The sequence below is a fragment of the Manacus candei genome, unplaced genomic scaffold, assembly GCF_025592945.1.
Source record: "Manacus candei isolate 608988 ecotype Guabito, Panama unplaced genomic scaffold, ASM2559294v1 h1tg000056l, whole genome shotgun sequence".
NCBI lineage: Eukaryota > Metazoa > Chordata > Aves > Passeriformes > Pipridae > Manacus > Manacus candei.
This window is the reverse complement of record NW_026138104.1, coordinates 2592987-2665075: the sequence shown is the minus strand read 5'-3', so window position 1 is coordinate 2665075 and position 72089 is coordinate 2592987. Positions and strand designations below refer to the sequence as shown.

The window sequence follows — 72089 nt, the reverse complement described above, 5'->3', positions numbered from 1 at the left end:
GGGAAAATAAACTGAAATTCCACTTAAAATGTTGCAAAATCAGACAAGGTGCAGCCTTTGCCTTTCCTCCGGTAATATTGAAAACCTTTTTATAATCTGCACACTGACTCGCAGTGTAAATGGAATCCAACCCAATGCAAAGCGCTAGTCAAGCTCCTAAATTTTGCTCAAGGGAGAGCAGGGAATCATAAGCAGTTTTTTGTGCAGAGTTGAGTTTATTCCAAGATTAGATGTCAGTGTCACATCATTGCATTTAAGAGCAATACAACTAATTATCAAATGCAGGATATGAGGAGAAATAAGGTAGCTTCAGAAAAATGTCTTGGTCAGCAAATAGTGTTTAAAAAACACCAGATTTTTTTTGTTTGATATATAATAAATTTGTGGGCAGAGGTATAATTTCTGAATTAAGTAGTGTATGAAATGGGCTGGGTTTGTGTATGAATATCTTGTTTGCTTTGTCACTTTAGTTTTCCATTCTATTATTGTATGCTGACTACTTTTTTGTTTATTGGAGATATAAGCATGACATTAATTTCATTATCCTATTCTGCATGCAAATGTGTATTACATTTGCAAATGAAGAAGTGGTAAGGAGAAGCAAATTCAGTAAGAGGGTTTATTATGCATGCATAACCAAGCAATTGCTTGTTTTAGAACAGTACATCTTGAACAGTTGTGATAAGGATTGCCAGGATTTAACTAAGAGTTTTATGAATAGAAATTTTTTAAAAGTACCTACTGCAGAAAATACTTTATTTCATTGACCCCTGCATGTTTTATCTTGAGTAGCACCACAAATTGTTATATTTATTATTAGACTGAGTTCATATCTGAAACAGAGAAACAAGGGGCAAATGTTGGTATTATTAAAAGATTAACTTGTCATAAACTCTCATTTTTGTAAGTAGCCTCCTCTTTTATGGTATCATAAGTAAAAATGAAAAGAACTGGAAAAAGATGTTTTTCAGCACTAACCATAAAAGCAAAAATCTTGAAAACAAGAATTTTGTACATTCAAGCTAATCTAAAATACTCATTCCCATAAAATCTGCACTCTGCTGTAAATTTCAAGTTATTAATACTATGTGGGAAGCAATGGAACCATATGTTTACTTAAAGTGATTTGTGAAAATACAGGTTATTAGCAAAGCCAAATTGGTAGCAGAGATAGTAGTAACACTATTTCTCCTTATAGCAGAGTATAATGTTGAAGCATTATTTAGATTTAATGATGCTGACTTCTCGTAACTTAAATATAATATAATATATTATTTTAAAATATCACTAGCATAGTAAAAACAATTCTAGTAGTTATATTTATTGATACTTAATATTAACATTTATTTGATGTTATATATAGCGTATTTGCATCATGTTATTGTACTACTGTTTAAAATAATATTACATGTGTAATATATATATTTGAACTAGTTTCATAGTCATATTATACATACTATACTACATAAGCTAAACAGAGAGAAAGGTTGAAGTATGTGTATCAGTATGCTGAGGTTTCTTTTCAACGAGGTAATTAATATGAAGTTTTTCTTTCTGTCACCTTCCATGACTATATTTTCTCCTTGCTCATTTTCTCCAGTGCCTTGTCATTTATTGTTTTATTTTCCAATCATCTGCTTTGACATATTTTTCCATGCTTTCTAGATATTTTCACTCACTAAATATATTGAAGATGTAGTCATGCAGTTCACTGGGCTAAGGCTGGAATATGAGGTGCTATTTCTGGCAGAACTGCAAACCTACAGGCAAATCTTGTTCATGTCATTCACTGCTTGCTTTCTCTTTCTCCATACTGCTAGAAGCGTACAGTGTTGTACTGAACTCCTCTGTCCTCCTAGTGATTAGAAAAGGGACATGAATAAATGCAGTACCACGTTCCCAAACTGAACAGAAAATTCACCTTGTGTGGGCAAGACATGAAAGGGAGGCCAACAAGTTTGCAAGGAATTGCTTAGCTAATTAACTTTGAGAAGGCATTCAAATCCCTGAAGGAAGGACACGTAAAGGTCCATTTCTTCTCTTGTTTCCAAAAAATATCTTGTGCAACATGCTGGTGGGTTTACACTGGGCTCATAAGAGGCAGTTGTGATGGCTCATGCAGCTCTACAGGTTCCAGGATGCAGCAAGGGGCACAGAATTCCTATGCTGTAAAGTTGAGTATGGTGAGGCCAAAGTCCTAGCACTGCACTCAGTGCAGAAATCAGTCAGGCTTCTGAATGATGTTTTGAATATTAAATATAATTTTATTCAACCATATGACGAATTGTTTTACAGATTAAGACAGAGATGTCCATATAAATCACATATGGTCATAGTTGCTTTTTTATTTCCTTCTATAAATATATACAGTAACTCCAGCAAAACTTGTCACAGTTATTCTTTTAGAACAGAATAAGTTATTTTGAATATATAAAAATATCTTGTACTGAATTCATAACTGGAATTTACTATATAGAGGTCACTGAATATTGTTGAGTGGCCAGCATTTAAGAGCTGTGTTCCTCACAAATGGGGAAAATGAAAATTTTCAGGCTAGCAGTACTGGCTAATATGAAGTTTGAATCTCACTTGGTCACTCTTGTCATGGTGCAAATGAAGGCCTGATTGTTTTTAAATCGCTATAGACTCACTTCCTGAATGATGTAGTAACAGCCCTAATGAATTGTGTCAGAACTGCTTTAGAAATTTCCTACTTGTATTAAAAAGGGTACAGACTATCTCTAAATACAGGCAATGAGACTTGAAAAAAATATTGTTTCCTGGACATTTCTACAGTGCACTTGTGTGATTCCCCACATGTGTGGGAGATGTTGTGAATACTTGCTCTAGTGAGAGCACATGTACCATCAGACTGGTGTTGATATTAGTAACAGTCAGCTCAGAACAATCCAGCTTCACACTAATACATCGAATCTCATAATGTCTCATTTTCTGCTGGGTTTTCAGACAGTTTATTCAGACAGTGTATCGAAAAGCCGCCCAGGGATGAAAGTTAAATGCAGTAGACCCAAATCACTGGTGATGGAAATGCACTAGAATAGGTTGCTTTAAACCAAACTGTAAGCAGTGAAGTGTCAATGGGATGAATACAAAATAAAGATGTTTAGAAACTGAGGGAGTGGAAAGTTTGTGCAGAAGGGAAGAATTAAAAGAAAAACACCATATAAAATAACTCCTCTATGCTTATTAATTTACTTGTTATGCAAAGTTGTTGGGGTTTGTTCTGCCCATCCACATCTGTTAAACTATCTTAAGTATGGATACCTAAGTATCCATATCCTAAGTACCAACTCAATCTGAGTTATCCAAGAGTTTAGTAGTTACATTCAGATTGATTATGGCACATGCATGACCTTACGCAAAACACTGAGTGAGGCCCCCAGACCCTCTCCTACTGTAGCCATTCATTGAATTCTCAGTGTGTTAGAGGACTACGTTGCTGCAAGAACCATAGAGTCATATAGTATACAGAGTTTGAAAGGACCCAGAAGGATCATCCTGCTCCTTCCAGGACTACCAAAAAATAAACCGTATGACTAAGAGCATTCAGATGAAAATACTGTTCCTTTGCTTCTGCTTCCATACATACAGTTATGTAACCAAGTATTGTCTAGTGAAGCCAGCAGCAAGCTAGTGAGATTGTAAGTGGGTTTTTTGTTTGTTGCATTTTATTCAAGAATAGACACTTTACTATGTAGGTTTTAAATACTGGAAGGAAATGTCTTATCATTAATTCATTGAGTCATCTATTTTAATTAGACCAAGAGTTAGAGAGCTCACACATTTGTATTCATAGTCATCAAGGAAATGCATCATGTTACCTCATAAGATTGTGCACTGTTTCATGACACAAATGGTTGTGCTAACAGGTTATATAAAATCAAAGTTAAGAACTGCTTCTACTCACTTATATTACATTAAAGTCATTAAACATTCAATGCAGAATCATAGTTAAAAAATAAAGAAGAATCCAGAGACTCTGTAATGGATATAAATTCAGTTATCTTTTAAAGGTTCATTCTTAAGAAATGTGAAAAAGTAAGGCAGGAAATTTAACGATAGTACTCTTGGAGCTGAAAACTCCTCATTTGTATTTATAATAGGTGATGGTGAAGCCAGAAATATTCTTTCAAGTTGAGAGACACCGACCTACCTCAGTTTTCTGAAATCAAGCACCTCTATTATTGCCCTATGTTCAGTAAATTCATGGGATTAACTGACACCCAAGGAGGCTTTGTGAAACAGCATCAAGAAGCAATCAGCCACTTGAGTTGTCTAAGGAAGCCTCAGGTCCCAACAGCAGCAGTAGAAGTGCTCATTACGTCTGGGTAACATATTCCCAACCATATAGTTGTGCCAGAATTAGCTGTTTATGCCGTTTATTTATTTGAGGGTGGATCGTCTTTTATTTGTTCAATGAAGTATCTGTTTAAGATCTTTCATGTCCCAGACACTGACATATTTATTTTAATTTGCATGTTGTATTATACAGTGCTATTCCTAATACTAACAGTCATGTTTCCTCTCAATTTGGTAATATATTAGTATTTTATTCACAAAATATCACAGCAGGAAAAAGAAGTAGTCTTTGATTATAAACAGGTATTTTCCTTTTCCACATCTTGGTTTTTTTTTTCAAATCTGCTTCTGCAAGATAATGCTCTCTTTTATTAATTTTAATAATCTCAGTAAATCCCTCTGGATCAAAATTGTATTTTCTCTTTTGTTTGGTTCTTTTTTTTTTTTTCCTGCCTACTGTGCTTGTTATAGGTGGATCTTATGGTCTCATTAGAGTCAGTAGCAAAACTTACATTGGCTACAGCCACGCTGAGCTGTGCTAGACCCTGGGTTGGAGATAGAGGCAGCTACATCTGTGGTTTGTTGTGCAGTTTCTGGGAAGGGACTTCACGAAGAGGTGAGGATTGGGTGGAGAATTTTATGCAATTGGTTTTAGATAGCCCTTCATGCCCTTTTGCAATATGTCCTTAACCTGGGTGAGAGAACAGAAAAGAAGAAGGTAAGTGGCACCAACATGTCACAACTAATCATGAGCATGGGGGTTTCTCCGCACTCTCATGAGGGTCAGGAATTTGCAGTAAAGATATATTCTGGCTAAAATTTATTTCTTTTCTATGACTAAGTAATCAAAACCATTGCAGATTCACAACTGATTAATTAATATCACTACTGACTCTACAGCCTTGTAAACAGAAAATGGCAGCTAGGACCAGGATTCTGTCCCTGACATAAGTTGTAAGTTGAAGGAAATGGGGGACAAGAAAAAAAATAAAAGGAAAATGAACAAAGCCACAGAGTCATGCAGAATCATCTGTAAATCAAGCAAGAGACTATGGGCTGAAAAAATTCTGTTGTATAACCCTGGAGTGGTTGTACACAAAGCATGAAAACTGTGAAGAAGACCAGTTGACTCACATTCACTTACAGCAGAGCTCAGCATTGCTGCTGAGTCATCACTTCCAGTGTTTCTCCACTCACTTCACTAATGTGTTTATTCTCCTCTGCTAAGGAGACCTTCTCATGCTGAGCATAAAAATTTCCACTTTGTCTTGCAAAGTCTCTTCTAGAGGAAATTTGGAACTGAAGGTGCAAGAACATTTTACATACGTTTTTAGATTAGTTAACATTAATTCAATTTAATTCAATTTATAGTCTGGAAGTGCTGGGCAGAGACTATAGTGATGTGTTTAGTCAATAATAGTTTTCTACAATCAGCAAACCAGTATTTGTGTTAATCCTTTGGATATGTCAGTTACTTCTTTAGATATGTCCAATTACTACTGTGTTTTGCTTGTTGACACATTTCTAAACCTTGCATCCATCAAATCAAAGTAATTCTAGAAAGTAGTTGTTTCCCTTTGAATGCTGGGACTGCTACCGGTTATTCCTGAATGGTGGCTTGGGAGTATTGGATGGCAGAGAGTTTTAGTTTGGAAATTACCATAATGGTGCTATTAATCTAGAAGCTGACTGCCCAGTTCTGTTTAGAAATTAAATAATTTTAATTGCCATGTATACTGCAGAGTATTCCTTTCTTCGTTTCTTCCTTTCTCCCTTCCTCCCTTCCTTCTGTCTTTCCTTCTTTCCCTGTTCCATCCTTCCTTTCACCCTCCCTCCTTTCTATCTTCCTCTCTCTTTCCCTCCCATGTGTTTTTTTACCAATCAGAATGAAGATATCATGCTTTCATCTGGATGAAAATTTTGTTTGTTTTTTTGTTGTTTTCTTTTTTTGCTTTAGGTCATATTGTGGAATTGTAGCATATTTAAAATTGCTGAGTTAACAAAAAAGTATATAGCATTTTCCAATTCACATGAATGCATTTGTGGACATGCAGGGGACAAGGGTTATATGTGTTTGCAAATAACCTTTGTTTTTCCATTAGGACTTCATAGATTGATTTGGAATTCTTTTTTTCACTTGGATAATTCAAGTGCTAAGAAGAGCCAATGCTTTCATAAATCAGCATTTGGGCTTCTGTAGAAAAAAATACAAGAAAAGAATATATGAATATATGGTTAAAAACTTGTCATCAAATGCTACACAACGCAATGATGATGCAGTACTTTATAGATAAGTTTTAAGAGAAGGTGGACAGTATAGCTATAATTCAATTGTGTGATTAATACTTACCTTGTATGATGTTTTCTGAAGTAGTTTGCAAATATATAAGAAAATAAATTGACCAATAAATTGGATTTATTAATATTTTATTAATATTTTATCATAAAATTAACAGTTATTCTCTGTTGCTATGAATAAAGAAACCCACTAATATTAGACATCATATTGCATCATTTATAATATTGAATTAGTCTACATGAACTGACTTTAATATTATGGTATCTGCAAAGAAAGAGTCAAACAATATTAAAAAAGAGAGAATGTAAATGTTTAATGCTACTGGTATTAAAGACTATAAAAAGCTATCTGATATGATCAGTCTGTATCTTGTGAAAAAAGCACTTAATAAAAAAAAGGTTCTAACAGCCATAGATGAGCTGTGTGATAACTACGACTATGCTCAAAACAAATGCTCTATTTTCCTACACAGTCACTGCATGATCAATGTCATTATTGCAAAGTGCTTTTAACTAACTCAAATATGAAAGACTGCATGTAAGTTAAATTCTGTTGTGTTCTACAGAAGAGGCCTTCAGGTCAAAATGTACAAAGATTCTAAATTATGTCAAGTACATTTCATCTGAAAAGAGGTGACAGACAAAGAAATACATCACACAATCTATTGAATGCACTGCTAGAACATGCATTGTACTCTAAAAATTGCAATTGGAAAAGCAAGAATGGTAAGAGATAAATGGAGGACTAACTCTTCAGATTAATTGATAATACCTCACACATCAGAAAAGAAGAAATGATCATCTGACAGGAGGAGAGAGAAAGTAGTATGAATCGGTGAACAAATTGAAGGAATTGACTTTGAATAGAAGGCAGACAATAATGTCACAATCAGATTCACTGAAGGACTCACATTTGTGCAGAGAAGCAGGACTATAAGGAAAAAGTGAATGATTTTTTTTTCTTCTTCTGCGTAACAGGAACAGCTCTTCTGTCCAACTTAGAAAAAACGTTTCAATTCTACCTGCATTTTACCATAGTTATATTGACATAAAAGTTCACTGAACCCTTTAGTAGGGAGTCTAGATTTAGTGCAGTCACACCAATCACCGTATCTGCAGAGTAGCTGGAAATATTTTGAGATCCCCTATAACTTTTTATGGTTTTAATATTACTCATGAGGCTCTTAGAATTTGCTTTTAAATGCCTAGAATATAATCCTAACAGTAATAAACCCCCATCCTTTTCCACTGTTTCAGCCTCTACAACCAGTAGTTATGACAGTTCTGATGCCCCTTCTGTTCTCAGGTTGTCCTTGAGTCACATCTCATCTTTTTAGGGCTGTTGCTCTTGTTACAGAATTACAACAATTTTTATTTTTTTCTTTAATGGCAGTATTTGTGTTTTGAAATTGTTGTTTAATGACTTTATGCTTGAAATTCTTTCGAAGTCCAATGCTAATCCTAGTACTAATATAGGACATAGATTAACAATGAATTTCAGAGATAAAATCAGGCAGTAACACACTAATCATTAATCAGATTTTGTGTAACTGCATATTTTCCTAAATCTTCAAATCAAATTAGTTTTCTCTTATTTTAGTCAACCAAATCACATCCTATATTCCCCTTCATAGACATATCATGCTCTATTTTAACATAACACACACTACTTCAATATGAAGGTTGATCTAGAGTCTGTTTTACAGATGCAGAGAAACCTTCCAGATTCCAGACTAAAAATAGTGAAGGGTTTATATATAATTTGGTCTTTATGCCTGAGCGTATTTTCCTGTCTCTTTGGAAACTGTGTATTTGCTGCATTCAAATAATACTTTTTTTTTTTTTTTTACATCTGCATCTCACTAGTTGGTTAATACAAGGGAGCAGTTCCATTATCACCTTCTGTTTCAACTGGGGGTTGCCCCAACTCAGGTGTAGGACCTTGCATCTGGCATTTTTAAACCTCATGAGGTTCACACACATCCACTTCTTGAGCTTGTCCAGTTCTCACTGAATGGCATCCCCTCCCTCAGGCATGTCAAGCACAGCACTCAGCTTGGTGTCATCTGTAAACATGCTGAGGGTGCACTCAATCCCACTATGTCATTGATGAAGTTATTAAACAGTACTGGTCCTAATATGGACCCCCGGGGACACTATGCATCGCTGATCTCCATTTTATCCCTTAATTTTCTCAAATTGAGCTTTCTTTCCTATTTATGTTATTTCCATTCAATTTCTAATATCCTCTTTAAGGTTACTTATCCTAGAACTCTTATTTCTGTACTATATGTAATTCCAGGCAGTTTTACTCACTTAAATAAATTATATTTTGGTAATTACCTTTGCAGGTCAAGTCTTGATCACATTTTCAGAAAATCTAATATATGCAGTTGCTTCAGTTCCACCAATCTCTGAAAATGAGGAGAAAAATGTTGAATCACATTGCAATGTTTGAAAAATGCCCTCTATGTACACAGCAAAGATTTTTAGTGGTTCCATGTTTTATTTATAATGATGGAAAAGTGTTTAGAAAATCTCAAAGTCCAAGTCCTTTATAAAGTTAGCAGAAACATCGATGTGTCTTAGAATATAAAAATTTTGCTGAAGATATGAATAGATCTGCTGGTTTTCTTTGAATTCTTATGTTCTATAAAGTTTATTCCAATCAGCACTGATTATTTTAATAGTAAAGAGATTAGGAATTTGTTTATGACTCCTTAAAGTTACAGCTCTCTCTTATTAGTCCCAGAAGGTTTGTACTCTGAGAGAAGGCATGTAGGACCTGCTAAAAGCATTGCACTTCTCAGCATTCTGGTAACAAATGGATGTGCATATAATTGAAAATAGTGCAGTAATTGCCTGAGTGTGAAAAATATGAAGATGTAGTTATTTGCAGAAGTTAGGTGTTGCCCTCTATGAGTCATCAGAGAATGACAGAATTTACTGCCTTTGAAGAAGAAAAAATCTTTTGCAATAGATAACTGTAATTCCTCACTGTAGATCCCATGGTGGCAGAAGCTAGAGTTTTCAAGGTGGAGAATGGCAGAACATATGTGAGATAAATGAAAATGTTCTGTGTTGTTGGCTATGGCAGCTGAACAAACTACTTGCTTTTTATTCTGTCTCCACAGCTAAACTTCCCTAGCAAATTCTTTAAGTAAGAGAAAGTCTTCTCGGGGGGGGGTGAAGGGGGAGAAGGAGAGTCTTCAGGGAAAAGTTCATTAGTTCAACCAACCTGATGTTCAGTTACATATCCTAATCCAGGGACATTTGTGTGGTACTCAAGTTTCACATGGCACATAAGTACTTTGATTACTTCCTGTGTTCTATCGCCTGCCTGCTGAGTTTTAAAGATTTTTAAAAATCTATTTTGCTGTAACTGCACACAAAAATACTTAAAGACATAAAAATTATCTGCAGTTATCCCAAAAACTGGTGAATGAGAAAGACATGGTGAATAAGTACTGAAAATGAAGGTTTCTACAATTGCTGTTTCTACTTATTTATGCACAGGTCCCAGAGATGTTCTGTACCAACCCCGGCAGTTCTACAGATTTCCCTCAAAAAACATTATTTACAAATGCTCATATGAATGATCCAATGAAAACATGAATTACAGATTCAGATCTGTTTTGCCTGATTTGTGCATGTAACTTACTTTTAAACCTCTTATCCCTACTATTCTGCTCAAGGATCTCCCAAGTACACTTACATTTTTTTCACACTGTGGGGACCAAAACTTCCTCAAAGGCTACATCTAAACTTTGGTCTTCCCCAACAAGCACATACATCCCAGGGTAAAGTGGTAATATCCGTACTTGGCCTAAGTCTCCTCAGTTCTGTCTGGTGCCCTTAGGTATAATTGTTATATTTGTTTTTATTTCAGTCTGTCTGAAGAAGTGTAAGGGCTACATTAAAATGCTACCTGGGTAGTTCTTTTGTGGCGTGGTGCTGCATGTGTTTTTGTGGCATGTAAGTATTGCTTTCCTTGGGAAAAGTCACTTGGGTGGTTGTAAAACTATACAGAGCATGGAGAGACTGGTGAAGTCTCATCCTTGCAGCCTGTAGTGTGGTCCCTGAATGGTATGTTATTCTGGAACTGCACTCATTTTTATCTCAAAGGGAACTCTGAAATGAAAAAGACTGAGAATGAACTGTCACACATGGAGTGGGGATGATGAAGGGCTGGATTCTAGGAGCCAAGTTATTTGCTAGTGTAGACGTACCAAATAGTATTTTACAGCTGACATTTCACCAATACTGAATCAAGTGGAATCATTACCCTCAGCATCTTACATATAACATTACTATTAGCATGTCAGGATGTGATTTGCCTTGACTTTCATTGTTGACTTTCGTTTAATTTCTTTTCCACTTTAACTCCTGGACCTTTTCCCTTGCATTTGCATTTACTCAGCTATTCACAATCTGATATTGGTGAATGTGATCTCCCTCTCCAAAGTGGAGCACTTGACACACATCTTACTGAAATTTATCTTGCTGATTTAAGACTATATCTCAAGATTATTACAGTAATTTTAAATCTTGATCCTGGTCCCTAAAGCATTTGTATACCCTGTGCTGTTAATTAGTATCATTCATATATTTCCTACATAATCACAGTTCATTTTGTCATCTAAATCACTAATAAAAATATGTTTAAAAGTCTTAGATGTAGACTATAATTCTGTAGCTAATTCATGAGCTTATATTTGTCCTATTTCTCCTTTAACCTCTAGTCTGAGAAACCCCAAAAGGCACCTGAGTAGTTGCAAGAATATTTAATACTTGCACTCATATGTAATCTGGTTCACAAAATTATATATAAGTTACCAAACTCTGATTGCTTATGTCCCTGAAGAGGGAGCAGTCTGTCACTTACTGACTCTGCATTAATGTGAGTTAGCTGTTTTGTCACTAATTTTGCATTCCAATTTAGAAACAGGTAATCAAAAGTGGGCTAATGATGTTATATTTTTCTCATGTTCTATTTGCAAGCACCTTGTATTTACTCCCCTGTATTTGTAGAAATCCATGGATTTATAGAAAATTACCTCTGAATGTTTTATTGTATCAAGTGACCTACTTTTCATCTTAGTCCATTTGAACATAGCAGATATATTTACTATCAGTTACTGAGACAAGAACTATGGTATTGTTTTGTCTAGATCAGCATCCTTTAATGGTCATGCAGTCTATTAAATATCTATTACAGACTCTGTATTTGATAAATGATTTCTAATTGACTAGATGTCAGTGGCAACATTTGAAAAAACTCAATTACATGGGATTTTTCATTGATTTTCCCTATATTAGAAAATGAAGTGTCAGATACCATTAATTGCATTTTCACAATAAGAAGCACACTACAAAAGTAGCTACTAAGTGAAAGCACTTCTGGCCTAACACTCAATAGAAGTATTCTTTTTAAATTAATCCAATATATAAACAATTATTACGGTTATGGACCTTTGTTGGTCAAATTGATATGAATGTAATTACAATCTATAATATGAAACCATTTTCCAGGCTTCTAGAAAAATGCGTTCAGATATATTCTGCACTTGTTTATCCTTATACACTACACTATCTGCATCCAGCAACACAGAAGTGTGTTAACCCGTGGTTTCTAGGATTTCTCACCTACAAGGATTGCATCATCCCTGACATCAACTTGCACTAATGTTGTCCATGGGTCAAAGACAGAACTGCTAACATATGTTTTCTTAAGTATCCACATATCTACCCAGGCTATATGCCACTAGTAACTAGCATATGATTCAGAATAAAATTTGTGAGACTGTAGTACCTATATTCATTACCACTGATGGTCCACAGTTGAAAATACATTGGTGCATCTTTCCTGCTTGCTTGTGTCTACATTGGTATAGTCAGGCACTCATGATCACATATGTTTTCTACAGCTGTAATTCGATAGATTTTCTTTCATGTGATCTCATTTATTGTGCCAGAACTGACCATCAGTCTATATAATACTTGTGAGATTATATTAGAAGTCTGAATGTGAAAATTCATTTGACTGTGCACAATTTACTGTAGGGCTAGAAGTTTTATGCCTTTGTAGAGAAAGAAAAATCCATGACCTTTCTAAAATATGTGATGTAGCATTCAATTTCCCTGCATCTGATCGATAAGCAAGCAGGAAATTATATCTTTTGCCATGGTAGACAAGCATAATTAAGCAATAAGGCAATGGAGGTAGTTGTGATTATCTTAGGATGCACCTGGGAGCTGCCTTGTTGCTATTTTAAAACATCTTTATGTGAAGGGAACTGTATTAATTTCTGCTGAGAAAGATAAAGTTGGCAGTTTGGAATGCTCATGAGCAGCAGTTTCAGTTGTGCTTCACAGAGAGTGAAGCACACAGAGTGTTCACCTCAAACAATTAGTCTTCTCTTTCAGCAGAAGTAAAGATGGAGCAGGTTGTAAACATTTAATTGACAGCTGAGACCCAGGGAAAAGAACACTCCCCAAAAAGAAACAATTATTGTCTCACTGGCTTCCAGTGAGTGCAAAACTTACATTTTTACCAGTTTAGAATGAAAATATGTTGCCCTGAACATTTGACTTTCAGGGAAGACATATCTGCATAATTAATACTATTGCATCCACATTCTAATTTATGCATTTTAATTATATCAAAGGCCTGGTGAATAATTAATGCTAGCAAAACAATGGGTCGGAAGCATAAGCTGAAAAGTATCACTTTTTAATAGACTTTGTAAATTTAAATAACTAATGTAAATTTAAATAACTAATGAAGGCTATTTAACTATTTGATTGCGAGAATATTTCTTCCTGATACAATCAAATATTAACTACAATAATTGAGCAGTCTCTCAAATGGAGAAATGTTAGCTCAAGCTTGTTGTTTTCACAACTGGCCAGTCTGAGTATACCACACTGCACTAACCCATCTGAGCCATATGCTTCCAAGAGATTTATTTGGATATTTGTCCTGTGGGAGGTACTGGCATGTCATTGGCATCATTTATAAGATGTAAATAAAATCATTTATAAGATGTAAATAAAATAAGATCAAAATTCCAGGCACAATGTTCCTTTTCGACCTCCTGTCTTCAAGTAGCTCAGTTCATGCAAGTTTCATGGGGAGATTTAGAAATGAATATAAAGAAATAAATTTAGAATTTATTACCTCTGAGTTCAGCAACCTAAGAATTAAGGATGTAGGCCAGGTTAGTAATTCAGAGCCTTGCAGTGGTCAGTGGAGAGAGATAGAACCTCTGGAGAATTTCATCTCATCCTAAAATGGATTTTTGAAATAGATGGGATTAATAACCCTTTGGCAATGTATAGCATTTTTCTATTTCTTACAGAGGAAGCTTAGGACACTGCCTTCTACCATACACCTAGCTTCTAGACAGCCTCGTTTAGATGAAGTTAATCTCACTAGCGACGGCAGCTTCTAAAACTATGGTGTAGAAAGATCTAATTATATCAATGTGAGGTTGTAAAGACCAGGGCAGAGCAGGACTCACAGTACCGAGCTATGAAATGTTTGGCGTGTCATATTGACAACCATCATCCCAGCTCTGTGGCCAAGTCTCAGACTCGAAACACATTGTCACTCATTAAGAAAGTCCTTCCCCTCTGAAGGGCCCAAAATATATATTTGTGTTGATCTGCCATGTCCAAATAGTTGCCTACACCTTGCTGTGGTCCCTGATGTGCTAAGAACAGACTGTCCCAGATGTGCAGTATGTCCTGGGTTTGGTGTACTCTGAGTTTGTCATGCAAAGGGTGGTGAAAGCAGATAGACAGCAGACAACACTGACTGTATAGAGTGGGAAGTCTGGTAGCAGAAAGTACCAATTTCTTTGGGTGAGTAAAATGATACAGCAAATGATGAATTACTGCAAACCCTGGCAATATATTACATACACTCAGGTAATATCAACTTGTCAATATGAATATAAAATAAATAGCTTCTACCAAATTTTTTTTCTCATTTTCCACATCAGAAGCTTGCTCTTTAGCTCTAGTGTAAAATGTTTAAGGAAGTGTCATAATAGTACCAATATAATGAAAGACTTGTAAAAGAAATAAGGTTGACAAAGACTGCTGCCAATTTTGCCTATCAGGTCCTTTATTTATAAATTGCATTAGTTTGAGCTCAGTAACTTTTGGCTCCTATGTTTTAAGTTTTCTCTTTCTGCCTATTATTATGTGTTGAAATGAAAGTATTTGACTCACTTGAGTCGCTGGGGAGATATGGAGGGTGTCTATGTAGAAACTAATTGTGTTTTCCCTGTTTTCAACTGTGTTTTCCTGAGCCTGGATGTAAGCTAGTGCTCTTGTCAGTGGTTGTGGTCTGCGTCAGACAGGTGACAGTTACTTTCATTTTGGATGGGCTGGATGGTGTGTCCCCTCATGCAGATGTTGGGAAAGGAAAGGAAGGCATGTAAAAGGCTCTTGCAGAGGTGGCTCTGCTCCAGGGAAATCTCAGAGAGCCACAGCAATCTGCTGCCTGGGCTGGCTGAATATTTCATAGAGAATAGAAAGCAGAACACAAAAGAAAGTCTGCCTTAGCAGACAGCTTATTTCTTCTGAGCAATAGTACCTAAGGAGCACACACATGTTCATTCAACCTGGGACTGATGTAAAGATTAACAGACTAACCCTGGTTGTTTAATTGTTCTTGACTGCTCAGCTTTCCTGCCCAGGATCTAGGCAATATCCTGATGGTATTCCTCTGCTTCCCATTCCTCTCTACTTTTCTTACTGCAGTACCTACAGCAAGTAGTAAGAATAATTCCTCAAAAAACACAATTATTTTATTAAATTCAATTTAAGACCAAAGCCTTCTAAGTGTGTACAGGATGGACCTTGGTGTTCTAGCCATCCTAGTCAGTCTAGTGTTTTTAGTGTAGATGATAAAAAAAGTTGCTGAAGCTTGAGATCATAATCTCTAGTGAAAGGTCTCCATTTGCTTCTGCCTTTGCAGGACTATGCTGAGAAGGAGAAAGCTGCAGCCAAGGCTCTGGAGGATGTGAAGGCTAACTTCTACTGTGAACTATGTGACAAACAGTACCACAAACACCAGGAATTTGACAACCACATCAATTCTTATGACCATGCTCACAAACAGGTAAACCTGACAAATATCTCTGCATGTTACAGCGGTCTGTCTTCCTTCCTCATTGATTATGGGGGGTTTCTAAATTCACTCAAGTAGAAGACAATTCATCATTTGATATTTTCACCTTTAACATGCTACTTTCCATTAAAATAAAATGGGAAATAGTCATTGTTTTAGTCTTCACCATAATTTCTTTTAAGCCACTCTGACTGAAAGACCTCCATCCACAATTTTAAATACATGCTTAATACCACTATCCACAATTAATTTGATATATTTAAATGTGGAATTACTTATAAACCAGAGAAGGGGGGAAAGACCACTTCCATGAATAGCCAGTTCTCTCTTTTTTATGCAGAAGGTGTATCACTATGCTGTTTCAAACTGGTTGTGCTGTTTCAAGGGCAGAAAAGGGGGGGGTTGGTTTTTGTTAGTTTGTTTGTTTGTTCGTTTGTTCGTTTGTTCGTTTGTTTATTTGTTTAAAAAAAGCCTATATTTCTGAAGTTAAAATCTGCGTCTCATAATGTTTCACAGGGTGAAATACATTTTCCCTTGCATGCAGAACATGATATAAAATAATCCCTACTCTTGGACAAGATGTTGGATTCTTGGGAAAAGATAATAGATACTAACTTTTTGTCATTAATTTTGTGTAATTTTGTCAGGCCTTTATGTGGTAGGTATATATTATTCATATGTGCTTATTATCCTTCTTTCCTATATCCTAGTTTTCCTCCATTTTTAGCAAAATCCGTATTTCAGTTGATAATATGTAAGGAAAATGCAATTAATTCATATCAGGACTTCAGAATTTGAAGAAAATGGTTTGCAAAGCTCAGGAATTAACATTTCTGAACCTCTGATGTGACAGATCCTATCTGCTAACCTAACATGTTAATAGCATGTAACTGAATTCCACAGTGTATCTTTCTGTTCTATATTTCTTCTTGTGTTTTCATTACACAGTTCAAGTGCTCAGGTATTGTGCACATTCAAATTAGTGTCTTCTGTTGATCACACTTTTGGTTGCACAGGGGGCAGGAAGTACCTTACAAATATGTGAAGCAGCTAGAAGTTGCAGGTGTTTCTGACAGAGGATTGGAAATAATAATGTTGAGTAAAATAAGCAGTGCTAAAGAAAAAGCTCTTCACTCTACCTGTAAGCGGTCTTATCATCTTCTGCAGTATCACAGAGGATGTAAATCACCCTGGAATTTTCCATATGCATCTATCACAGCACTTCATTAACAAACTGCCTAAACTCTGCCCATCCATCCTGCTGAATTCGAGCAGCCCAGAATCAGCTGCCCAGGGGTAATATTGGGACATTTCTGTTCCATCACTCCCAAACTGGAGTTATGCATTTATGTGTTAAATCAAAAGCAATTCCTCACATCACCATTCCACTAATTAATCCGTAAAAATGTCTATAATAATACAAACCAAATGCTTTTCCAGATCCTAAACATGTTACTCTAATCCCTATAAATCTCCATTTGCTACACAAATGATTTTTTCACCCTTCAGCTGTTTTTTAAGTCATTAGAAATACATCTAGACTCAAATGGAGTCACTTGTGCCCTCCCCTCTTCACACACTCCCTGTGCAAAGAGCAGTTTATGCTAAATCCAACAGACTGCTTCGTGCACCATCTATGATTGCCTTGTTGGGCAAGGGAGGTTTGGGCAGGTTTCTGTTATAAAAGGGAGTGTTTAAGCAATAAAACTCTTCTTAGTTTTCAGATAAATTTAGTGCTTTAAAAGCTGCCAGGTATAGCACTGGAAACTAAGAGTCTGCAAGAAATGCACGACACATAGAGAATATCAACCAGCAGTCCAAGTTCACCCCATCCTGCCCTTTCAGATGTAGTTCAGAAGCTCAGTTAGTGCAGGATTAGCTAGCTACCCTCCTGATGTGACAGGGTAATTCAGTCTCTTCTCCCTTCTCACTTCTTGACTGCTCATCCAAGTCTGGAAACAGCATTAGTTTGCCTCTAGGAATAGTGTGGGTGTACCCTTTTCTCTGCCTTTTATAGTCAGTCACAGAAAAGCCTTTACTCTTCATACTTTTATCAGAGTAATCTTCAAAGAAAACAATTTAATTTATGGTTTTCTGTGATTTTAGCTAGCTTGGTTTCAAAATGTTTGTTCTGGGAGGTACAGTAGCCACTAGAAGATCTTTCTCTGAAGGTATGTCTCTGGGCATATATTACCCAGCAGTAATGAGGGTAGCTTTAGTAGTCTGCACGCATATGTTCTAAATATCATTCTTCTAATGGAGATTAAATTAAAATGAGAGACTCTTTACATCTCAGTAACAATATGATGTAGTCCCCCCATGTGATTTTTCATTTAAATGTTTCAACTTCAAAACAATGTTTAAAGAAGATAGAAAGGCAGAAAAAAAGATATTGCATGGAGTACTTAGACATAAGTCTTTTTGTTTGTCTTCCAGAGAAAACAGATTTTATTAAAGAATTATGGCTTTAATCTCCAAATATGGTTTTATAAAATTATATTTATGATCAATTTTCTTATCAATTATTTCATCCAGTTGTTTCAGTAGGAAGTCCTGAGTTCTGGACCAAGCAGTTGGCGTACCAGCCACTGCCTTCCCCGTCCTCAGAGGCTGCAAAATGTTATGATGACAATATGGCCTTGTTTGCATAAGTGGTTTTTCTGCTATTTTTCTGTGTTAGATATTATTCTAAAGCAGTACACTCAGACTGACTTTACCTCTCTCTCTTCATGCTACATACCTTCGTACTTACGGTTATAAAAATACAACGTATGTATGTGTACATATACACATATACCTGCATAAAATTGTGACAGATCATCAAAAATCAATACCTATGTCCTCATTATCTTCTGTAACACTGTAATGACCCTGGACAATTCTAATACTATTTATATATTTTTGAGTAAAAGTGTCTGAGTATTAAGTAATTCTTATTTCTTTTGGTTGTCTTGTCAGCGTCTTTCTTGACACACTAGTCTATAAGAATTTTTCATTGGTATTACCTGCTATTGGAAATTCATTTCTTTCAGTGCAGGACTGGATAAAATGAACTCGGAAAATCTCTCTGAGTGAAAGGCTGTACTCCCATCCATCTTTGCCTGAGCTCTCTGTTAAACCTGATACTTAACAAGGCTGGGGCAGGAGTATGGGAGTCCTGGGACACCCTACTGCCCTGTGCATACATGTCTCATCGGCCCAGCACATACCAACTAACCCACTTGAAATCACAGTTTTTTGTCTCTGCATTTTTTTCTTATGACTTTATAAAGCCCTGTGCAGCAGTCACAGGGAGTAACACTGAAAAATCTGTGGTATCTCTCATCAAGCATCAAGGTGAACAATGCTTTCTATCACTTGCTCACCGTATTCTCTGCAACAAAAGTTAACTGCATCAGAACTGAGTACCTTGGTGCTGTCAAAGCTATCTCAACACTGAAAAGTATGAGGGTCCTGGTGCAAATTCATTCAAAAGTGATTAAGATATAGATAACCAAGATATAATATATGTGGAAGTATGCTGCATGCTAAGCTGACAATAATGTGTAAGTATAGTTTTTTTAACAGGGTTTTTAAGTCATACACATCTTTAAAAGGGAGCTTAACTTGAGCAGAGGTGTCTATTTGGTTGACATTATTAAATGGAATCTTTTAATAACTCCAGGTCATGCATTACATTCATCCATTCAGTTGACATCAAAGTAGTTCGAGCTTTCAATTTTTTGTATAAATAATCCTTAGCAATCAGCAAGGCTTTTAGATGTCAGCAAATGAGAAAATCACAAATCTGTACTGCAATATAATAATCGTGATGATAATAATAATAAAAATAATAGAAATAAGCAGCAAAGAAAAACAAGACTGTATTGCCATCTTGGGGTTTCTGACAACAAAACAAGTCTTAGTTTTGTTGTCTAAATACATCACATTATCTCATGTGATAAAAAACAAAACAAAACAACAACAAAAAACCAAAACCAACAACCAAAAAACCCCAAACCAAACAAATGAAAACAAAAAACAAACAAACAAACAAACCCACAAAAAACCTCCCCACAACATAAATTTTAGTGTTCTTGATGCAGGCAGCACTGTGTAAGTAGGTGAACAGAACTTTCAGCCTACTCTATTTTGCATGCACATACCTGTATTTTAGTATTTATATCCATACATTTGGATATATTTCTGGAATGAGAGTCTGATTTAGTGTGTACAGCTGTGGGCACTTACTGTTAAGCCTTTATGGTGCTTGTGGATTTAAACTCTAATTCAGGCAGAGATTTAGCTCCTGTTAAACATCAAAGCTAGCAAACATACTTGCATTTTAGCTAACGTTGCTGCTACCAGAAAATGTGCTGATAAGTTAACATAGAGAAAGCTTCAGGAATAAGTGTAATGCTGAGATCTTGTTTGTTCATCTTGAGGGTGGTTTTTTTCCAGCAACTCCATGTTTATTGGATGAAAATGAAGTCATGACTTTTGGCTCTAAGGTAAACCTCTATTGCCCAAACAATTTTCATATGGAGGAAAGGAAATTGGTCTGGCAATATCTGAGGGATTTCACCTTAGGATCTGGGAAATTAGGCAAACACACCAAGAAACCTTCTTCTGGATGAAGTAACATAAGAATCAAACAGAAAGTACTATACCAGCTTGAAGATTCCTCACTATGTGTGGTTATTTGATCTCTACTTTTTTCCATAAATACATAAGTGGACCCACTGTCCCTCTTTTACTACCATGTGGACAAGGCTGAGGTCCTTCCCTGTAGGCCCTGCTTCTGCACTTTTGCATCAAGACACTGGCCTTTAAAAAGGGTCTGCTTTTTTAATGCCCAGTTTTGCACGTGGGGTCTGTACTCTCTACAGCTTTCTCAGAAAATAATCTAAGTGGCCAAAGACCTCAGAATTTCTTGCTCTCAGTAAGAGGTGCGGTCTTCAGTCATCAGCATTCTGCTCCTGTAACTCACAAAAATCACCTTAGCTTAATGCTTGTTAAGAAATACATGTATATTTGTAACAAAACTTTCACATTCCTCACACCCTCAGGAAGATTAAAAGCAAAAGAAAAGGAATCAAACAGCAGATACAGTAATATGATGTTAGATTCCCTCAAATGGCTGGTTTATAAGTGGACTTCAACTGATACAGGAATTTTGTATGTGTGGTAGTTATTTTTTAGATACCAATGGATTGCTATGCTCAAAAGCAACTATCATATCCACAGATTTTTATCTGGGTGTGATTTGGAGGGTGTAAAATTAGGTCCAGTCCTGAGAACAATGGTGACCTTTCTAAGAGGTATGCCTATAAGCAGTCCCACAAAAATAAATAAATAAAATTATTCAAATGCATAAAATGAAGGATGCTCATATGTTTTACAAGAGAAGGGGCTTAGAGATGAAAGTTATTATTATTTATTTTTCCCATTTTCAGAACATTTACCATACGTATTTCTAACCAGATTAAACGCGCCTGACACATACATCAAAATATTCCCATTATGATTTGATACAGTCAACAGTTTCTCAGATTTTTTCCACAAATTATTCTTTAATTTCAGTGAACTGCTTGTTTATTTTTTACTTTAGGCAAATTTATTACCAGTTTATATTTTAACTATACCCATTAGACAATTATTTAGAATGATCATCTGTGCCAGTATACCATTTGTCAGACACTTCTGCTTCATCACAATATTTATTTTCTCTTGAATTTGGGGAGTTTTGATGCTGAGGAGTTCTTAACTGTTATTTTATTCATTATTCTACCATATATTTATCAATTCAATTTTCTCTTCTCTTTCCTTTTAAGCACATCTTTCTCTTCCCTTGGAAATAGTATACTCTTTACATTTCTGGCATAAGTCTTGGGGTTTTTTTTAAGGTGAAGACCAAAGCTGAAAACAAAGAATTCGTTGCTATAGTCTATCCTATTGTTTCAGTGTCTTTTTGCTTTAAAGACACACTGTTCTCTTGCTCACTGTGAAATCAGTGATTTTCTTATTGTTGCTTATGCCTATGACATTTATTACATTTTCTAATATCTGTAATAGTTTCACACTTTCTTAGCTTTTTATTATACATTGATTTTTCAGTGTGTGTTCTTGTTCATATTCCCAAAAATTACTTCCACTCTGACTGTTACTGTTCCCAAAGAGCAAGTTTTTGATAATTTCTTGCTGAATAGTTACCCTTTTCTCACACTGCCTATTCCATAATTAACTTTAAAAGTTTTTCTCACTCTTTCAGAGTTTGTTCATGTGAATTGACTCCTTTTATTTATCCTTTTTGTTTCTAAATTAGTTTTGATTACAAACTAGTTTACCCCATGATTTCTACTGGATTGTTAGATACAGAACTAACTGTGACGCATATAATTAAGGTTTCCAAACACTTTGTATTTTAAGAACAAGTTTTCTGTGGCTTCCAGCAATTGGGCTGAAATTTTCTTTATGGATCACCAGCTTTAATGACAGTAAAAATACATAGTATTTGCAAAGTAAAGAATAAAGAAGTGATAAGGCATTGGAATCAATGCTGTTCAGGCAGCCTACTCTGATACTTTCATACATCTACCCTTTAATAAAATCATTAATCTCAGGTTTCATGTTGTTTCACTGAGGAAAACTCCCTGGCCCAGTATTGAAGATGGACTGTAGTTCAGAAATTAACCCATTTTGTGTAGGGGAGGAAGCTGTTGGCTGCAAAAGAACTGATGATGTGAAATGAGGGGTAAACAAGGAGAAGAGGTGGGTTTAGGAAGCACTTATGGGAAGAGGTGTAATGGACAGAAACAGCAAGAACTGAAAGGCATGGAAGTATCACTCAGAAATAAGAAGACAAGAAAGGGAGAAAAAGGGGTTATAAGAGGAAGGACCTGGAGAAATAAGGGGAACACAGTAGGAAATTCTCAATGTCAGCCATTTATAGCCACCAGTGTCTGTCATTGCATTTAGAGCCAAGAATCTGAGTGAATAGACCACAAGTTTAATTCTGTTAACAAGAATACCACAAATATTATGTTGGCACACAATGTTGTATTGAAAATAATACAAAGGACTTGCACAACATACAAATGACTGAGGTCTGAAAAAAACCCCAAAGAATGGAATATGTAATGCTGTTGTTCATCTTGTACCACTTCTAGATAATATAAGACCAAAATTTTCTTGTCCTGAATGCTTCTTTCTGTTATTTAGGCAGAGAGAAATCCTGCTTTTCTTAAAACATATTTGCATCACAGCTGTTGTGCTTCAGAGCACCTGCAATCCGGCATTTTTTAAACGCTGAAGTTGATTGTTCAGGGAAACAATCAGATCGTGTCACATCACAGAAATTCATGTAAATAGAGGTAAACGTAAAGCAACACAAGATGACATCAGCATTTAAGCAAAGCAATGGTGCACAACATACTCACAAAAGCAGGATATAAGCAACAGGATAATTCTGTGGCTTCACTTACTAGAACATTTATTTTGCCAGTTTGAAATTACCTTAAAGTGAATGTTTGCTTTCTAATATTATGCAATATTTTCTTAAATTTTATGAGGGAAGGCTTGTATTTATGGGTCTGCTACACAGAAATGCTTCAATTGCGCACTAGAGCAAGTGCATGTACTACAGTAGCTCTAGTACAACAGAAGTAGTATTATCAAATACCACTGAGCACACTACAGTGATTAGGAGTGACTCAAGGTAACAGATCCCAAAGAAATGTCACCAGAAACAATTCTTTATTTTAAACTTACCAATCTGTGCAGATCAGTGCGCTTTATAAACACCTGCTAAACCTGCTGCCCTGACAATGCTTTGCTGCTTTCTTATTACTCAAGGATAGAGTAAATAAATTGGCAATATTCATCCTTTTTAAATTACACATTACTTAGAATAATGAGATTCATCATTAGCTGTCAAAAAAAAAAAATCTTGCAAATAATGCAGAGCCTCTTTTAAATTTCTTGTCTTGATAAGCTAAATTTTTAAATGCTAGATGCTATGGAATTACATTTGGTATTCTTTAGAACGAATGCTAATCAACATGTAAATTAGCAATTTAACCCTCTTTAATTTGGAAAAAGCCCATGGGACACCTAATTCATAGTTGTTAATGATGGTCCAATGACTGCAGAATATTTCTTAAGCATTTAATTACATAAGGAATTACAGAAGTGTATCAGATTTTGGCATTTATGACATATAATGTCAGTTAGAGGGAGTGCTTTTCATTAATGCTTGTGTTATTGTTCTTTCCATTCTTCTCAGAGGTTACACTTTTTAATTACTAAAGTTTTAAAAGTAATTTTTCAAGCAGGAGGAATGGTTGATGCAGTGCAATGGATGTCTTATTCAAATAAGCAAGGAATCAGAAGGATTAGATTTGTAACAAAAAAAAAAAGATGATGCCAAACCACAGGCAAATATGAAATTCTGCCTTTAAATTCCTCACCCAGATCATGAAGAAACATATTCTTCTTTAATTATATTTAGACAAAAGGTGCAGTTAATCTGGCAGAAACTCAGCATCTCTGGTTTTCCATTGTTTCAAACTTTGCTTCTGTTTCAAAAATGGACAAGGAAGAAAAAATCCCAAACCCAAATTAATTGAAACATTTTCTTATGACTGATTTAACATGGCAATGATAATTGAAATCCCAAAAAAATTTTGAAACAAAAGACTTTCTGAAACATTCCATTCAAATAAAAAAATGGTTTTGAACCAGTCATAATTCTATTTCCTACTGCACAAAAAGTTATTAAAACCAACATATTCCTCTTTGGTTCTGCGTTCTGAGATGCTAATACATGCAGTACATGAGATATTACCTAAATAAATGAGATAGGTATGTAGAACCTAAATATTTACATTTAGATTATTATTATTCCCTATTAACCTTTAGGGCAGTCAGGCTGGAGTTGTGCCTGTGTTGTTTAATGAACAAGATAAATTATATTGGACATTGTTGTCCTTTTTAAAATCTCTGTATTCAGGTGCCTTTTCCACTTTTTAAATGCCAGTTATAAGAACAGAAGAAGCAGAATAAACAGCACGTTTTATACCTACTTCTGTGCAAAATGTTACCATTCATGCAAAACCATCCGTTTACTATGAACTAGTAAGAACTGGGCAAGACTGAACACAGATTTACATTATATTTCATGTGCCAGCTTCACACGACTGGCAAATATTATGTAATGTTGTTTATAGGCCACATTTGGTTGGGATCTTTTTGTTAAATCTGTAGATCTGGAATACTTGGTGTCATTTTAAGGTCAGGTTCTCCAAATTTTACCTCACATAGTGAGGTGATAGGGACAAAGCAATGCTAGATGCTATGATTGCTTTTATGTCTGTTCACAAGTACTTTAATTCGTATTTCTGGAATTACTTTTACAATAAACTATTATTAAGCCAGATTAAGGAACCCGTTCCGCAGGTTATGAAACATCTGTACATATTTTACCTTGGGCAACTCTGTGACATAATCAGCTTTTTGGAAATACAGCAATTAGCTGTGTTAGCAAAACGTTGTCCCCTGAAATATTCAGAGAAAAATTACATTTCACTTGGCTTCTGCATAACTTTTGAACAGTGCTCTCTTGCTCATATCTTTCCCTCGTCTGGAAAAATAATAATTCTTCTGATACCACTGACATCCACGAAGTGTATCTGGCACAATAGGCATCTGTCCAGAATCTGCATCTATTATGGTTCTCAGCTTGTTTTCATTTTTTACTGTCTGCACCTTCAAAACAGTAATTAATATGCAAGAATGTAGCTGAGCAATTGATTCCTGTGGAGCTTTAAGTCAAAGCTAATCAGCTATGTTTGTGTTGGAGGGAGCATACAATGTGCCTTGTATGTCTTTAAGGGGCATTCATAGCACAAACAAATATTTAAAAGCAAAACAAAAACATATCTGTGCCTCACCAGGACAGCAATAAAAATGGTGAGATTACTCATTTATTACCCTTACTTATTTAAATGCATTAATTAGCATCTCTTAACATATCTCTAAGGGAAAACTAAAGGAGGTAAGCCAGATCAATTATCATTTCACAGTTCTTACAATTTTATAATAATTAGGCTCCACCAGAAGCCGTTAAAAAGATGAGGTCACTTTATCTTCTCAAATTAAATTGCAAGGGAATATCTAGAGAAGTGTAGAGGACATGCATGTGAATACCAAACAAACATACTAAGACAAGTGATGGGACAGTAAAAAAAAAATGTTTCTTGCATAAAACAGAAACAAAAAACCCCCAAAGCAACAAACAAACAAAAACAAACCTCCCAAAAAAACTAAACACTCATTCACTCATTTATCAGGAAATGTTGCTTTTAGAGCAGAATGGTTCCTCAGGAATGTAAGAAGATCAAAACTGTTTTTATTCAGAAGTTTTACTCATTTAGTTTCAATCCAGTTGAAATGGTTCATAAAGACTGAAATACTTCCCTTCAACAGTGTTACAAAAAGAGCTTTTCAAAATTTCTTGCAAATTATTTAAAAATATCTTTTTAATATTAATTGTAATGTAAGCATACATTATGTTTACTATTCTTGAGATACAGAAATTATGAAAATATTAACTTTAAAGCATTAGGTTGTGTTCCTATTTAGATGCATTGACATCAAGCCACTTGAAATTTTCATTTCTTAAAGAAGTTTTCAGAATTTTACTCCTCCCACTAAGGTCGAAAAAATCAAGAAACTCCAATTGTCAAAGTTAATTGCAGAGCAGAAATTCTAGACTTTTAAGTGTGTAAGTATAGGGGAATTGATAGAAACCCACTGCAACCCTGTAGCATACCTTATGCTTGTAGTTAGCATTTCTCAGCTTGTTTTCAGCTCTTAGCATGTTGATGGATTTTGAGCGCCGCTTCCTTCAAAACAGGCACCTAAATACTCATGTTTAAAAGTCACATTCCACTGCTATGTATTTACACTTCCCATTTAGGATCTGTGGTATTCAGCAAGGCACTAAACCATACCTAGCTGAAGCAAAAAACCTATGGCTTTTATTCTGAACCTGCCTTGAATCTCTAGTCTTAGATTGGATTGTGTGAATAACAAATCATAATTAATTGATAAATTCTAAGGTAAAGTAATATCATGTTTAGGAGCAAAACAATGCAATTTATTAAATCACATAAGTTCCCCAGGGAAGTGCTTACAGCACCAAACCTGACAAAGTTCAAGAAGTGTTTGGACAGTGCTCTCGGGTACATGGCTTGACTCTTGGGGATGGTCCTGTGCAGGGCCAGGAGTTGAACTTGATGATCCTTGCGGGTCCCTTCTGACTCAGAATATTCTGTGATTCTTTGATTGTTACCAATATTTGCATACAAGATTATTGCCTGAAAGGTTAAATGTAATTTTCACCTTTCAAAAGGAATCCAGAATATTCAGATTAATCTCGTCTTCAGAGCAAAATTCATTCTTCTCATCAGCTTGTAATGACCATCCTTTCTGCGTTCTGCATTACTTTTATATCATTTGAGCCTGAGTTACATGCAACATTCAACTCATTGACATAATCTTGGCTCTCAGTAGCCTGTGTCAGATTATGATTTCCTTCCCATTTTGAATTTAGCACAGGATAATGTCCCTTTGCTTGGTTAAAAAAAATAAATTAAAATTCTGGCCTTCAATTTGAAAATAATGATAAATTGCAACAGTACACATATAAAACAGCTAGTCATAGCCTAAAAAATGTGAACATAAAACATGTGAGAAGTGTACAGTAATTGCTATAGCAATTTTCTGTTATTTCTAGGAAATGAACAGAATTTTCTCTTATGTAATTCCTTTTTTGTTTTTGCACAAGGTACCCTTAAAAGCTAAACCAATAGTACATTGAAAAACAACGGATTTTTTTTCACAAAATTAAAATTATAACATATGATCCAATTGTCCTATTTCTCCTTGTCTCCAGAACAATTTCCAGTATTGGTTTAACTCACCTAGTCCAAAGAATATGAAACCACTATGAGCATATTGTATGTGTGTTGGTGCGTATTTTAAGAGGCTTGTTTTTCCACTTGACACATTTCAGTTGCAATTCCACAATTTAAAAGTTTTAATAGTTTTCTAGAAACTGCTCCCTGAAAAGGGAGAAATGAACATGATGTAATTTTATAATGCTGTAAACAGACTTCTAATTTTTCATGTGGACATGGGCATGTTGAATATTCTAAATCTGATCTATCACTCACTGTTTCTGAAATACTTTATGTCACTTCTCAAATTCTTTCCTGTCACTTGACACAAAGAACCTTTTAAACAAGCTTTACTCTACTACTACTCCCAGGAAATTAAAGATCAACTTCAAATTTTCAAATGCGTGTTCATAGCAACACTTGATACAAGAATGAATACAAACTAACATGATCTGGAACATGGCTAAGAGGGTAACATTAAATGTTGCCTCCCACAACTCCAAAACGTATGAGTGGAAAAGAGGAGTAGCAAGGGATTGCTCTTATAAAATTGCATCATGTTCACTTCTCCCTTTTCAAGGAGCAGTTTCTAGAAAACTATTAAAACTTTTAAATTGCGGAATCGCAACTGAAGTGTGTCAAGTTGTAGCTCTGTGATATGTTACACACCTGTGGGCTGAACTGCATATCTTGACCTTGCACTTACTTTTAGCTCCCCCTCTTAGTAAAAGCCTCAAGAACTGCAGGTTGCAACAGCAGTAAGTTCAAGGGGTCAAAATACAAATTACCGGTGGCAAATAAATAATATTTTAAGCATGTGGCAATAAAAAGTGAGCTAGATAGGACTAAAATACCTTTGTCTTTATAAATTGGAAAATTAGGTCATCTTTCACTCTTCACAGTTTGGTCATCTTTTTTCCATGACACAATGAATTTGCTTAGGAAGCACATTATTGCTTTTGTTATTTCAGGAGGAAATGCTGCCTAACTGAGGAGAGAGATGAATAAACCAAATAGAGGGAAGAAAGGACACTAACATCAAAGGAGACAACACATTATAATAATGCAAGAAAAAAACTGGAGAATAATTAAATAAAATAAAAAAAATAATGAAAATAACCTTTTTAAAAATCAGTAAAATTTACTGAGATGTGTTCTCAGAGGATTGTCTCTGATAATCAAAGGCTAAACCAGGTTATTGCAGGAGTGAATTATTCTGGGGGGAAAAAAAAGTGACATCTGCTCATCTTTTCCTGTAAATAAACCAAAGACTGGAACATAAACTGCTACTCCAATCCCATGCATGCAGAAATTAAAATTAACAGATCATCCATCCAAATTTGCTGCTTCTATGGGCCTCCTTTATGACAAGAATAGCACAAAAATACTTCGTCCACATATGGATCTCTAAAAAGCTGATCTTTAACCTATATGTTATTATTATAATGATGATCAACACATGGACATATGGAAAAGAAAAAAAGTCAAGTAACTGTATTTAGTAAATGCAAATAAAATATTTGCATATATTTGTATAAATAACGAACTGTAACATACACTTCTTTTAGGAATCTAGTTTCATAAAGGTCAATGAGCTTGACAAACAGGCTATGAGGAGGAAATGAAATGGAAAGATGTGAGAAAGACCTAAGAAATTTTAAAGAGCACTTAGCTGATCGTTTAAGAACCCAAATCCCAGAACTGAAAAAGACCAAATAGGTTATAAACACTAATCTTGTTTAGAAGGAAAGTCAATTCTCTCTGGCTTAAATTCATAATAAAGGGGAAAAAGGAAAAATGAATGGTAAATACTATAAATCACAAGTGAAGAAATTGGAAAAGAAGTGATGAAGGAAGTAAAAAGGTCGAGGTGAGGGCGAGAAAGTTTCTGAAAGTATATTGAGGACATAAAGTATCTTCTGCTCCAAATTGAAATTATTTACTTGTTAGCAGTGATATAAAAAATACTATTCAACACAAATTTCTGTTCTATACTTAGGACAAAGCCAGATGACTTAGTCACATCTATAATGGTTATGATAATTGTAAAGTACCACTCTACCAATACTTTAGAAGGATCTTTAGCAACACAATCTAGAGCTAAAGATTTTTGTCTCAGCTGGTTCAGGTGACTGGCATTTAAGTGATGGCCATAAACTTTCCTAATAATTAATGTTGATTTTTAATGGGCCTCGGAGCACTAGATGAAGAAGCATCAAGCTAGACGATGCCATGCTAGGATTTAGAAAGAATAAACGAGAAAATCTGTCATTCTGACATTAGTACCAGGGAAAATACTGGCATGACGGATACAGGACTCCGTAAAATATTGAGCAATGATAATGTAATAAATTTCATTTAATGTGGATTATATAAAATAGCTCTTGTCAAAGTAACTCAATTTCATCAATTTATCTGGATGTCCTCCGTCTTGTGTTATCAAAAAGTTTTGATCAGATGATTACAAAATTCCTTTGTGGCCTTTTCTGATTGACCAAAACTGCAAGGAAATGTAATTTATTAAACCTACTTTAATTCGAGCAGGCATTTTGTTTTAATGTTGCTGCTAGATTCCTGGCTACCGTTAGCTGTTGTTCCCTCAGCGCTATCATAATTATCAAGAATCAACCAATTATACAGGTAAATCAAATTTAGACTTTATTCAGGTGTCTGGCATCTTTCTTTCAATGGGTGTACAGAAAGTTAGAGGTGATAACTAAGCATATACATGTAAGTGTTGATTCAGCCTCCTCCCTTCTCTTTCCAGAATTCACTCCATCTCGGCCTTCATTTATTTATTTGTAAAATGATATCTTGGTAAAGGTGAAGTTTCATAAGAAGTCTAAATCTGTCTATGTAAAATCTATGTCTGAACATTTCTACTATCATTTTTGTTACTCTGAAAGTGTGCTGCCAGTATTGAAGAAAGTTTGAAGCCAGGTTTTGGACTCACCTGTAGAATTCTGGGATAGTTCAGACTTGCTCTTTTCATTAAAATGGAGGTGATTTTGTATTCTGCCTGCTACAGTTAGAAGAAATCAAAACAAAGTGGTGAGATGGGCTTTAAAAATACGTGGAAAAGTCTTAAATATTTTTAAAATAAGATTACAAAAAGTACTGAAAGTTTTGAAAGGAGCTAGTCTTGCACAGGATCTATAATACCAGTTTCTTCTCTTTTAGTGGCTTAAATAAGAAGGAAAAAGAAATAAAATATATGAGGTGATGTTTTTGATCTAAAGAAGAGCCCAACACCCTGACGAGTGAGGTAATATAAGAACATAAAGTGAAGATACAGTCGCTGCCCCAAGGTTTTTATCATTCAAATGTGTTGCTTTTACTTAGTAAATTGCTCTGTGTTCCAAAGTGTCACCAAACACATCTAATCAAACGACACAGTGTGCAGCCAGCTTGTTGGAACATATGACAATAAGTTTGTCAAAACTGATAGAAACATAGGTGGTCAAATGAGGCATATGTTGCGATAGCTCAGGCCTTCAGAGGAGTTTCTGTCACAAAGTGCACATTCTGTCCTCTCCACTATGGAAATGGCCTACACAAAATACAGCTGATTGAACTTTGTTTGGTGGATTCTCATGAGCAGCGCAAATGGATCTTTCAAAATGGAAAATATCCACAAATGGATACTTTTATCCAGCAATGGATGAGATCGGTTTAATTAGCAGGAATATTTGCAGATCTGGTTGAACAGTAAGAGGTACCAACAGAAAAGGCACAGATAAGCACAAGTAGGTCTTGATGCTTTTTGGCATGAAGACCCATTGCACTAGATCAGACCATCTTTCTATACAGACACAGCAGGAGTTTCTCTGAAGACATGCAAAAACAAGCCCACCAAAGAGCCACATGTAAGTTATCCTTCTGGTTAGATCCACAGTCAGCATCTCATTCACTTTTAGATGGATTCTGTAGTGCATGTCTGAGGACTGACTTTTCCTCTCTCCTACTATCATCTCATTCCCTGATCCAATCACACCAGGATATTATCTTTCCATCTTCTCATTTACTTCCACTAACAATATTGAATCTGTTATTGCTGACTACAATATGAACTACTCTAACAAGTGATTACTAGCACACACTTCAAAGTGATCTATAGTTATTTATGGGTAAAACATATGAAAATTTATCAGCTAGTTTTTGAGCTTCATATCTCATTGTTAATTCCTGTATGTAATACTCTTTCCAAATTATTTTTAGGATTTTATTTACCCTAGTAAGAGCAAATTCCTTCATTGCTGTTTCCTAACTTTTGCTTAGCAAGCTAGTACTGTAAGCTTTAGACATAAAGTTTAATTATGTTCTCTAGTGACTATCATTCTTATTTGATGGTTTGCACTGTGAAATCATTTTACCAATAATGCATTTGGTTCCAATGTTAGGGTTACAGGCAAGAGAATAATTACTGAAATTAATGTTCCTTTTTACCTCATTTAACCCTTCTATGGTGAATTTGGTTAGAACTTAATTAAGGAGCTTTTCAGCTAAGTGGAAATAAATCCTTAAAGCCAATCAGGCACTCAAACACTCACATTAGTTCAAGGACTTAGATTCAAACAAGGCTCTCTAAATATGACAGGAGACATATACCTAATGTGGTACATATATTTTTACCTGGGGCTGGAATATATTACAGAATGATGAGTATTTTGGAGGGTGCATTGTGAATTATATTCCAGGATAAAAATAGTTTAAATGTAATGAGAAAAAAAAAATCATTTAATTCGTACTAACCTGATCTTTTATAACTTAATGATTAGAATTTTTTTCCCAAAGATGCCTTCTATTTACATCAATGCAGTACAAGAAGAGGATTTGCTTCTCAGTATACTTACAATAAGAGTACTTTGTCCCAAAATCTAAAGCAGTAATACTGAGAACCCCTGTCAGATCTATGTAATGGGATGAACATAGCCCCTGGCAGAATGCTCAAAAGAAGTAGTGCTGTGTTCCTAAGGTCCTCAAATTGAGAGACAGTGAATGAGAGAGCAATATAGATAAAATAGTCCAGAGACCCCCTGAAGATTGAAGGGTGGTAAATCTGGCAGACAAATTCAGATTAGGGAAACTTTCTCTGTATTCTTGTCAATGACTCATAAAAAATATAGATGTCTTCCTCAAGTTTCTTTTTATTACATGTGCTGAAAGTAAACTATTTCAAACTCCTCTTTTATGCAGTCAATAGACAGGAATATTATCTGTAGGGATGAAAATGTACCAATAGCACCAACTTCCTCTGTCTATCAAAAGTGAGTGTGAGAGACAGAACCATACAATAGTTTGGCTTGGAAGGGACCTTTAAAGGCCATCTAGTTTTAACCCCCTGCAACGAGCAGGAGCATCTTCAACCAATTCATGTTGCTCAGAGCCCTATCCAACCTGACTTTGGATGTTACTGGGGATGGGGCATCCACCACTTCTCTTGGCAACCTGTTTCAGTGTTTCTTCACCCTCATCATAAAAAATTTCTTCCTTGTATCTAGTCTAAATCTAGCTTTTTTTAGTGTAAAACCATTACCCCTTATTCTATCACAACAGACCCTGATAAAAAGTTTGTCCCCATCTTTCTTATAAGCCCCTTTTAAGTACTGAAAGGCTTAATGTCTTTCAAGACCCTTCTCTTCTACAGATTGAACAACTTCAATTCTCTCAGCCTTTCTGCATAGAAGTGTTCATTCCTTCAGTTCATCTTCATGATCCACCTCCGGACCTGCTCCAATAGGTCCATGTCTTTCCTATGCTGAGTAGCCTGGAGCTGGATGCAGCACTCTAGGTAGGGTCTCACCAGGGCGGAGTAGAGGGGAAGAATCCCCTCCCTTGACCTGCTGACCATGCTGCTGGTGATGTTCCCCTAATCCCCATCATGCTGTCCATCCACTCGAGATGTGTGAGAGAAGTTAAGAGATTGACAGTTAAGACTGAAACAAAACAGTTTTTGAGTAGCTCAGCCTTCTCCTCATCTGTTGTCACCAGTTCTCTACTCTTGCTCATCATAGGCAGTATGCTTTGTTTAACTTCCCTTTTTTTGGCTGGCATTCCTGTAGAAGCCCATCTTATTATTCTTTCCATCCTTTGGCAAGATCAGCTCCAGCTGCACCTTGACCTTCCTGACCCATCCTTACATAACTAAGCAGCATCACTATACTCTTCCCAGAATACCTGTCCCTTCTTTCACTACTTGTGCATTTCCTTCTTGCCCTCAATTTGACCAGCAGGTCTTGACTCAGCCATGCTAGTCTCCTTTCATCTTATGCCAAGGAGTTGAGACCTCTTATGCTCTATAGAAAACTTCCTTAAAGATCTACCAGACTGGTTTTCCTCCCTTGTCCCGAGGGCAGTTTCCCAGGGGTGCCTATTGAATAAATCTTTGAAGATCTGGAATTTTGATGTCCTAAAATTTAGGGTCTTGACTTTGCTCTTCACCTGACCCATAACCCTCAGGACTGCAAACTCCACCAGCACATGATCATAGGATGCCTCCAATCTAGATGCCACCAATTACTCATTTGTGTTGGTGACCATCAGGTCCAGTATCAAATCCACTCTGGTAGAGCTACCTATTACCTGGCTTAAGAAGATATCATCCATGTCCAGCACACTATGCTACTTTTCCAGCAGATGTAGAGGTGGTTGAAGTCCCCCAGGAGGACAAGAGCCTCCTGGAGAGAACACAGTCACTCCTATAGCTGTAGTAAGAAGACTTCACCAATAAGCTCCCCTTGATCAGGTGGCCTGGTAGTAGATACCGACCACAAGGTTGCCTTTGTTGCCTTGATCTCTAATTCTTACCCATATGCTTTGAGTCTGGTTGTGGCTATTGTTCAGAGACGACCCTACACACTCTCTATTTCTTGACGCAGACACAAACCTTCTACCCCTCCTTTCTTGCCTGTCCCTTCTAAACATACTGTAGCCATTAATACTCCACTGAACTCCAGTCATGGGATTCTTTCCACCAGGTTGCAACTAGGCCATGTCATTCTAGTAGTACAGTGGCTTCCAGCTCCTCCTGTTTGTTGCCTATGCTGTGTGCATTGGTGTAAAGGCACCTCAGCTGGGCTGTCAGGTGTGTCTCCTTCTTAGAGGAACACCCCTTAGTTGATTAGGTTCCCAAAATGCTTATTTCTTTCCAGCAGTTGCAAAGAAAGGCATCCAAATTTGATCAGATGAACAGCAATCCAGACAAACATTCACCTGCACAGGGAGGAATAAAAATCAGTATCATAACTCTGGAAAGGAAAATGAAGTCATTACTGCAAATGCATCAGGCAGTGAGTATCCTTCAGGTGCTCATAGGTCAGTGTAAAGCAAGTACTGGCCCCAGTAAAGTGACAATTAAAAAAATCCAAACAACCCAACATTAAGAATGGGCAGAAATTGCTAAATTACAGGTATTTGACCACTGTTACTTCATGTCTAGCAGAAGCAGGTAGTGGAGATGAAGCTTCATTAACTCATTTGAATCTCCTGTTGATTCATACCAGAGTCCAAGAGGAAAAGCATAGATTTAGCAGTTTTTGACTGTCTTAGACAGAGGAACCAGTGTGACTCAGATCTGGTTCTACAAGTAAATCTTTGCATGAAAATGAATATTATTTTGTAGTCTTTTAATCCTCTCTGTGGGTGGATGGGTTACTTTTAGATATAGCAACATCCACACACTTGTGCACACAAAAAAGGGAGAAAGAATAGAACATGAGTCTAAAAAACAAATATAACTCCAGGACAATAATATTTGCAGCTGATGAAGGACAGAACAGAAGAATGCTATTAAATAAATCATAATTTATTACATGTGCCTGCATTTGGATGCCCAGTTAAGTACCTAATTACAGGAAAAAATGCAATTGCCATGTAAAGCAATGTTAATTTTCAAGCACACCTGCTGAGCTTGGGGTTGTCATTCAGGTACCTGCTCAGTTGCATGCTGTTGTGCACCATCTGCAGAAAATATTTGTGTGCCTGTCAGAAGTCTAGCACAGGTTATTAGTGAAGAAAGCCAGGGGTTTGCAGGTTCAGCAGGAGTCCCATGATCTATCCAACATAGCTGACAAATTTCATTACAATTCTTAACTGGAGCTCTGGCAGTGCAGCTTTGTTTTATTTTGCTGAGGGGATGTGCAGGGAGAACTCTTTCTCTGTTCAGACTGCAGATGCTTTTGATTTCTTGGATTTCAGCTCCAGTTGATGAGTTCTCTACTATGCTTACCTGCTTTTTTTATTCTTTTCTCTACTTCTTTGACACATACTGTATGCCATTAGAGAGCAAAAAGTACTGCTAGAACTTCTATTCTTAGCGTTGGTCCATTTGCTTTTTTGATTATCATCCTAACTGCCAAAGAAATGAAATGGCATTGCTTTGCAGTACCTGCACTCCATAGTACTCACTTTCACACTGTTCTTTGTTTCCTTGACAGGTAGAAACTGTTTCTGCTTTTCCCCGTGAGTGCTTTAGATGTGACGCTGAACAGCTCACGATGACAGCTAAAACACAGCAAGCGGCCCTAAAGGGCATTTCTCAAATGTGTTTCTTTGCCCTGTTTCTTTGCCCTTACTTCACATTGGACATGTTAATAAGGCTTAAGACTACCTGTGTTTTGCTTACTTATCTTTACAGCTTAAATATCTCTACACTCTTGTAAATATTACCTAGCTGATAGAATATGCGGATTTGTTTCTGAGAAGATGGTCTGATTTCTTTTACAGCTTTGGCTTTGATATATTATTTAAAAAGCTTCTTTCTTGAACCAAAAGTAACACTGTCTTACATATTTATCCATTTTACTGTAAATTGCAGACAATGAGGTTGAGGGAATGGAGCATTATGTGACTGGCCTGGCAAGTGACAAGCGAGGGAGGGCACATAAAGGGAGAGGTAAAGGCCAAAAATATGGTAGAGTGAACATTTCTTTCTAAGCAACTGAAGCCTAAGAGCTTTAAAAAGGACTTTGCAGCTGTCCTGTTTTAGAGTCTACTTCAATGAAATACTAGATGTTGAAACATCGAGGTGGTTCAGAGCCAGCTCGTAAGCTCCTTGGGCAGCTGATACAGGAACAGCTCAGCTCTCCCTGTTTCCAGATCAGTGCTCAGAGTCACATGCCTTGGGGTCTACAGGGCTGAAAGCAAACAAGAAATTTCTGATCTTAGTCTCCCAGAATCTACTTTTCTCTCACAGGTGTTATCTGACTTTTTAAAAAATCTCATACTTATGGGGCAGCTGATGTGACAGTGGTGGGAGATATCCACTACAGCTTTCCAGCACTCTTCATGGAACAAACTCACAGACCCTGAATGGCCTATTTCCACCAAATGTTTTTCCATGACTGTGTCATATTGTGTCATTGCCACTAACTGGATTATTTCATTTTAGCTGGAGAAAAAAGAAGCTGTCATCTCTTTAGATTGTATAAAACAACCACGTAATATTTTTTACATATTCACTTTGTCTTAATCTACTGACAAAAGCTAGACCTCTCTCCAGAAAGCAGTTCTCTCATGGGTTTATCATTTTCTTGACCACTACAAGTTGAGGACTCTCTGCCTTCAGCCCTGTTTCTCCAACACAGGTGCTTGTTGGTCTGTGTAGAGCTCTGTGCCATAACTAAACTGCTCCCCATACCTGAGCTGCAGAAAGTAGTATTTGCTGTTACAATACTTGGTCAGCCTCCAATTTATCCTACTGATGCACTTTTGGCCATGCTACAGGGAAACAACAGCATGAGGTGCTTAGGTGCTGGTGGACAGTCAAGTAGGCATAGACACAGATAGGTGAGCAGCAGCTTAAAATGACTGTGATATCATAACCTTTCTGCAAGTCTACTTTGCAAAAATTACTCTCAGGGCTCCGTGGAAAACTTAGCATTTCCTGGTGTTGATTCTGTAGTTCTAAAGTTCACTGATGAGCACAGGGCTGCCTCTGGACCAAGGGCCAAGGGGATGCAGCAATTTAGTTCTCAGTCCTGGTCTTCAAGGTTTCCAGTTTGGGCATCTGACTGAATACACTGGAGCTCCCTCACAGCTTGTAAACCTTCCTTGCACAAACACCACAGCACTGGAGAGGTGGTGAAGGGGGGAAGGCATTTCTGTCGTAGAATATGGAAGCATGGATTTGAACTGGAAAGATGTAAGATTAGACATGATCTGCTGACTCCTAGAGGGCACAATGAATTCAGAGGCAAGATAGCACCGCTGTTTTTGCAGAGGATGCTTTTGACACTTTTTGGCATGTGTTTTCTCCTCCTCCACTTTCCTTATGCTATCAGCAGTGCAAAGCCAGGTAATAAAAAAATATAATAAAGGCAAAGAATTCTACTCTCTCCAACAGTAATTACCTGATTTATAGAGGTTTAAAGATATTAAAAAAAGTGTGAAAATAACCACAAAAGAGTTTCCTGAGCAAATATTTCAGACAGTAGTCCTCTCCTTCAAAAAAAAAAAAAAACCAACAACCAATCTTAAAATCTATCAAACCAACAGAGAAGCCCACACATATACATGCATACATGTGCAAGTAGAGATCTACAAAATATGTTACACAGAGGAGCTTAGCCTTATTCCAGTATATGCCTATCTGTTACATTCCAACAGAATTAATTAGATAGGAAAATGTTGACCTCATTAAATGGAGTCTAGTTTTGTGCCTGTATTTGTATACAACAGAAGATTTGTGTATTCATAGGAAGCAAAAAAGCTGTCATTCATATGTATGCATATATCAGCTAAAAAACAGTGGTCAAATCATGTTGTTTTGTTAGGCAAAAATAGTATTTTCAATCTCTTCTTACTATTATTTTAAGTATCTTTTTACTATCCATTTGCATACCAACTTCACAAAAAGCAAATAAATTAAGAGGAACTGTATCTGCTGTGTACATATTTAATCTCGTTTATGTTCTTTTCACAAAGAGATTGAAAGATTTGAAACAAAGAGAATTTGCTCGAAATGTGGCTTCAAAGTCATGGAAAGATGAGAAGAAACAGGAAAAAGCACTCAAGCGACTCCACCAGCTTGCAGAGTTACGGAAGCAGTCAGAATGGCAAGTATTTAAAAATCTTACTAGGTTTTAATGCCCTCTTCCCTCAGTCCCAGAAGAAATCTTAATATTTTTACTCCTACACAATGTAATGTACAGAGATTGTGTATAGCGTAACCTGTTTTCAGCTGTCCTCAACTCCAAATGTTCCTGTTCTGCAAACCATAAAATTGAAAGCCCTGAATTAATTACATGCTGTTTGAAAGTTTGTCATTTTCTCTCCTGTAGCTAGTTATTCTCATGTCTTCTAAATTGAGTGTTTTGAAGATGCTTTTATAATATCATCATTTTACCTTATCCAAACTGATCTGAAGAGATTAATATGACTGTCTTAGCATTTGACACTAAGTGAACAGGAGAGGAAAAACTCTTTGTGAATAATTTTTCCTATTTTTAGGGTGCTGGGATTATTCTCAGAGTTTCTCTGTAGAGTAATGAAAAGCATCATTATGTGAATGAAAAACAAGTAATTAACTGAGTTAAGTTTATCTAATACTGTTAGCTCTATTGAAGAATATCGAGATACAGGACAAAGATTGCACTAATAAACCTTTAAATTTGAGAAATCTCCTTTGTTTAATGACACTGAGGGCTTCAGATTGCCACCAGACCAGTTGTTTATGTTAATCTATGACCATAATGAGTTAATCAGATAATTAACTGACATTCTTTTAAATTCATATCAAGATTACTTTACCCTGGAAATAATAGCATTCAGAGTTTATTATACATTCATTTTGGCCTATGTAATTGCTTTTGAGCAATCTGCTGAAATATAACAGTTTAGTGCTAATATATCACTTTTATGGTTGCAACTCCATTTTCATACAAATCTGTTGAAACAAATGTAACTGCCTGTGGGAAGATTCCTTTATGCCCACATACCTGAAGATGTAGTCTCAGATAGACCAATGAGGTCAGTAATAATAGGAAAGCCAGAGTGAAACTGTGAGGGAAAAAGCATGTTTGCTTTTAGAGAGAGCCAAGACTCCATAATCCTTTACAAAGAGCCTGGAAAGACAAAGCTTGCTCTTTGTGATCATGAATAGGTGCAGGGGTGGCTGAGAGCTGTGATTTTGGCAGAGGAGTAGCATTCCCTGTTGCTCAGGAAAGACAGAGTCAGCCTTTCTAAGGAAAGTCTACATACACATACAATTGTTATTGTCCCTGAGTATTGTGTCTCAGGTTCCAACACAATTCCTTGAAACAAGCCAGTACAATTTGACAACAGAATTACTATGAATCTTGTGCACAGAAACATTTTATTTTGCTATTCCAAGGAGGCTTTTAAAAGGATCTCTTTATACACCTTCTCCAAGAGATTATTTCTTCTTGATGTACAAATAGGGGTGAATTTGTATCTCCTGATGCCAAATTTGTGGCAAATGCAAATATATGCTCTGAAATTCATACATATTCTCATACTCTGAGTTGATGCTACTTCAGAGAGTCTTTCTGTCTTTCCCATTGCTGAATATCAATGTGTTTTTATAGCATTTATAAAACATGCTAGCCAATTATAGATAGCTGTTATGCAGATCTAGGAGTTCTAATGTATTTACATTTATTTAAAAAATTTCCTAATCTTTAATCAAACTCTTTACTTAATCTAGTTCCTAATTTTTTTCTTGTTAGTGTACTGTAGTGCTGCATTGATACCAAATGTAGATAATTAGTCTAATGAAATGCGTGTTTAAATTATATCTTGGAAAAACACTTTTATGGTGGCTATATATGTCTTATCTCTAATGGAAAACGACAACAGTCATTCCAATCTCAGTTAATCATCTATTTCAAGAAATCAGTGATTTACCATGTTTGCTAAGGCCCTCTTAGATAGGTTGCACTTTTTTTTTTTTTTAATTACAAAAATACTAAACCACAGATTTCAAATCTGAGATATTTTCGGAAGAGGAATAATGTAATTAATAAAAGTAGAACACAGAAAGAGAAAATATGGCAAAGTAAATCAAATCATTGTTGATAATAAGACCAATGAAGTGGTGATTAATATTGATGGAAATCTACCTGTGTCCTTTTTTCCCCACCAATGTTTGCTGATAGTTTTAACATTAATAACTCTTTGAATATTTTGCAAAGTCATTGATTGTGGAATAATATAAAGATAAAATAAAAATCTACTCTTAAAAAAGTCATATAAACACACTTCTCCCTAAGCAAGCAGAATGTTTCTCTTTCTCTTCCAGAGTTTGATTTTGCAGATGCTCCAGGTGGAAGTATCTCACTTTGAACACAGCACAATTTCTTTTGCAGTGGCCTCTCATAAACCCAAGACTTACCACAGATCAGATTCCCCTTAATATAATTTCAGAGTAAAACCAGTGTTTGTTCTGGATGTACATGGGCATAACTCTGAAAAAGAGCATTCACATGCTGACTTCAAAATGTATAATTTTCTGTATGTAAAGATCACCTTGCCCATATAAAAGCCCAAGCTAATTGAGGATTTAGTCCTTTGTTTTTTTCAAAAAATTGTGTTACAATAGTGTAGGGTGGTATGTGTATGTTTGTGTGTGCTGTAATCTATGAAGAACCACAAACCACACACTGTGACTACACTTACCTAAAGCAATATTTGGTGTTTTGCTCTAAATTTTTGTTAAAAGTTCCACTCTTACTTTTATAGCGTTGATGAATTTATAAACTGTTTAACATATCAAGTTCTGAAACCACCTAAATTAAAGGTAGTATAAGATCTTTCTGCTGCGTAGAGGTGGCTATTATGCTTTGAAAGTACTAGAGTTTCTCATTTTAATATTAAATTCTAAGCTTTGGCATAGGCTGCACATGCTTTGGAGCTGGTTGTGAGATGCTGAGTCTTCTAGACTTGGGAGGCAGCAAAGTGGAAGTTACCTGGAGTGTTTACTAAGCAGAACTCTGTTCTGGATTCTGCATTTAGCTCAACGTGGATGTGGTAAAACAAAGAGCATTGCTTTCTGACTTTACTGAGGTTAAAATATATACCCTTATTTGGACATTACCATGAGAGAGTTCAGGTTTGCTTTTTGAGTGTTAAGGGCTACTGGGACAGTTAGGTAGGATTAATGGGAGGCATAAAAACAGCTACCCTGGTTTAGCCTCTGAAAATTATACACCTGCTCAAAATCATAAAGGAATAGACATACCTGTTCAAAAGCCTATGAGGGTCCTGAGGGCACTAACAAGCCTTAATGACCCTGACCACCCTCACCTGGGCCCCACTCACACCTGGGGGCTTAGAAAGCTCAGCCTTGGTCCTCCTTAGTCCGCCTTAGTCTCTCTGGGCTGGGTTGGAGGAGGATTGGTCTCCTTGGCCATATCCATGCTGGTGTCTGTCCCCAGCAGTCCTTTCTCTGGACCTCAACCCATGGGTTGGCTTCCTGGCTCAGCCTCAGCCCTCTCCAGTCACCATGGATCTGTCTGGTGTTCACTGGACCTGGCCCTGGCCCTAACCTATGGATTGTCTTTTTAATACAGCTCAAGATGTGCAGACAGGAACCTAAGGAAGATACCCCACACAGCAGCCAGTCTTTAATTTGCAGCTGATATGAGTCTGATATGGTGGTCTCTTGAGTTTAGAGGGTTGAATTTCTCCCAGTTATCTTAAGGATGTTGTAAGAGTTCTTCAGACTTGCTTATTCAGGGTGAGCCACAGGGAGTGGTTTTCATCTGTATCTAGTCACAGAAAAGTTCAGGATTTAAGTTAAATTGAGTACTGTCTACCTTTGAAAGACTTGGGGAAATCTGCATCATGAAAGGTAAAACATTGGAGGATTGAGGTCATAATACTTCAAGTTTTATCAAAAACTCACCAACTTTATTTTCCTTTGCTGACATCACATTCTGCTCTGAACTGGCAGAGGTCAAGGGGACTTGGACAACACTCCCAGGCACATGGTGGGATTGTCGGGATGTCCCATGCAGAGCCAGGAGCTGGACATGATGATCCTTGTGGGTCCCTTCCAGCTCAGCATATTTTATGATTTTATGATTCCATGACTAGACTGTGCATTTACCCTGTAGAAACTTAACTTTCGCTTGTAACAGCACGAGAGACACCCTCCTTCACCATACAGACGTTGTCAAATGCAAGCTCTGTCATAGCTTGGTTACTTAATACAGCTTTCTTTTTTCTTTATTTTTTACCTTACAGCATCACTGGGAGTGGACCATTGCTTAAAGCCCCCCGACTGGTCATGGAAAAGCAGCAGGGACCCCATGGCATTTTCCTGTATAAAGGTGGCAAATTCACAGCCAGTTCTCAAAGAACAATGATGAGTGAAGGACAAGGTTTCTCCAGAGCCATGCTAGAGAAACAGCAGCTTATTATAAGCAGGCATCATCCCCCTACTGAAAGACACCGTGCACTTGGAAATCAAGTCTCACAAATGTTCCCAGATAGCACCAATACCTCTCAAAGGGCAGGAGTGTCTTTCTCATTCTCTAAAAAGGTCCCTTTAAAGCTTGAGTCCTCAGCGTCAGTCTTCAGTGAGAACTCTGAAGAAGGAAATGATTGTAGTGAGTCTCCCAATCTTAAAAAAAAGCAAGCTATTGAGGCCTACCATTCTGGCACACTTTTGGAGGAACCCATGAAAGCAAGCTTGGATAAAGGGTCACCTATTACACAAGACCAAATAGATATGGATAACAACACATCAAGTCATGCAGCTCCAAAACCTAAAATAGTAAAGGAAAATGATAAAAGTAGTGATAGGGAATTAGAAGAAAAAGTCAGTGCTCATCCTTCATTTTCTAAAGTCAAAATACAGCTTTCAAATTTGGATTTTTCTGGTTCACGGAGAGAAACAGAGCAAGAGAGTAAACTGAATGAATCTGAGCAATTCTTAGAAACTCTCATTTCGCCTTCATGCCAGGCTAACAATTTTTGTATGCAGCTGAACACCTACAAGCACAGCAATGCCCACCTGCCTAACCAGTTATCCGAACTCCCATCCCAGTCGGCGCCTGAGCTGGCACATTCAAGCAACATTAATAACAGTCCTGGAGTGGTAAAAAGAGAAAGATCTTTGGAGATTTCAGAAATCACAAATGAAAATATGGAAACATGTCCAAAGGAGGCCATGGTTAAAGGATTTAAGCCCCAGACGTTGCCTTTCCTCCATGTATTGAGCAAAGATGGCACCACTGCTCTGCAGTGGCCCACAGAATTACTTTTGTTTACAAAAACTGAGCCCTGTATTTCATATGGCTGTAATCCATTGTATTTTGACTTCAGACTCTCTTTAAATCACAGAAATGGTAAACAGCATGAAACAAACAAAGCAAGTTGTAAAGAGCACTCTAAAAATAAGACTGCAGATGAAAATGAACCCTCAGGTTTAATAAAACACAAACAAATGTCAAATGTACAAGATAATCAGTTGTTGAAACCAAAGAAGATGAAAGGTTCCCTAAATCCAAGAAAGGCCAAGCAAAAAGCTGAGTCAGACATAGTGAAAGAAATGAACAAAAATGGTCAAAAATGCATTGCAGATTATTTGAATGAAAATATACCCAAAGTGCCTGCTTACCTTGATGTGTCACAAAAGGATAATTTGACAGAAAAAAGTCTTCATACAACAACACTGAGAAGACCTTTAAAGCACCTTTTTCATAGCTGTGAAAGAAAAAACCAGAAATTTAGAAATGAAAGCATTTCCTTTTCTGCTTTTATGTCTAGGATTAAAAAGTCTAAAGCTGCAAAATGTCATTTACTTTATTCTAAAGAAAAATGTGAAAACCAAGATGACTACAGATCCATTCAAGATGTGGCCAGCTGCAGCAGTGATATAAGTGACAGTGGAAAAGACTCTAGTGGAAGTTTCCTTAGTTGTAAATCCAGTTCAAACAGCAGGAATTCAGAGAATGAAGGATGTGGAAGTTACACAAGGTGTTGGAGGTTCCCATCTCCTCAGAAGTCCTCCTCTGGCAGACATTCCAGCTATTCTGACACTTCAGTTAGCAGTACAAGTAGCTGCATGAGTTACATGAGTCCCACATCAAAAAATCACAGCAGAAATTATTTGCTTTGTTGTTGTAAAAGAAGAAGCAAGACAGATGAAAGGCACAAATGTAAACACAGAAAGCACAAGTGTATTTTCACTTTGGATGATACAGATGAGGATTATCTGTGTCATAGTAGAAGTCACAGAACTAGAAACTGTACTCAGAGGGGCAAAATTAAATATCGAAAATGTTCAATACATGAAGTTTCACAACACAGAGACAGATCTAAACACAGCAGATGTAGACATCGGCATTTTGGCAAAGCTCATAGTAGGAGTAGAAGCTACCACAGATCCAAAAGTTGTTCCACTAGTGATTCAAGAAGCAGCGAAAGATCATCTAGTAGCAGAATCTCAAGAGGCGTCAGTTCAGGATCCTTCTCAAAAGAGACTGACAACTATGACAACAAAACAAAAGAGGATGCCAAAAGAGGTCCTAATGCTGAACCAGGAAAAGCTGAAACTGCACATTACAAATCTCTGAATGTGAATAGTCAGTCAAAAAACTTTGCCACCTGTTCTTCTGAAAACCTGGCAAAAGATATATGTGGAAAAAGGAAATCACTGACAGCCAAGTTACTTTTAGAAAGAGTGCAGTCTAAGAAAGCCCAGGAGCAAATGCACAATTCAGAGAGATTTTCAAACAGTGGTGGGGAAGAATTAAAGGATCGCTCGAAAAGTCACTTCGCTCTTCAGTTCTCATCATCGGTAGATGACATTGCAATGTTACCTTTGCCAGAGAAAGTGCTAAGCATAGGTAAAAATGACATGGGGCATAATGAAATCAGCTTGTTGGAAAACAGTGTGAAGAAAAACGACTTGGAAGCATCAGAGATAACTAATGTTGCTCTTTCACCTGGCACTGATTATGATCATTGTGTTTTTAAAGACGTAATTCAAATAGAAACAGGCTATCAGAGCCCAAGCATAAAAAGGAACACAGCAATAAAGGAACAACCCAATCTCTTCATTAGTGAAGTGCAACCCTTTATACAAAGCTGTGATCCATTACCAAATGATTTCCCTGGTGCTTTTCCCTCTAATAGATATTCTGTTGTTGCTAATTCAACAGAGACCAAAGAAGAACTACACGATATAAACATGGACTCCAGCGGGGCAGAAGGCAGTTCAGACTCTTTTTGTGACAATGCTATGCAGAAGTATGATGACACAGTAGATGACCTAGAAGTGTACAGTAAATCCACCTCCCCTCCTTTAACACAGCAGCCTATCACATTTTCACCAGAAGAAGTAGACAAATACAGGTTGCTGCAGCTGCAAGCTCAGCAGCATATGCAGAAACAACTTCTGGCAAAACATCTGAAAGTTTTGCCTGCCCCAGGACCAGCTGCCTTCTCTGCAACACCAGCAGTTCCTGCCTTCCCTGTTCAGCAGCACGCTACTGTCACTACCATCCACCACACACTGCTGCAACGCTTTGCTGTTTCAGCATCTGTGCATCCCCACGGCAGTCATCTTTCCCTGGCACCCCTCCACCCACTCTCTCAGGCACATTTTGCCCCCATATCACTTTCCCCATTAGCTCCAGCCTTCATTCCCACCCACCCTGCTTTGCTGACAGGACACCCATTACACTTGGTTTCCACCACACCCCTCCACCCTTCCCCACTGACCTTCCCTGCACTTCCACATGCTGCATATATCCCGGCCTTATTTACACCACACCTGAACACAGCCACAGCTTCTGCTATACATCCAAATCACTTAGTTCATCCGGTATTCCAAGGGCAAGAGCCCCATCACTATTCCTGCTCTAGCCAGACCCAACAGTTACCTACAACAAAAGAAGTTTTCAGTGTTTCTAGCTACTTAAACTAGCCCAAATGATTTCACTATGGCTCCAAACCAAATTTAAATAAAATAAAGCATTCAGTGTTCAATCACATGTCTGAGGGGAAATCTGTTGTTTTGCTGAGAGCACAATGGCAAAGATTTTAAAGTCCACAATCTGTCTGACAGTATATGAATGTTGATTTTATTCTTGTATCTCTGAGGGAAAGCTGCTTAAAAGCTTCTTTGTGATACTAGCACAAGAAGGATGGGGTGGCTAGTGTCATTCTACAGAATGTTTGAAAAGAATAGCCCAAAGTGAAGTCTATGACTCTCAGGAGGAATGGGACCACAGCACCCAGACACAATGGGATTGAGTATATCAACACGGATGAGGGATTTAAAGTAGCGCAATTTAAGGTAAAGCGCTCTTGAAACACCTCAAAGATTTGATTTTTCTGAGTGTATATATGAAACAGTCCAGTTCTTTGTTTGGTTGAGGTGTTTCTGAACAAAAAATAAGGTATCTGGGACCACCAGTCCCTGGGGCTGTCTCCTGGGTGAAATAAACTGGGGAGGCTCAGAGGGAGGGATGATGAGTTAACACTGGAAGAGAAGGGATCGCAACAGCATCTTGAAGATACTTTAGTGATTTCATCCCTGACATATGTTGCTTGGACAGTGCAAAAGGATTGCAGTCAGGCCACTGGTACATTACAAAAATATTCCCTTAGCATAGGGAGCTCTGTGCTGGCACAAGCAGGCTGCTGCTTTTCTTCCTGAACCAAGCATCCAAGAAGGCAGTAAAGCCAAGTTCTTTGGCATTACCTGTGTATGTATCATAGGGTATGTCAGGGGTGAGCTGCAGTAGCCCAGAATTGCCAACAACCAGTGCTGGCTTTGAACCTCAGAGGTCCTTGGCCAAAACTGCAACACTTCTTTCCTATCAAACAGAGCTCTGACACGTGGAAGAGTCTTTCCCAAAGAATGTGTAAATATCTTTCATCCCTTTCACAAACAACAGAAACAATTGGCTGGTCCTATAAATTCGTGCTGATACTCATAAAAATGCAGAAGTAAAATTCTGAGCAGCTCTCCAAAAACTGGTTGTCCAGGTTGCCTCAAAGAAAAACATGTCATAGTACTCAGCATTTAAAGGTATATTGAATCTAAACAAATATGTCAAGATTCTCGCATGGCTTCCCAAACTCTCAACAAGCAAATTGAAATTCTGAATCCACAATGTTTGAATGCATGTATCCAACCTTCAGAGTAATGTGTGGTTGAAATTGTTCATAATAACTGTGTATCTGGAAATAGGTGAGGACTTCAGCATCACTTTGAATGGCATAGTTTGACTATTTTATAATGCTTCTAACTCAACATGAGATTTGCAGCATGAAATTAAGTTCATAATTGTCATTAGACTGCAGGCATGCTTCCCAATATAATTGGACCATGAAGTATCCAACAGACAGTACCTGTTTGTTTGTATTAAAAACATTTGAAATAATTTCAATTCATTTGCAATAAGGTAATGCACAGTTAAAAATATATCTTTCAGAATCAACATAAAATACATTTTAAAAGTTTTGGAGGAATTTTATTTCATTATATTCAGCTATCTGAATCAACTGAGAAATCTAATTGCAGTTAAGTTGTGTATTTAAAATACAACAGGACCAATTTTCTTAGTCTTAATCAAACTGGATTGATCCATTGCAATAAAATGGAATTGTTTTAATTTCTAAAAGCAGCTGCTTCAGCAAAAACTGGTATTATGTCAAACTTTTCAAATGACTTTACAAGTTGCAACTGTTTGCTTTGTCTTTTCAAAGTTTGTATTTTTAAAGTAGCTTCGAATGCTTAATGTTTTAGACATTGAATAAAAACTATCAGAAAAAAAAATGGAGACTGAGCAGAAGCAAAACATTTTTGTGTTGAGGAATGTTGGTGAAACCAGCACTGTCAAACATATTTTAATTTGATTCCCAGCTTATTTATTAGTCTCATTAACCAAATGGATTTGTGCCACTTTGGAGTTACCTATCTGTATGTAAGTAGCATATAAATTATGTTTAATTTTCTGATTTTAATTGCAGGGAACTTCTTTAATCAAAATTATTACTTCAGAATTAAAAAGGTCAAAATTTTTCTTGGAAAAGATGTAAAATTAAATATTTCTACAGTTTAAAAATTCTTCCTTTTAATTTTGGCTAAAAATCTTCCCAAATTAAGATCTGAATTTACATATAATTTCTATGCTTCTGCAACTTTGTTTTCTGAGAATAAAACATATTTCACTGATTGTGATTTAACACCTCCGAAAATTATTATTTGCTTGGATGGAGATCACTCACTCAGTGGAACACTTGGAAACATTAGTCATAACTCTGTAGAAATATTGTGAAGTGGCCATCTACAGTAGCAGGTCAATCTGTGCCCTAGAAGAGGCTGACTAAGCTGCATAGCCATGACCACCAGTTCAGGGCTAATACCAGCCTAAAAGATGCATTTCCATCCCTACAAACTTTTGAATTTATGGGCCCAGTTTCATTTCTATTGAAGCAAACCCAACTGTTCTCATCGTATATAAGAGTTCATTTGTATCCTAAGTAGATAACGAAAAAAGAAAAGTATGGAACTAAGGAATGATGGGCTAATCTCATCTTTAATGTGTGTACACACATTTTGTATCCCTGCTTCTTACAGACAATGTTAATGCTGTAGAAATTTCTGTCTCAAAAAACCTAACCAATTGAAACTTAACCATATTCTACTACATGGATAATTTATGGAAAATAGATACATATCTTTCCCGTAACATATGCACAATACAATGGGATCCTAGAAGAAAAAAAATCATAGGATGTCGATGCATTATTGTATATACCAACACGGTAAGGCAAATAAATTGACAATGAAGATTAAATTTAATTCTTGGAACAATGAGAATTAGGATTTTGAGAGGTTTTGATGGGGAAAAAAAGAGAGATTAAGAACAGAAATAGCACAGTAGCAAAACAGTAATCGTTGACTACTGAACAAAGGAAATGTCCAATATCATTTTTAATACAAAGAAGAGATTTTCTTGGAGAAATGTAATAAAGCTATCAGCACAGCTGAAATTATATATTCTTTCTAATTGCTGCCATATTTGATTTTCATCAGTAATGTACTTTAAATATGTATCATTATAATTATTAAAATCATTATTGAGCCCAATGTATGGAGCCATGCTACAATTTTGATTTTATTCAAATAGATTTTTAAAAGAGTTACAGTATCCTCATGGCAGTGATATAGACACACTAAGTTAATAATCTGTTTTAGCTTGATTGTATGTTCTTGATACATACCCACACACTAAAATTCCCATTAAGAAATATTTCCTCAGTTACACCATGATAAATTTTTTCGTTGTTGCTGTTTGGGAGTTTTATTTGTAACTGAGGTACCTCTGGAATACATTCAAGCTGTATATTTGTTGTGCAGATTTGCATAAAAATGCCATTTGATCAGATTGATTTTAAAAGTGTCAAGTTTATATTTAAAACTGGATAATACTCTGGCTAGTATAATATGTAAACTAGTAATTTTGTTTTGTATTCTCTGTATAAAGTGTTTTATATTATACAGTAGCTAAGTGAATTGCACTATTGTACATGCAATGCGACTTTTTTTTTAGCTTATTCAAGGAATCCCTGGGAATGTAGTTTAATGCAATAATATTTTTTTTCAATAAAAAGGCTTACTGGTATAAAGAGTGTCAGTCATGTATTTTTAATGTAAAGCATACCAAAAGGCAGCAACATAATAAAATGCAGAATGATGCAAACATATTCTGTATTTTAATCTGCAGAACTGAAATACATTTAATTCATTCCTGTGGCTATAATCCTGAAATTTCTTAGAATGTTTCCTAAAGATTTTAGTATGTGTTAAAAAAGTGGGTTGTTTAAATGGAACTGAAAATAAATATTCCTTTAAAAAAATTATTCTATCTATGTGGTTTTTCCATGTACTTTTAGTGAATAAACATCCTCCTGGATATTTTTATGCACTGATAAGTTGATTTAGAATTTCACCTATAACTCATCAGGTTGCCCAAATAATGTCTCTGAGCTATGATTCTTAATGCTTGTATAGTAGGACCTTGGGTAAAGAAGCTAACAGTAGGATCAACAAATGCATCATTTATTCGCCCTTCAATCATACTTTAAAACTTTACATAGTTGTGATAAGTATCACTTTATCCCATGTTTTCTCTTTTACGTTGTATTTTTCCAGTTTATTTATTGTGTCCTTTTCCATCTGTCTTTCATCTTTATTGTAAGCTTTCAGATGTAAGGCTTTGGCTTTGGTCATGTAGGTACTCAGCTTCAGGGGTCTGAGAAACTACTGCTGCGCTACTTGTAAGGCTAGTTATAGCCACCAGTAAATAGTTTCATAAGTGTCATGCCTCCAAGTGAGCACAACAACTGAAGTAAGGTGAAAACAAGTGTCTCCGTGGGTACATGTAACAGATAAAACTGTGGTTTTGAGGTATGTGACAGAGGTTATATTTTGTTAGACCTATCTACATAGCTGGAAATACCATGGCCAATCTCTGGGACCAAATTAATCGACCATGCAGTGACATGTCATGACTCAGGCATTCTATAAAATCTTGAAATCACAGCAAATCAACAGACACATAATTGACACAGTGTATCTAATTCCATTCAATTGCGTTTCTTCATCTAGTTGTTTCAAAATAAAAACAAAATTCAGAACTAGAAAAACTTACATACACAGTGTGTGTGTCTGAAGGAAATCTCCTGCAAATCAATATCTATGCCACTACCTGTCAATTTTAGTAAGCTTCCAGTTGGGATCAGATGTCACCTCTTTGTTGCTGAACAAACCTTGATACAAGCTGGGAAAAAAAAAACCAAAACAAAATGAAAAGCCCTACCACAAAACAAAACCAAACCACAAACAAACAAAACCAAAATAAAAATCTTGTTTTGACCAGGATGCAATATGTGAACAGATGAAGTTGTCCACACCTTCCTATTCCTGGTAAAGTTTGCTACAACGCCAGCAAAACCTTTCCTGCAATTTGGTGGGAAGCAAGTGCATAACCTAATTACGGGAAGTAAGCATCTTAATATATATTTTATACAGAGATATAAAGAATCTCTGGGAATGCAGCTCATTACCTTTCTCTGTCTAGACACTAGGCACAATGATAACAACGTGCGGGAATAACAGGAATCTGCAAGTCACTAAACTGCACTGCTGCCTTGCTGAGACTGGGACATTACTGTTGCAATGTGCTTGAACATTTCTCTGCCCCAGGGCTGAGGCGAATTAACTCATTAGCATTTCAGGTCATGAAAATACTCTCAGCCTCTTCAGGACCATGAGAATGAGCCTTAAGTCAACATGTTACTTGTCTATAAAGCACGTAGTAATTTTAAAATACTTTCTATTATTCTTCAATGAACACATTTTCTCTAACAGAAAACACAGAAGAATACAAACAGCCAATTGCAGAAATTATAGACAGAAATAAATCTACAATTACAGCAATGAGTGTTTATTTTAAACATCTACTACTTAACAGTGACCAATCTGTTTTGTCAATGTGCTTAAAAGTGCTCTTGGCTGAGATGTCAAGTAGTAGATACATGACTTCTTAAAAGAAGATTCAGCCCAAACTCATTTTTTATGGTCTAGCTATATAACCCTAAAAATAAATATAAAGTTGAAAAGCTTGATAGACTTCCACCAAGCAGTATAAACAGTTTTGTTGCCTCTACTTAAGAGACCATCTTAAACTCATATTACACACAAAAATCAATATTTCATTCTTATGAACCAATAAACTTTTTAGACCAAATAACTTTTTCAATTGCAAATCAATAAATTAAATGTATTTGCATATAAATACAATTTTATAAATTACATTATAAATGTAATTTTACATATAAAACTGTTTTGTGTAGTCCAGGGTGCGTATGTGTGCAAATCAGCAATATTAATAAATAAATCATTGCAAGTGGAATGAGCCAATTAGTCTCAGACAGCCACAAACCACCTATTTTTACGTAAAGCAATATGTTCTATACAAAAATGGTTGAATTATAATTTTCTTTCTTCTTTTTTTGCAAGTAATTTATGGGCTGTTTTCTTCCAGTCCCAGTTGGAAACCTTACAAAATTTAATTGAAATAGTTATGTGTGTGTTGGTGAGGTGGGATGTGTCGTCTTAAGGATGAACAATTGGACCTAGTAGAAACTTATACACCTCACAGCTGAGCGTGGACCCGTGTGAACCTCATGAAGTTCAACAAGGCCAAGTACAAGTACAGGCTGAGCAGAGAATGGATTGAGAGCAGCCTTGGGGTGGAGGACTTGGGGTGTTGGTGGATGAGAGGCTGGACATCACCTGGCAATGTGCGCTCGCATCCCTTAAAGCTAACCTGGGGTACATGAAAAGCAGTGTGGTCAGCAGGTCAAGGGAGATGATTCTGTCCCTCTACTCTTCTTTTGTGAAACCCCACCTAGAGTACTGCATCCAGTTCTGGGATCCTCAGAAGAAAACCATGGACCTATTGGAGTAGATCCAGAGGAAAGACAATAAGTCGATCACAGGGCTGGAACATATGGCCTATAAACACAGGCATAGAATTCTGCATGTAAATCAAAGATGTACAAGTAGGAAATACTGTTAATCAATTGCTGCATATTTTCACAGGTGAAATATTGCAGAGTTCCTGAAAGAGGAGAGTTTTTTTCTCCTCTCCCTCATGCTTAGAGAGTGTAAATTTGCTGAGTAAGTGCTTATCTGTCAGCTGTCCACATTACTATGAATAGAAAATCCTATCCTCATCAGAGAAAGTGAAAACACTAGAAATACTTGCTTTGTGCTTATACCAGGATTTCTCTGACAGGATTCCAGTATTTTTGAGAGTGCACTCCATTTTCAAGTGAGTTTGCTTTCTCCAGAGGGGTGGAGTACCTATGGGTTTGAAGGTGGAGCTGCAACTAGTCTCTTCTGCTTAAATATTGATCCTGTTAATTTAAGTTCCAAATAAAGACATCCACATCCAAAGATAGACAACCAAATTTGATCCAAGGATAGATAGCCAAGCCTTGGTCTACTTTTTTTCTAGTAATTTCTTGAAAGGTCTCTGAAACTTAAAATACTTAATGCTTTTGTTACTACAGTACTGGCATCTAATGCTGACATAAGTTTAATACTTAGAAATGAGCTTTCCCACCACAAGTCCCTCTTTCTTAGCTCTCCTCTGATTTTATTTTCTTAAATGATGTTTTAAATTAGCAGTTCTTATTGGATTTTTTTGTAAATTATATGGGTCAGCATTTAAGAATTTTCCCATCCAAATGAGACTGCATAAAATATAGATGTCTACTCCTCCTTGTATTCCTCAAAAACTGAACTCATGGGCTCATCCCACTTTCCACAGGATCACTAGAATCGCCCTTTCTAGCTGCTTACCTTTCCCCACTGAGCTTACAAGGTACCTACATGGCAACTTGAGCTACATTTTAGAGTTCAAAGTAGATCGCCAGTGTAAAATACATATTGCTATACTTTGGACAACTGGAAATTTTTGAAACTCAAAACTGAAATCACTAGAGCTAAGTCAGTTTGTCATTTAGAGGTACTACTCCTGCTTAGAAGAGGAAATCAAGATGGAAATCGAACAAACCTTTATTTTCAGCTATTTATAAAGAGATGTCTGTGAAATGCCTGCACTGACAGAAGTCAAAAGAGGGCTGACATTTCAAATATGGGTAGGTTTATCTCCAATGCTTTGCAAGAGTTCTCTAGAATTATTCACCAAAATATTTAGTGAAAAATATAAGATGAGATTTAAATTTTTAAATAACTCATGACCAAATTATGAAATTAAATGGGTTAAATTTAAATATGTTATTTGCTTCACATTATTTGTTCCAGTGAAATGACAAATTAACTTTACATGTTTGTACATGTTTAATTAAGTAAATTAAGTTTACATGTTTGTACACAGCACCATATTTGTTTCTTGTTTTAATTATTGCATTTTTCTTCTTTCTCCATACTTTTCATCAGATGTTGGCTTTCAGTGCTAGTTTGTTATTAGCTGGTATTAAAAAGTCAGTCATTAATATTGTGTATGTCACCTAAACATTCTCTACAGTATGGTTTTTTCACCAGCTTTAGCTGCTAGAAATGAATGAAAGATGCAGCAATGGAACATTTTGAAAGGTTTTCTCAAAGAAATGTGTGGGACTATCCTTGACGTGAGTCCAAAAAAATCCATAGTAACAAGTGTAGATAAAACGATAATCCAGAAAGAAAATGACAGACCAAAAGAGTGAGTCTTGAAAGACTTTTCTTTTGATAAGATGCAATTATGACAGAAAACAATATTATTGAGATCATGGTGTTTACTCTCTGACAAACCATTAAAGCATCTGCTACAAATCTGGAGCAAAGGACATGCCAGAGCGTGATAGTCATAAATAGACCTAAGATGATGATACAGCACAGTCTTCTTCTGCAAATAATCATTGCACACATCTGTGGCCCAAACAACACTGCAAAGGATATTTCTCAGCCCCAGTTGGTCAACTCTACTATTCCTGGTGTATTTCAGACCTCAGGGAATAAAGGGAAATAAAGACCTGATATGATATCTAGAAAGCCTCACTGGGGAACAGATTGTTTTAGAAAATTTAAAGGCATGAGGAGGCCTGAGAAGGGGCAGAAATCCTGGGAGGGAGCTTGCCCTGTGGCAGGGTGAAGGGGAGGAAAGCTGCCAGGCTGTGGTTAGCAAGAGGAATGTGCTAAGAGAGGCAGCTGCACTGCTCAACTTGCACAGAAAAAGGCTTTACAGGCTGAGCCTGGCCTAGATGAGAAAAACACAGCATGGAGGTTACTATGCAGCCTACGAAAGCAAATTGCCCTTCAAAAGAAAGATGGCTCATGTTAACCCCCTTCAGTTAATGTGAGCTGCTGTGTTTAAATGAGCATGAAGACACAATCTAATGGAAGGACAGCTCTCACATCCACATAAATCCCATGGTGGAGGAGGCATGTAATCAGGGTTGATTGCCATAATGTCTGTGCTTTATTGGAGAAGCTGTTCTTTGTATATAGATTTTGTACTGCATAAACCCATTCAACCCTATTTTCCAACCTGGAAATATTACTTTCATAGCTAAATAACTGAGGTTCTACCTTTAAATTGTGACACTGGAGTATATAAAAATCCATTTAAGCAACCTACAGAGCTGCTTATAAGCTGAGTACAGCTGTAGCAGATGGTACTCATGCCAAGGTGGAGAAGAACTTCATACACTGTACATAGGACTCATTAAGCTTGTCTTGGAAGAATAGAAACAGCAGTTGGATATGGCATTAGCTATGGATATCTTCAAAGCATAAGCTGCCAAGCTATTACAGTTAGTGCCTGAAGATTAAAGTTTGTCAGGTAGCTCCCATTAGGACCCAACAATTCATTAGAATGTGCCCAGAGCATATATTACACCACGTGAGCTGACTATAAGTCTCCAAATAAGGACATAAACTGCTGAGATGTGACAGAGGAAATTCAAGGTATTTATTGTGCACAAAATAGCTTGTACCCGTTGTGGTTCTTAAAACAATAGTTTGACAATCCTATGCCATTGATTCTATTTTGTAGCTGCCCAATTCCACGCATTAAACCCAGGTATTATGTTACCTGTCTTGCAGGGTTGTACTACCTATATTCCAAAGATCTCAGAGTAGTGATATTTTGAAGAAAATAACCTAAAGGCCTATGTTTTGAAATAAGTAAGCAGGATAATTTTCAGGCTTCTATGCAAAGACAGGTAAGCACTATGATTTCTAAAATAAGGTTCAATCAGTAGGTGTGCAATAGAGTCCATGTAATTTCCATGAAACTATACTTGTGACTATGGAAAAGTTGAGCCCTCACAAACATCAGTGTTCACATATATGTCTACATCTATTCACAGACAGCTGAAGCAGATTTCTGTCCTCACCCTGATCTCACTATTAGAACGACTCTATCACCAGAGTCCATCCCCAGTCATCTAACTAAATCTACACTTGTTCACACATAGAGGAGGTACTGACATTTTAGCCATCTTATGGATGCTGTTCTCCACACATGATGGGGAGGACTTATAAACTCCAGTATATGAGTGTTCTGTAGCTCCTGGAATGGTCCAGGCCCCTGCACTGTGCCGTTTGCATGGTGGCAGCGGGGTCTACTTTTGCTACCACTATAGATGTGTGAATAGACTTACTCAGAATCTAGTGATGCTTGAAATCTAAGACCAGATCCAAATTTTGCAGGTCTAGTTCAGTTCTATTCTTATCATCTTAATTCACCTTGACCACTTTAAATCTCTGTCCTCCTTACTAAGTCCCTCCAGAGACCATGCTTTCCACCTGAATAATCCTTTAACACAGACATCCTCTGCTTCCATCTCTCACTTTCTAGTGTAAATTGTCATAATGCAAAAGTATACAGTATTTTAGATCTCTGCTTAAAATATAAAATGCCAGCTTCTGTCACACTTAGGCCCTAAGGCTTTTTTTAGGATCGAGCTGCTGTTGCCAGAAATAGGGTGCTGCAATTGAATCTGTGTTATGATTTTATATTCTGTATTATACTGGGCTTTCAAGTTGGGCATATTTACATGTACATTTGATAACATCTAATGTATGCACACAGCTAAAATAAAATTTTCATGATGGTAACAAATCACATGCAGGCTCTGATGAGTTCCTTTCCTTATGCTAAGCTCCACATATCTTAGTGAACTTCTGCATCAGTTCACATCTTGGAACAGAATGATGCACACATCATATATCTGTGGGAAAGTACAAATATACACTTTCCTATGACATCAGCAATAAATCAGTTATGTGTGATAGCTAAAATTATGCTTATTTATATAAGTTGCCAGATGAAAAGAGTGTTTTCCATTGCGTTTTTATTCCATTTTCAATCTCGATTAAACATAGAGTAATCAAGTTCACCTGCACTGTGTCAGGGATTAGAAGTGTTGCTTCAGACTGTGTGTTTGAGGGTATTTGTGGTAAAAAAAATGGTATAAACTGGCAGGAAAAACTCACTGACCTAAAAATAATGCGTTATTATGAAACTGCTAATTGACACTAACCAATATATGTAAGAAACACTCGAATTAAGAATTCCTACTTAAAAGGAGAAAAACAAGCTTAACTTGCTCTCATAAGAGTCTTATTAATTTTCCTTCTACCTCTAGGTAATCATTGGAGGGGGTTACCTATGAAGAGACATTTCAAGTGAGCTCTGAACCTACTACTCAAAGCAGGGTAAAGGATCTTCCTTAAACTGGGCAAAAGAATGAAGAACTAAGTGACACGTTTCTGCTTAATGAACAAAACTGTAATGAATTTAAAGGAAATTATAGATTTTATCATCTTATGTAAAGTCCACTGATGAGCATCTGGGTTTTGATGGCATACTGATTATTGATGGTCCAAACTTATTAAGCTTTCCAGTCTCTTTGTTCACAGAAGTAAATCAACACAGCAGAACGAATTAAAAAGAACACTAAAATTACTTCTTATGGTTTTACTGAAATGTTTAATGAATTCTTATATCTTATGGGCAGATGGAACAATTCTTATTTTCGAAAGGTATCTCATTATTTTATTGCTTATGAAAACTCCCTGCCTTTCACAAATAGTCAGCAAAGAAAGATTTTGCTGTGTGCTGTGAACTCCTGAGGATGACTCCCAAGCCGCAGAGAAAGACAGAAATATAAACATCTCACAGTGGTAATGTCTCGATGGTGCTTCTGACATTCTTTCATAGTTTCAAATGCCACATGTGAAGTGATGTTTCGCACAAGGTACTTTAAACATTTTTTAAACCTAGCACATATGAATGTACCAGAAGTCAAAAGTAACAAAACATGGGGATATTTTGCATAAGCAATTCTGTTTGAGGAAAGTCCCACAAGTTATATCATGAGCTATTAAAAAAATCCCAATCTTATTCTTTGAGTATTTTCCCAAAAACATCACACTGTTTTCTCATTTCTTGATTAAAAAAAAAAATATGATTGAAGGCCCAGGACACTTGAAAATTTTCATTTTCCTCCCTGAAGGCCATGCCTAAAGTTGGACTTCTTATCTAATTTCCAGAAGATATCCTGCATCATCAGGAATCTTCCTGTTCAGGTGACCAAGATATGATGAACGATATACCTGAATGCAGCTGGTTGAAGCATGGGTTCCTGAAACATGAAAATTAATCACCTGAGTACAAGGAGGAGCCTAGGAAAGTACTCTGCAGGTCAGAAACAGCACTGAGATCCCATAGCAGTGAAAAGTTTCTTTTACAGACAAGACTTTTCACCCAAACAGAGACTATGCCTTCCCTTCCATTATTTCGGCTCTTAAACCCAATTTTATTCCATTTTCCTGATCTGAAGTGATTTTCCGTCACTTCTATTGTAAACTCTGAACCTTCTGTCCCTTGTTATTTCTGATTCTATTACTCTGTGACATTTTGCTATACATTTTCATTTTCTTTATGTTTCTACCAAAATATTATGACACCCCATACAGCAGGTGAAAATCGGCAAGGCAGTTGGGGTTGATGGAATTCCACCTGAAATATGGAAACATGGGGGCCAAGCACCCCCTGCTAAATTTCACGTGCGCTGTTGGGAACTAGGCGAACTACCATCAGACCTTCATGATGCAGTCATCATCACTTTGTATAAGAAGAAAGGAGTTAAATCAGACTGTTCAAATTACTGTGGTATTACTCTATTCTCCATTGCTGGCAAAATCCTGGCAAGAATACTCTTGAACAGACTAATACCCGCTATAGCAGAAGGAATTCCACCTGAAAGCCAATGTGGTTTCAGAGCCAACAGGAGTACCACAGACTTTGTTCTGTGGTATTTGTTCTCAGACACCTGGAAGAGAAGTGTAGGGAACAGAATAAAGGTCTCTATGTAACCTTTGTTGATCTCACCAAGGCTTTCGATACTGTGAGCAGAAAAGGCCTATGGCAGATTTTGGAACGTTTAGGTTGTCCCCCCAAGTTCCTTAAAATGATCATCTCACTCCATGAGGATCAGCATGGCCAAGTCAGATATGGTAATGCACTTTCTGAGCCCTTTCTAATAACCAGTGGTGTGAAACAAGGTTGTGTTCTGGCACTAACCATATTCACAGTCTTTTTCAGCATGATGCTCCAAAGGGCCACGGCAGACCTCGATGATCAGGATGGTATCTACATCCGATACTGTACTGATGGAAGCCTTTTCAACCTAAGGCAACTGAAGGCTTAGCTCCTTAAATCATCTTGTCTGGGAACTGCTCTATGCTGATGACACTGCCCTTGTTGCCCACACACAAGCAGCTCTGCAGCGTTTAACAACCTGCTTTGCAGACACTGCTGAGCTCTTTGGGCTGGAAGTCAGGTTAAAGAAGACAGAAGTTCTCTATCAACCTGCACCTCAGGAAGTCCCCCATCATCCCCATATCACCATTGGCCAGTCAGAGCTCAAATCAGTCCAGCAATTTAATAACCTAGGTAGCCTCATCTCCTTGGATGGTAAGATTGACGGAGAGATAGACAACAGGTTAGCAAAGGCATATAGAGCTTTTGGAAAACTCCATATAAGAGTATGGTGTAATAAACACTTGAAGAAAAGTAAAAAGATCAGTGTTTACAAAGCCATAGTGCTGTCTACTCTTTTATATGGTTCCAAATCATGGATCAGCTACCGCCACCACCTGCGTCTCTTAGAGTGCTTCCATCAATGCTGCCTCTGTACAATCCTAAACATCCACTGGTCAGATTATGTGACTAATACATCTGTTCTAGAACAAGCAGCAGTCACAAGTATTGAGGCCATGTTGATGAGAACACAGCTGCGTTGGGCAGGGCACGTCTCCAGGATGAAGGACCACCGCCTCCCTAAGATCTTGCTTTATGGTGAACTTGCCACTGGCTGCCACAAGAGAGGAGCCCCCAAGAGAAGATACAAGGACTCCCTGAAACAACATCTCAGCCTTGGTCATATTGATCACCATTAACTGGTCTACTCTGGCCTCCAATGGGGAGGTCTGGAGACACACCATCTATAACGCAGCTGATGCCTTTGAGAACGCACACAGGATCACTCTTGAGGAGAAAAGACAACGCAGAAAGAATCGTGTCTTGCAGAATTTACCACCTAACTAGTCTTTCTGCTGTGCCTTTTGCAATTGGACATGTCTATCTCGTATTGACCTTATTAGCCACCAGTGTGCTTGTAATAAATGTGGATAGAGCCTTTCCCAAATCTTTGTTCGCGAAGCCTAGCCATGATGATTATGACACCAGACACCAGGCCTCTCAAGAATTAAACTATTTGTTTTCTCTACATAGAAGACTGTAGCAACTGAGCAGATGACCAGGTATTGCAAAAACAGTGTTATATATAAGCAAGAAGATCCCTGGCATGGTAGTAGAAAGGTCATGGGAACCCTCCTCAAGAAGTGGTGTTTGGATACTTAGGAGTCCCATTTCATTTCTTGCATCAGCAGCCAACCCAAGGACACTGCCCTAGACTGGGACCTCTGGTTTACTTATATCTGGACTCTTGATATGATAGATGAGAGAATAATCCTTCCACATTCAGTTCACTCTGATCCAGTCTACCAACTCCTGGAAAATAAGTCACTGGGTGAGGTATGTCCCTTAAAATAAAAGGATTAAAAGAGGAACAGAAAGAAAGACCTTATTTCTTGAAAAAGAGGAGAGTAATAACTGGTTTTTTTCCTGCTGCAATTTTTTTTCCTACCAATGGGACTTTGTATGAAATTATGGGTTATTTCTGTTTCCTTATTTAGCTGGTACAGGACTGCACTGAACTACTCTGTGTCACACTGGAATGTGCTGTACCTGTAGGATGGCAGCACATAATATGATTCAAGGTGGCATTTTTCTTTAGGTTCACTCCTAGTGTTTCAGACAAACCTGCAGTAACCACAGAATGTTTAAGCTTTATGCACATGTAGAGCAGCCTTAAAACTAGTGAGGAAAAACATAGTGAGAAACCAGTGAGAAATACCTCTTTGAGACATGATCAACATCTGTTTTCTTTGAATTCAGATGGTCAGTCTGACAGCTTTCTACATGTTGGTGTTCACAGAGTTTTCCAGTTTCCTAGAAAATAGTCTGTTAAAGAACAAGAGGGTACAGACTGAATTCATGGGTATCTTGGTAAAGATGCAATTTCTGAGATATTGCCATGATACACAGACCAGATCTGTGGCTCTTCTGCATGAGTGGACAGTGTCAACACAGTTCCTACAATCCCTCTGGTCATATTGAAGGAAAATAGAAATGCTATCTTCTGATTTTCAAATCAGTTTTTTTTCTCCACTTTGGATAGATTTATAACTGACTTTAAAACTGCTCTAAAGAACTGGACATTTACAGTAGACGCTCCTAGATAACCATTCTGTGTAAACACAAAAGTTTCTGAAGAGTGCTAATATACCTAGTCACATTCATACTCTGAAAACAAACATTTTTATCATATGAAAAATATGTAAGTCATTCACAGTTTTACATATAAGAATAAAAAAGCAATGAGAATACCAGCTCTATTTCCAAACTAAAGGAGTAATCTTGGGCAAGTCACTGATGCATCTTGCAAAGATCCTGAAGTAGCCACCATGCAGGGCATATCCATGTTGCAGCATCTCAAGGCAGAGACACCACCTTGGGTTCAGAACAAATCTCATTGCTCACTGCATTTACACTAAATATGCTACATGCAACAGGAGAGGCATGGTAGAAAGAAAATAAGTGTTTTTAAATGGTTCTGAAAAAGTCAAGGAGCTTGGTTGAACCCTTGTGCCTCAGGTTAACCAGGCCATCTAACTCCTCTCGGCCAGCCCACAATGCTATTCCTAGTAAAGAGTTAAGATATGATCATTTGAACTTGAAGAGACCAGATAACAGCCTGTCTGTGATGGCAAAAGTTAATTTAACAGAATATGTGAGGGATGTGGGTAGGTGATGTCATAATTACTCAAATATTTATGCTTGTGTTCACTCTTAGGTCAACTTGCCTGATCAAATCATAGTTCCTCATTACAGAGGAACATTGACTCATTACAGAGTCAATGCGTACATTGAACCTGTTTTGCCAATCAATTTATTTGCTTACATTTGCTAAATATATGAACAGCTGCCTCCTGTAGCAATCAAATTTAACTGAAGCAACACCAAAAAAAATATATTCATACTCCTAACACTAGAAACCAAAATCTGTACTACTACTTAATTATCATTTGTGTAATTGTTGCTTAAACTTATCCAACAAAAGAAATACAACGACAAACAGAATGGGACGAGGATTTGGTTTAGAAAAAAAATACCAGAGGAATTCCATAATGCAAAAAGAAAATAACATATATCCCTGTAATGTATCCCACCTGCCACTGAACGCTGCCATGGTTTCAGGGTCTGAACATCATAACAGGCACTGTCCCTTGGCACACACCCAGAAGACAGGCAGCCAAGAAGTACAGGTGGATCATAGAATCATAAAATCATGGGATGGTTTGGGTTGGAAGGGACCTTAAAGATCATCTAGTTCCAACCCTCTTGCCATGGGGACGCCTTCCACTAGACCAGGTTGCTCCAAGCCCCATCCAATCTGGCCTTCAACAGTTCCAGGGATGAGACATCCACAGCTTCTCTGGGAAATCTGTTCCAGTGTCTCATCATCCTCACAGTCAAGAATTTCTTCCTAAGATCTAGCCTAACCTAGCACTAGCTGTCATGCTAAAGTCATTTCCTTCTGACATCATTTCTGTGTCTTGGTGATCCCCACAGAGGCTGGGAACTCAGACACGTTTCCATGCAATCCCTGATTACAATCCCTTTTGTAAACCTCCACTGGACTTCAAACTGTATACAGAGGCTCCTTGAAAACCCATTCCCATTTGTTTTGGGAATATTAAAAGTGCCCTGTTTGCATACAGTCTGGTGCAGTGTGTATTTTTTTTATGGCTATGATAAATACTAGAGGCATGTGATCTGGGGACAGGCTGCTCCCACCTCTATTTACTTTGAGAGCTGCAAGAGTGGGTGGAAATACAAAGAACGAGGGTCCAGTAAGCCTTTCTGCACTAAATGGCTAGAGTTTGGCTCCTGCAAGGTTGACACTAAATAGATCAAACATACAATCCTCTACCTGGAAATGAACATAAGTGGCATATTTGCTGCATGTTGTTGCCTTCTAGATTTGCAAGCTGTTGTTTCTAAAGTTGCCAGGTAGACCACATTTAATATATGACTAAGCCTCATTCATGCAGTTTTAGATCAGTTTCTGTGAAAACTTTCCTACTGTACTGATGTTCTGTCCTCTGGGCTAAGACAGATTGGGCACTGTCATCTTAATGCTCACTGATACCAGGGCAACAGAGCCAGTTCTCTCAATTCTGCACTAAAAGAGCCTGCTCAAAGTCCAGGCATCGTATCTAGTGCTCACAAAACCACAAAGCTTCTGAAGCCAGAATTAACTAGATAGTGTGGAAGACAACTGATATCAAGTGGAAATGAAAAAGGAAAATCTAATAACCACAGAGTCAGAAACTCAGTGATATAATGGTATTCTCCAAGTGCACAGCTTGCTACAGATGGGTAGTTGCTCTTAGAAGAACATGGCTAACACATTTTTTTTCTTATAGGAAATAATTACTTTGATTCAAAACACTGGCTGTCTGACAATAGAATACCTACTCCAACACCCTCAGACCAGGAATAGACAGCTGTACTTGTCTTGTAGCACTGCTAATCAGGTTCCTGTCACTGCCAGATCTTTGAGGTTGAGAGGACAGGTTGCCATCATGCTTTAAAGTCTGATTTCCTCTTTACTTACTGCTTTAGTCTCAGCTCCTCCCTCATCTTTTACCCCTCCAAAATACAAAACTGCTTGATAAAATCAGTAACTGCTTGATAACCAACTGATATAAATTAATGTATTATTTTAGTCAGTATATACAAGATGAAAATTAACGCTGAATCTGATCAAAAAGTTAATTAGTATTTGCTATTATCTGTAATGATTATGTGAGAAACTAAATCCACAAAGGAAATTGCAGACTAGACTAACCTATCATCCTCAGGGTAGCAGTTGTTGGCTACCCAGTGCTCCTTCTCATCTAAGACAGACATTTAAATATGCATATACTTCTGGTTGTGTTCACTTCATTTTCAAGCATAATAAAAGTACAGATAAATACGTTTTATAAATGGGATGGAAATGATGAAAGAAAAAAAAGTCACTTTCTTCTACAAACAATATGTGCTGTACTGAAGGATTGTATAGTATAAAAAAATGGACCAACATCAAGGTCCAAAAAATTTTCTCACCTTAGTCGATAGAATGACGAGATAAATTTGATGGCAATAGCCTTCACAGACCCTGTCCACCAAATGAACAGCAAGCTTTCTCTGAAGGCCATGTAGAAGTATAGCATTGTTCAGTGTATGTTATTGTTTTCCTAGAATAGAAATGTCCAGGGAGGATTAGTATTATCAATTGTACACACAACTGTATTGTTTTACTTTCTTCTGCAGACAGGTGGACTGCTGTTTAAATTCATGTAGTTGACTCCTATAGTATAATGATGAATCATGTTTCTAAATAAGGATGTGTGCTGGTGTTGACTGGGATAGAGTTAATATCAGTAACTGATATGCAGCTGTGTTTTGGATTTGTGCTAGAACCATGGGATGTTTTCATTTTTGTTGATCAGCACTTGTACAGATTCAAGGCTGTTTCTGCTCCTCACCCCATCCCAGCGGTGAGTGGGCTGGGGGTGCACAAGAAGCTGGGAGGGGACACAGCTGGGACAGCTGACCCCAATTGACCCAAGGGATATTCCATATCATATGGCATCATGCTTATACAAAGCAGGTGTGAGAAGAAGGAAGAGGGATGTTAGGAGTGATGGCACTGGTCTCCCCAAGTCACTGTTAAAGGTGACGGAGCTATGCTTACCTGGGAATGGCTGAACGCCTGCCTGCCCATGGGAAGTGGTGAATGAATTTCTTGTTTTGCTTTGCTCGAATGTGAAGCTTTTGCTTTCCCTATTAAACTGTCTTTATCTCATCCCACGAGTTTTCTCACTCTTGGTCTTCCAGTTCTCTCCTCCAGCCTGATTTGGCTGTGGGTGAGCGAGCAGCTGTGTAGGACTAAGATGCTGGCTGGGGTTAAACCACAACACCATGAGAATTCATAAGGACAGACAATCTGTACTTTGAGAACTTTATAGAAATATTTCCCTTAAAAAAGACTTGGTAATTTTAATGACTTTTATTGTTTTAAAATTCAGTATGGATCATGATTAGAAGACAGGCAGTCAAATAATCATTTGTAGGGAACTGAAGAAGAACCTTGAAGAGTCATTCAAGATTTGCTGCAGAGCACAATAAAGTCATGAATTTATTAAAGTTAAATGGCATTTCTCAGCATCCTAGACGTTGCAAAAAGACAGAAACAACACCTGAAATGTGGTTTAACTCGGTGGCAATTACGTTACTGTAACAGAACCAGGAAAGTACATATTTATTGTATGCCCTGTGGTCTAGTATTCTATTTTCTTTCTCACACAGCTGCCTCTGAAACTTTGAGGCCATGAATTTCCATTGTGTATGGTCAATGGTTAAAGAAAGGTGGTTCTTCCCTCTGAATTTAACATGGTTGCCATCTGTTTTAGAGAACTTCTTTGCCTCATTCTCTTCTGAGATCTAATCCAACATGGAGCAGAATCATCAGGTACATGACACTATGATTGGGGCATGCTTTAAGCCAAACTAGCCCTTGCCACTATGTTGCAGAGAAATAAAGACAGACAAGTTTAATTTTCCCTCTTTCCCCTTCCTAAGTAATTTTAAAACCAATCCATAGAGTGCATTACTGCCATATGACCCTTGGAATACTTTCCTTGTTTCTCATTTCTTTGTCATTATATTCTTTTGTAGGAGGAAATTGCCACTGCTGCTCAACGTCATCTCTCCATAAGAAATGTAAAATGTGGCCCATCCGGGAAGGAGAATAAGAAAGATTCAGACAGGTATTTAAGTACATATACTTTTTAAAGTCATGTTTTCGTGCATCCATGGGTATCCCAGTATAGGGAAAGGACTTATACAGCAAAGAGGAAGGGTAGGACTTCATCCCTTTATTTACAGATAGGGTTCCTGAAGACTCTCTGGTCTCACCACTGGAAGAGGCCTCAAGGAGGTCATGAGCAAAGTCTGCAAGCACATGGCTCATTTGGACATAGTCGTTAGGCATTCCCACTGAAATATGAAATGACAAAACTGAAGGAAGCTCACAGAACCAAAAACCTGCAATATTTCCATTAGGAAATACTGAGTGTGTGGAAAGGGTTTCAAATCCTGGGCTGCTAATGAGGCTAAACCACCTAAATTTTGGACTCTCAAAGTAGATATTTTTCTGAGTTAGGCAGGTTAGGTGCTGGGGACACAGCTGACGCGCTGAAACATTGGTGACTGGTTAACACTGCTGTTGGATGACCAGGTCTCTTCAATGAAGCTGAGTCATCACCGTCAACCTTGAGATGAGCTGCTCCGCAGGCCATGCAGTCCGTCTTCACCAGAGACAAAATTCATGTTCTGAAGCCATTTCAGATGCTCAAAGGAAATCCTTCTGATCTCCAGCTACTGCCCCAAGGACACAGAGCTGCTGTAGGTACTGTGTTGGATCTGACAGGGTTCTGCTGGTGTCTTGGATGCAAGCATGAAGGTTACCTTAGTCCTTGTTTTCCACTAGTGATCTGTAAGGAATGGTACTAACAAGACCTATTAATTTGAATCTTAGTTTTTGTGATAGAAAATGACATGCTGACAGTACATGCTGAATGCTCCAGAAATGAATACCCCAGGCTTCAAGACCTGTTTGGTTCCTCAGGCTCAAACACAAGTTTCCCAGGCCATGCTTGAGACAAGGTAGATGTAGTAAGACATGACATAGATGTGGAAGCTTACCCCTGAAAACATGCCTTCAAACTTAAGATTTCAGGGACTGATATTTGGGCACTGTGCCTCAGGCTGTGGGAGCTAAACAAATGGAGAAACAAAATGGTCTGGGCTTCTCCACCTGGGATTATTGTGCAGAGTGCTTGTACCAGATCTCAGAAATGAAGTGATTCAGAGATTGTCCTCTTACCTGTGTAAATGCAGAGACAGACGCACATGTGTTGCACGAGCCTACCCAGAAGTGGTTGAGACCTGCCCAGGTCACACATCGTGAAGTACAACTGTTCCCATTACAGTTTCCAAAAGAAATAATTTCATGGAGATGTTTTGATCAGGATCAGGAACAGATCAGGAGAGAAAAGAAAATCAAATTCCCATTTGCAAACAGTGGGATAAATGACACAGCTATTTAAGGCATGGTTCAAAATATGTGGGTGAAAGTTACCCATGAGAAACATCTATTTTAATTAATAGGATATGTAATAGTTCCATGTAATGATGGAACCCAAAATCAGACTTACAGGTTGCTAAATATTTCAGAAAGTTTCTAAATTAATAACCAATTTTGCTTATCATCTCTTCCCATAGAATATTTTGTTTACATAGTTGTAGATACCCAGTGATTTCAACAGCACATTATTTGTCCATATAAGGATATTAATTTTGAGTTTAGGACTAGTGAGAAAACCATTAATTTTTTTCCATACAATTTAAGTTTCTAGGGAAATATGAAAATATCACAAGACTAAAGCTAATAAAGCAAATATTTTGATTCAAAATGGAGCTGTGATTGTCTTGTCTTCCTCTTCTCCATCAGCCAAGTTCTTCATTTCATGCAGGTAGTGATCATACATATTTGTTCTTCCTCTATCTAGAAACTTGGGGAAAGGATTTATGCTTTTTAAATGAGCATCACTTCTTTATTAAACACAGATTCCACCAATCTGTGATATGATCAAGGAAAATGATCAAATAATTTATGAGGCAGCCTTTGAAATGCATCAGATAACATATTTGAAAAATATAGGCTTTTTTAAGATAAGGCCAATGTTAGTCAAATACCACTCTATCCAAAGACAACCGGGGAACAGAAAATATCAAATATTTCTGTGGGCTGGTATAAGTATGCTACCTCACTTCAATTTACACATACTATCATTGGAAGAAGTTTTGGCATGGGGATTTGAATAGCCTGTCTTTTGAAACCAGCTTTTTGAAATTCAAAATTAAGTCAATATCAGTGAGCTCCTACTCTCTTGGCAGCAAATGAGGAAATCTGCCTGAAACTCTGAAACAGCTGAAAAAGATAAATGTTTTTTGTGCAGTGATTGTCTGAAAGGGTATGGTTTAGGGGGCTTCAGTGCTACATGCTGGTGTGCAGAGAAATTTTGTGACACTGAAAAGCCAGTGCAGACATCTCTGTGAGAGCAGAAGGTACCGAGCAAAGCCAAAATAGAAAAGATTAGAATATATTTACCAAGACTCAAAAAATCCCTCCAATTGTTTTTTCCTGCATATTGAAGAAGACAAAGTTCAGGCACTGTTAGCACTTTCACTGAATCTGAAAATAATTTTCTCCTCAACGATGCTCATGATTAGATAGAACGTCTCAAAGGGAAGTTTTGAAACTTTGAGTAATATTTAAGATTATGTAGAAAAACACTAAGGATTCAAAAGCATTTTCTTTTGCTTTCAAAGCTTTCCTTAGTTTAACTTTGTAGTTTCACATAAAAGACATGCTCTGGAGTAGAGCTACAGGAATAATGTTGGGGTTTGCTGTTTATAACTCCATTTACGTAAAATTTTGCACTCATAGCAGTATGAAAAGTGAAACTTTCTGATCTTTTTTCTTTTTCTCTTTTTCTTTTTCTTTTTCTTTTTCTTTTTCTTTTTCTTTTTCTTTTTCTTTTTCTTTTTCTTTTTCTTTTTCTTTTTCTTTTTCTTTTTCTTTTTCTTTTTCTTTTTCTTTTTCTTTTTCTTTTTCTTTTTCTTTTTCTTTTTCTTTTTCTTTTTCTTTTTCTTTTTCTTTTTCTTTTTCTTTTATTAAGTCTAGGATAGGTCTCATTCCTAATGCCTGTCCTGTTGCAGTGGGCAGGCAGGAATGTCTATTTTCTTGCTTTCTTTGATTTGTGAGAATGTGGTATAATATGGTCATTTGGAGTATCCAATGATGAAGGCATATAAAGTCAAATAAAAAATAAAAATGCTAATATTTCCCAAAGAACATAAGAACTGTCAAGCACAGTCCCTATAGATCAAACTGCATTTTAAGAACCTTTACAATCTCTCCAAACACCAGCCTACTATATGTCAGAAAAGTTATTTTAAAAAGCCTCTTTACCTTTGATGTGCTAACAAAGGGAGAAATTACAATAGATAGGGAAAAAAAGCGGTGGGTCAGTCCGGAATTCAAGAGCTCTGCTATAAAAATGGTATAAAAGAACAGCTGAAAAGTTTACCTAGGAAATACAAATAATATTTTAATTGCACAATAACATGAAAAGTAGCAGGGGAGAAGGTGAATCCCACAGGGGCAAATATCAGCTGAGACTCTGTGAAAACAAACAATTACTTGTGCTATGTAGGAAAGGAAAATCACAGCCTTGAAGTCTTCTAACTGGGAAGAACAAAATATGTTTCAACTGAAAGAGGGTGAGAGAAACAATTGTGAGAAAATAATCAGACAACACAAAAAAGTCTCTTCATGACACTTTTACGAGGTTCTTAAGGTGGGAGAGGGCAGGTCATTAAAAAGTCCGCATATTCAAATCTTGTATTACCTTATGAAAAGATTCATCTAGGGATAGGGCACTGGCAGGGAGGTATCCAAGTGAACAGAGGAGATTTCTACTACTGTTGAGGAATGTTTAGCCTAGGTATCATTAGCTCAAGTATATTTTTCATCTGCTCTCTCTGCACAAAGTATCTGACAGTGCTTGGAGGAAATCAGGCTCTGCCCAAACCTGAGTTGCCAGAGGAGTGCCTCTGGATGGGAGTGCACCACAGGACAGCTTCAAGCCTTCTTGACCTCTCCACACTAACCAAGAAATCAGTCCTTGGAGTAAAGCACATGCCATTCCCAAAACTTTACAGAAAAAAATATAACTGTAAATGAGGTTGTACTAATAGTACCCCATCAGACAGTTCTAATCAGCAATATAAAATTAAAAGCAGTCCATTCATTCACCATTTAAAAATTATGGGGCCAAGATTCCAACACAAACAAAAGTTGATAGTCAAGTCGTAATCCTTGGAAAATATGATTATGCTATCAAAACAACAATAAAAAATCTTTAACTATTAAAACATAATAAATTCTACTATATTTATAAATATTAGGATGTATAAGAGACTGCATCAAGTGCACTAAGAGAACAGGTATTATAACTCCTGTTGTTTCTGCAAGTATTTTTATTAGCTCAAGAAGCAATGGAATTAGACCAAAGGGAATCAGTTTCTAGAAGCTATTTACCAACTATAAACTAGTAAAGGAACAGGGAATTCTAGTTACATTGCAAGTTATTAAAGTGTTTTTTTCTCATTCTCTTTTTTTGCCCCAAATGGCTGTTCAATATAAAAAATTACTCTCTGTCAGCAGACGTTCTTCATAACCCAACCTGATCAGCAGCCTTCATTGCTTTATTGAGACAAACGGGCAGTAAGTACCGTAAACATTTCATGTAAATGGATTTAAAAAATGCAAAAACAAGGTTGCGTCATGTGAGAACAGAATCCAAAGAACAAACCTGGATCCACCCTGTCAAATAAATTAGCAATGAGCAGTCTGTTCTGAACTATCCCTTGATTCAATTCCTCTCAGGTGAAGCTGTGCAAAATGATTTACAGACTAAAAACTTCTAAACTGCTTTAGCCAGTGATTATTGTTATTGTGAACACTAATTTTTCCAACACTTCTCTAATATAAACACTATTTCTTGGTTGTATATGATAAACAGAATGGTCATCACCATTTTTTGGTGTTCTGTTTTCCTCTCATGAAAAGAGAGACATAAAAGATTATTCTCTAAATTTCAACCTTACTAAATAAACATTCTGCAAACAATTTTTATAGATTTATATTTTCATTGGAAAATAATTTTTTCTCAAAACTGAAACATTTTATAATATAGCATCAAATTTTACAAGATGTTTAAATCAAAATAATGCAGTTAGTTCCATGTTTTTTTCTAATTTTGCTTGATATTTTCTAATTTTTAACACCCCAAAAAAGTCATTCGCTGACTGTGATATTTTGTTTCTTCATACTAAAGACTACAATAACACATGTTCTTTCACACTCCTGAATTAAAATTTGTCAGAATGTCTTTCCATGACATTTAAACAGTTCAATCTTTCAGTGATAGCCAATAACTGTCTCCATCATAAGTTTCTATAAGAGCTCTGGGCTTAGTGATGTCTCAACAGATTCCCAAATCCTCTGTGTCCATG

The 72089-nt window shown here is 36.9% G+C and overlaps 1 protein-coding gene across 1 annotated transcript; it reads left to right on the top strand.

Moving 5' to 3' along the window:
• The first annotated feature begins 13697 nt into the window (after positions 1-13697).
• Positions 13698-50306, top strand: ZNF804B (zinc finger protein 804B). The gene is made up of 4 exons (XM_051802118.1): positions 13698-13863; positions 15576-15751; positions 38623-38753; positions 42904-50306. Exons 1-4 carry the CDS (start codon positions 13698-13700, stop codon positions 46592-46594), a joined length of 4164 nt encoding a protein of 1387 aa, XP_051658078.1. The 3' UTR covers positions 46595-50306.
• The last annotated feature ends 21783 nt before the right edge of the window (positions 50307-72089 follow it).

Coding starts and splice junctions, on each gene's coding strand:
- ZNF804B (XM_051802118.1), top strand. CDS start 13,698: ATGTTCCTTTTCGACCTCCTGTCTTCAAGTAGCTCAGTTCATGCAAGT. Junction 13,864..15,575: donor TAATTCAGAGCCTTGCAGTG/GTCAGTGGAGAG, acceptor CATAATCTCTAG/TGAAAGGTCTCCATTTGCTT. Junction 38,754..42,903: donor TTACGGAAGCAGTCAGAATG/GCAAGTATTTAA, acceptor TTTACCTTACAG/CATCACTGGGAGTGGACCAT.